General features: G+C 41.5%; 1 protein-coding gene across 1 annotated transcript; it reads right to left on the reverse strand.

Moving 5' to 3' along the window:
• Positions 1-23,576: 23,576 nt before the first annotated feature.
• INO80C (INO80 complex subunit C) lies at positions 23,577-58,664 on the reverse strand. The gene is made up of 5 exons (XM_080340403.1): positions 58,455-58,664; positions 34,316-34,426; positions 31,244-31,355; positions 29,443-29,510; positions 23,577-24,474 (listed from the first exon to the last, which is right to left on the reverse strand). Exons 1-5 carry the CDS (start codon positions 58,587-58,589, stop codon positions 24,343-24,345), a joined length of 558 nt encoding a protein of 185 aa, XP_080196529.1. The 5' UTR covers positions 58,590-58,664; the 3' UTR covers positions 23,577-24,342.
• Positions 58,665-72,089: the final 13,425 nt, after the last annotated feature.

Below are 72,089 nucleotides of genomic sequence, written 5' to 3' on the forward strand. Positions count from 1 at the left end.
GACACTTAATCTAAAGAATAAGGGATTGTTAAATTTTACTATATAGCATATGCAATACTAGAATTTATTGGTCTGTTGTTCGATACAGTAGCTGATGTGCTGTTTAAGTTTGTTGGTTTTTTTTTAATCTGTGAGATGAAAGAAGTTCCCAAACTTGCTGCCTCAGTTTTCCGGTGTGCAATATGTGAATGCTGGGGATACTAAGTCAAAGTGTTGTAAATTAAATACCAGTATACATATAGAGCCTACACGTGGAATGTTATTCACATGTGTCCTTGAAAAGGTTTGGGTTTTTCCTGGATCAATAAAAGGCTGATTTCTAGTTTAGCTACAGCAATGTAACTAGGTACAATGGACACCACTACAACACACCACAGTTGCTGCACTTGAGACCTTGCAGGAGATTTGGTCAGGGTTATCGCACTGTAGCACTCTTCAAGCAGTCTGTAACAAATAATAGAACACTGTTGTGTTGATGTCCAGCACTGTCCCCAACAAAATAACCTGCATGAAGGAGTAACACAATCCCTTTGTTTTGTTCACATAGGCGCTGAAGCGGGTTAGACCTTATGCATGTCCAGGTGTGGTCACTGCTGGCAGGACCTCACTGCAACGTGTGTGAGGCCATGATGATGGGTGACAATCAGAGAGAAAGAAACATAAAGGAAAGAAAGTGGTGTTTACCAAGGAGAAGATTCGTCAGTGCAATTTCAGAGAGCTGTGCATCCATTACTTGCTATATATAATAGCAATTAGTAGAAACTATCGACAATCCTTTATATGTGTCTGTGTGTGTCATCCAACATATTTTGTATTTTTGCATTTACATTCAGTTTCTTTTTTAAACTGAGTATGAAATGACAGGTTTAGCCCACAGCTGCTTTCAGCACACTGGGAGGGGAGAATGCCATTTCTTTACCTTTCCACCTTTTGAGGGAAAAGCAGCCGTTCTTTACCCAAAATCTGCATCAGCGGAAGCTTTTAAAGACTTCCTTGTTTGATGTCTGAACTTAGTTTTTAAAAATTTTGAAGTGCCAGCTTTTTCTGCACAAAAGCTGCTTATCCCTCAATTGCAAGAACTTCAAACAGTTTGCTGACAGCACCTAGACAGCCCCAACTAAAATAACTTGAGATGGCTGGCAAGTGGGGGAGATTACAAGCAAAATCCTACTGCGATGAAGGTCGTTACTCTCAAGTCCATCTCTGCTGTTGCTCTCTGCACATCTTCAGGCGCGATTGCCACTTCCCACATGTTCCCTGCCTTGCAGTGAGTGCACGTTGCCGCTGTGCAGATCCATCTGCAGGATCAGCCTGTCGCGCTGAGCTCTCTTGATGTTGGATCTCAGCTCAGCCGAGAGGCAGCCTGTGCTCTGCAGCGGTGCTCACACGTGGCTGGTGGTTGTCTCACGCTGCTTTACACCAGTTTGTGAAGCCAAAGTGGCTGCTTCTCCCATTTCAGCGTCTGACATTAATTTGTCCCTCCTCCGTGCCTCCAGAGTAGTAGAGGAGCACAGTGCATTTGTGCTTCGTTAAATCTGCACAACAGGCAGTGAGATGCATTTTTAGTGTTTTCATCTGGATCTGTGCAGCATGGAGGGACAGCGTATTGATTTTTCTGTCTATTTTCCCATCTCTGAACGAATATATGTTTTTTGCTGAGCAGCTGTAGGCTGATAACCTCAGGTTCACCTTCCAGCTTTCATTTACCTATTGCATACCTTGGAGATCTACCTTTACTCTAGATGGTACTGGGAGGCATGAAATTAAGATCCATGTTAAGATACGCACTGATGATACCTGTTTGCTAGGATCTGAAAGGAGAAAGTCACTAGAGGAACAGCGGCCTGGGGCAGCTAGGAAGTTGACCCCTGTGACTGCAGCTTGTACAAAACACCTGAGTACCTTTGGGAATATGAACCCTCGTGTCTGTGTAAACGGCCTGCTGCAATACCCATACCAGAGTCTACAGCGTCTGTCTGTCCATCCATGCCCAGTTTCTACTGTAATCAACAGAGGCTACATCAGTCAGTGGATCTGGGCAAGGAATTTTTTACTGAGGGCTTCTGGAGGCAGCTTTTGAATGCAGAGCTCCACATATTAGGCAAAAACAAGGCTAGAACGAACATAACACAATTTCTAGCAGTAGGTGCTGTGATCCTTCTGCATCTTTCCATCCTTTCAGCAGCTCAACTCTGTGTGTGTGCACAGGCAGTGGGTATCAAACAAGCATTGCAGGCTCAGGGCAAGCTGTCTGTTTTTCTAACACAGTGCAAGCACTGTATGTCTAATGAAATGGAAATTCCTTTCTAATAGCTGACTTAGTCTCAAAATACTGTTTGCATGGATCCTCATTATAGGAACTGTATTTTTCACCTGGCTCTGGTTTTTGTGCTCAAGCTGATGGACTAGCCTGCAAATATCTGATGGTCCTTGCCTGGTTCCAAGACCTCCTGGAAGCTCCAGTAGTTTTGCTGCAAGCTGTTGCTTTAAACCTGGAGGAAAGGAGCATCTGCAGCCTTTTGGGGCTTATTTTGTAAGAGATGCCATTTGCTGAGGCTTTCTGTTTTCCAAATTGCAAGTACTTCTTTCCTTTACACCCCTCCCACTGCACCCTGAGGTTACTTTGGACTCCTTCTTCCCTTTTCATGCCCTCTGTGTTTTAAAATAATTGTTCATGAGAAATGTTGGGTGAAGGTCTCCAACAACCTTCTTCCCAGCACCCTTTTGCATGGCACTCTGCTGGGAAACCTTCATGAAGCCCTTTAGCCCTGTCTGAAGATAAAGATTTGCAAAGCGTCAAGTCTCACTGTGCTTCCCTGCTTTATCTTCCTCCACCCTATGCATGCTATGGGGTCATGAGTATGAAGGTGGCCCCATGAGCAAAACCTGCTTCCCTTTCTCCCCTGTTTGCTGTCAGCCCCACATGCAGACATCCCCAGGCAAAGCTGTGCCAACGCCACCACAGAGGAAATATCTGCGCTGGCAGAAGATGTTTCGGCAGCAGCTTTCATTGCCAAGGCCCTACACGTGCCAGTCACTGGTGGCAGCTCGGTTTTGATTTGCTTTTCCTCTCTTTCTGCCAGCTCAACATATGAGATTGTGGTACTTTTGGTGATATTTTAGTAGTTAACAAACGTTACATGCATACTGTGAGGAAAATCCTACACTGAAATGAGACAGATGAGTGTGCAATGTATGTCTTCCTTCTTTTACAGCACCTTTTATATTAATCTTATTTTTTCTTTTTTTTTTTTTTTTTTAAGAAGTCTGTGGAACTGGAGCATAACAGAGAAAGAAAGGACAAGCTGAGAAGAAACAACAGAGAGGAAAATCTTTGAGTTTGTGGCCGTCAGAGTGAAAGGCAAAAAGGTAAAGTGCATCTATGTAATTGTTAATCCTTCACTCGTTCAGATCAGCTGTAAAATGTTGTTTCGGTTTGTACCACTGCCCATAGACTGTCTTTGGACCTTCATTTCATAAACTCTTCATTAGACAGCTCCAGAAGATCAAGGAGACAGGAGGGAGATTCAGTCAGACTTTAGCAGGCTTGTACTCCAAAGGGCTTGGCTCTGGCTGAGCAAGCAAGGGGCTGTACCACTCTGCACCTGAGTTGGCCCTCACATCCCCTTTCCCCCACCCCAAAGTGTAACTACCTCATTGAGACCAGCCCAATTTCAACACCACCTCATATACAAACACATGAAAAAGAGCGAACCCTGGGCTTATTTGCTGAAGCAGCTACCTGCTTAGTGTTTAAAACCATGGTTTCATTTCCACAGTATTATATGGCAGCATCATAACCTTTAGCAGCCCATGAATCAAAAGCTCTCAGCTTTTCTCCTTCTGCCATGAGCCTTGTGATTCTTGCCGTGTGCTTTAGTTTCTTGTGGTCAGCCAAAGCTTGCTTGCAAATTTTTCCGGTTTAGAAACGTCCATCGTTTCCTGTGCTTTTCAACAACAGAGGAATGCCAGCCAAGCCAGGCAGCCTTTCCACGCAGCTCCTGGCTTGCACGCACCGACAGTGCTCTCGGTAAACAGGGTCACTGCCTCTCCCTGTCTCGAAGCAGACTGCAGCGAGACTCTGCTGTATGCCTTTCTTCTGGTGGGAGTGGGGGATTGGGAGCCTAGAGGGGAAAACTGGCCTGAAAACGACAAAAAAACAAACCAAATCCCAATCAACTGAAGAGAACCCCACAACTATTTGACCAGTTGTTGAAAAAAAAGTCATATATGTACTTATGTGGAAATTTTCCTATTATTGTTATTATTTCAGCTTGTAGTTGGCCATGGGAACATTTCCAAAGAAACCAGTACTCTGGGAAACCTTTTGTTTTCCAGAAAGGCTGTTATTCAAAAGCAATTAACATGAAAACATTAAAATTGTCTAACTTCAGAGACAATTCAGAGACGGGAATGGAGGAAGGAAATCTGAGAGTGTGCGTGTGTGCATGCAGGAGGGAATACCACAGGCTAGGGTAATGTAAGAGGCAGAGGTGGGAGACCAGGGGGCTCAGGTCAGGACGTGGCTGGGCAAAATTGCCCAGGAGGGTCGGGATGGGGAGACCACACGCACGGGGGATGCAGGAGCAGAGAGGACAGCCAGGGGCTGCGGTCACCTTGGAGGAGAGGAGAAACTGAGGAGAGGTGCAGAGTCGGGGGCAGCAGTAGGCCCAGGAGTGAGGGTGGAGATACCCAAGTGTCTCTGCTTTCTTCAGACCAGGTACGAAATTTGTGTTATGTGTTTTGGCAGCTCTGGGTGCCTGTTGTGATAAGGAGCAGCTGTGCATTCAAGACCAGGCTTGTGCTCTGGCAGCCCAGGGAAATGCTCCCGAGTCAGCTCGATTCCCACCCGGAATGCTGGGTGAGGGCAGCAGCAGCTACAGTGTAGGTGGTTTTATTTTACATAGTGCAACTTTTCTCCACCATTTCTCCAGTGGGTTTTTGAATCAGCTGGCTGATTTCAGTCTCACTTGAAAGGGCAGAGGGTCACTAGATATTAAGGTACTGTCTAGTTGTGTAGAAATGGAGGTCAACCAGAGGGAGTTTCCAGTTACCCTGAGGCAGAACTCTCTGCCTTTCTCAGAAGAGCACAACTATTTTAAATTCTGAACTGCACCATATGCAGCCTGAAGTCAGGCGCTTTCTTTTGCGAGATTGGGTGCAACGGCTGTAAATTTACAGATTATCTTTTCAGGCCTTTTGACCTTTCTAGCCGTCTTTCCTCTCACAGATATTCCTCATCTCTTATCCTGCTCATGTCCACATGCATCACATTCAGCCAGCCAGAAATGTGGAAGAGAGCTCAGTTCTCTTCAGGGGGGACCTAGGGGACTCGGGAGGCAGCCAGAGGTAACTTTGGAGGCAGGAGACCTCTGGAAAAGGAGAAGTGGCACTCTGTACCTGTACTGTGAAGGCTGAGATCGCTGGGGATGGGAGAGATAAACTGGAGTCACTGGCGTGAAGGGAAGGGGCGTGGAAGTTGATTAAATATCCCAAACCAGCCAGGATTCCCCAACTCAGCGACAGTCAGAAGAACCTACCTGTGTCCCAAAGACACATTTGAAACAGATATCTTCAAAGACCTTTGCTTAAAGGAAAAAGTCTGAAATGGAAAAATCTTGTCCTGGAGAGTGGTCTCACATTCTGAAAAGCCCAGAGAACTGGGGCAAGAAGCATTGTGTGAGAAGGCAAAAGGTGTGTGAAGGGCAGGGAAGTGACTCCCAACAGGCAGAGGTTTGGGGGAGCACTGCATGCCGGGTTCATAGCAGGAGGTGTCCAGGACTGTCCTCCTGCTGCAGAAAGAGGCTTTCCAGGTTTTTGCAGCAGTCTCTCTGTGCTGGTGTTTTCCTGCAAGCCTTCTCTTCCATTAAAGTGCAGCACAAACTTTTAATAGATCATCAGTAGCCGGTACCACAGGGTCGCCCCACTTGCATCCTTCTGTCTTGTTTCAAGTTCAGGTTTTAATTGAAACAAGACGTGGCAGACAGGATGAGTTTCTATAAATAGGCTCCAAAATGTCACCTTAAGAGGAATGTATGTGACCCAGTTCCAATGCCAATATTAAGAAAAAAATTGTTAAACACATAGCCCCATTAGACACAGGAATATCTTTTTGTAAATTGTTTTATTATTTGGCAGATATTTATTTAGGCTGGTTCCAGCAAATGATAATGTATTTTCTGCTTTGGTGCCCAGTACATGTATTTTACTAACACTTTCCATCCATATTACACTTTGTATTGTCATTGAATTTGTTTCACAGATAACGCGCTCTCTTACTAGTTTCTTTTTCTTTCACAATTTTTAAAGAATTTCATATATGTAATCTATTACCTGGTATGCCAAAGAGATTTTTGTTTGGGTTTTTAACCAAATCATAATTTAAAATGTGTAATTTTTCATGATATAACATTCTAGGCTGACCATATCTGAGAAACAGCTTAGAACACGGTAGAGGTGGAGATAGAAGATTCGAAACCTATGTAGGGTGATGAAACTTCCAGTGGCATTTATGTAACGCAGTATTTAAGTAGTCCGAGCCCTCCCACTCCCCCCCTCAAAAAAAAGTTACCTGTATAAGTAGCAGAAGCAGCCAGGATTCGGCTTTTGTTATTCAATTTCTTTTCAACGTATGAAGTGCTCTCAAACAGCTGGTTGCGTAAGTCGAGGTTTGGCGAGGTTATATTTTTCTGTCCTTGCCTCTCTACACTGCATATTTTCTCTTTTGGTTTGGGATTTTTGCCTCACTTTCTGAGGGGCTGAAGTATTGCTGAAGTTCTGCAGGAGCATGTGTATTTTGAGGAACGTGTATGTTAGTAGTGTAAATATGTTTTCACTATAAAAATATAAATTAAGAGTGGCTAAAATAAGAGCCCAATGTACCATTCGCTCACTGAGCTTGACAAAGTATTACTTATAGAAAGAACTCAGAGACAGCTACCTGTTAAAGACCAGTAACAACAGTACTGTGTTTCTAGGGGTTACATTAAAAATGAACCGCTCCTTATCTGTTCTGTGAAGTTAAAAGGAAACTTTGCCCCATATGGCAGCGCTGACTGTTTACGTACACGCTACAGAACTTTCCAATATTTTGAAACCTGTGTTATATCTGAAAGCCATTAGTACCACATCAAGGTTAAGAAACAACACATTCACCAGTCATAAATGCAGAGTGCAGGCTGTAATGTTCAAAATACAGTTGCTTTTTTTTTTTTCCTTTTTTTTTTAATTTTTTCATTTTTTTTTTCCGACTGGTGGGTTTAGACATAGCACACTAATGGAAATTTTTAGTTTAAATATCCTAGGCAGTCTCTAGCATGAGGAGTCACAGAAACTATACTACAAAATGAAATATAAAGTTGCCTCAAGCCACAGACAACAAGCAGTTTGTTTTGATAAGGTTTTGGGGACAGTCTGATAGTTTAGTTCACTGTGGCATTGCTATTGTTTGAACTTGGACATTAATCTTGCTATCTAGTGGATACATCTTAAAATGTATTTTAAAACTTGTTATCCTGAGTACCAGGATATAGGAAAGCAGCAGAAGCAGCTGAGGGAACTGAGGCTGTTGAGCCTGGAGAAAAGGAGGTGAGGGGAGACCTTTTCGCTGTCTACAACTACCTGAAAGGGGGTTGTAGCATGGAGGGGGGTGGTCTCCTCTCCCAGGTAACAAGTGATAGGACAAGAGGAAATGGCCTCAAGTTGTGCCAGGGGAGATTCAGATTGGATATTAGGAAAAAATTCTTAATGGAAAGGGTTGTCAGGCATTGGAACAGGCTGCTCAGGGAAGTGGTGGAGTCACCATCCCTGCAGGTGTTTAAAAGGCATTTAGACAAGGTTCTTAGGGACATGGTTTAGTGCTACAGTTTGGTTAGGTTATGGTTGGACTCGATGATCCTGAGGTCTCTTCCAACTGAAATGATTTTATGATTCTCTGATATGGGGTTGTGGTTGTGGAGGAGCAAAAGAAAGGTCTTCTGCCTAAAAGCATGTGGTATGTGTCCTCTCCCTTGAGCATGTTCTTCAGTAGCATAACTCTGAGGACAGAAACCTCAGGAGAAAACAGAGTGCCTATCACAGGCCTCCTGTTTGGCTTTCTCACCAGTTTGGAGACTTCTGTCTGGGCACAACATCAAAGAGCCTCAGTTGCTTCCATCTCTTTGTGGTTCTTTGTGGTGGCAAAAAGTGGGTGATAGAGAAGGGTGACAGGTGAGGCCTGAAGGTCCCAGGCACCAAGCAGGTCTCTAGGCTTCTGGACCATCTTGTGCCCTTTGCACACCTGGAGTGCTATACTCAACCAGCCACACCACGATATAAAGCAGACATGACCCATATGTTGAACCAGTAATTACATGAAATAACATGAGGTATGTGCCATATGGAAGTATGCATCTCTGTGAACCTTCAAGTTGGTATTTAGAATTCAGGGTAGTAAACTGAGCCAAATGATACCTGTCCACACCTTTTGCAATAAAATACTCAAAGCATACATGCAAAAGGCAGGACTTGGAGTAGATGTGCTGAGTAAAACACCATCTAGACAGGTCTATCTGCAAATGGGGAAAGAACATGAATTAAAGCCTGAACTGCACATGTACAGCCTTAAATGAGGTACTTTATTTTGCAAGAGGAGAGAAGATTGCTAAATTTTCTAAATTTGCCTCTCTCCCTATATCCCCTTTCAATGGCTTTTTGATTTTTTCCAGATAGTCCTGGCCTTTGTGGGACAATGGGTGACACAGCATTGGTATCAAATCCTGAACAAAAATGTTTGGAGATATTGGTACCATTCAGCAGCCCATAGACAAAAATTGCTTTTATTGAACCTCTTCACTACATGGTTATAAGAAACAACTGTAAAAAATGTTATCCATTTGTGGTCAGAAGAAGTATCAAGTACAACAAATTGCTCTCACTGAATACTTCAGTTACTGTACTTGTCAGTGAATTTGCCTTAACTCCAGAAGAGCATTGCAAATGAAATCTTTAGCAGAGGTGCAAACCAGTTGTGCAATACTGGGCTTTCTATTCCTTGTGTCACAGTCCTGCTCCCAGTCCCAGATTTACTATGCCTACCAATAAATATGTTCTATTGAAGCAGCAGAAACTTTAAGCAGCTCCTAACTGCAGAAGCCAGCATAGCAGCTGAGCTATTTGGGATGAAATCACCACGAGACAAACGCAGTTCCAGCAGGATTTGGCTCAGGGATGTTGTGGGAAGCCTTTCCACTGCCAGACCAGTGATGAAAAAGAGAGAGGCGGTGAGGGTGACACGGGCTCCAAGTTGTGAACCACTGCTCATGTTGGCCAAGAAGGGTTCGAGTCTGCAGACAGAAAGGAGCGGGGAGCAACCACTGAAGCTGAGCTCTGCAGCCTCACCTCCCCTGCTCCCTGCTAAGAGCAACTGCATTTTTACTTTTCCCTCTCTGAGATACACCTTCTCATATGGCATTTGCCATCATTAATTGGAGCATTTCCCTCCTGTAACCTGATCAAATGGCGATGTCACTGCAGAGTCAGTGTTAAGAGCAGCTTCTGACATGCTGGCCATGTCAGCCAGTGGTTTGTTTGCCTCAGGCCCAGTGGGTAGAGGCCTCCATCTAATTTTAGTCAAGATAGAACGATTAACAGCAATGAAGCATGTGCAGACTGTCAAGTAAAGGAAAGAGCTTCATATTGTTGAGAGAGAGCTTGACTCTAGGCTTTTCTTTTTTCCCTCAAATACATTTAAAACATTGACTCTTTTCCCCTACTGGAGCAAAATATCACCAGGTAAAAGATGTCAGTGAACACATTAAAATGGGTGTTACACCGAAAGTCAACAAGAGATGAAAAAAAGCAGCTGAGGAAGAGGAGTTTAAAATCAAAACTGCATGCATCCTGAGATGTCCCTCATCCTAGCGAGTACATCTTTCAGCCAGCTACTTTGGAAGTGATTTCCTACTGCAAAAGACAGGAATCTGTCCAGCTTTGCACCAGACCTAAACATCCTGCACCTGCAGTCGGCCAGGAGCGGGATTTTGGACGAGTCCGCAGTGAAAATGCGTATCAGCCACAAAGTGGCTTCCAAATCTGGGTTGTAATTTTCCCCCAATGTGGTACAGAAGTGAGATTTTCACCTCTCCCTGATGTTGGGGCCTGGGCTGATTTATCAAGAAATGCCAAGGAGCTGCACAGGTACCCATGGCATGAACTTTAATATAATTTAATTCCAGCAAGGGACCTGCTTTTCACCCTGTTTCCTGGTCCGTAAGGAAACAACGGGGGAAAGCAGGGCCCTTTGCAGCAGGCTCGACCCCATGTCGCAATAGATGGAGCCACCTGTGTCTGTGTCACTGTGGCCACGTCCAAGTCAAACAGCTCATTTCCTGGAGTCCCCGGCCAGAGGGGAATGTCGCGGTGCGTCATGGCTTGGAGCGGAAAGCGGATGGTGCTGCAGGGAGCACACTCTGTGACCGGCTGGGATGTCGGCATTGCTCCTGTCAGCTCACAGCAGCAGATGGCTTGTTCCTCTACTTGACAGCAGGAGAGACACAGGGAAGCGGGAGGGAGATGGGGGAGCAATTTTTCTCTGGAAACCTATCTCTTTGGCAGGTATCAAGCCCACCACCTGCATGTCCTGGGAAGTTCAGATAGACGTGTTACACCACTGATGCAGCCCCTGAGCTCCTCAGCTGCTTGGCTGGGGGTTTGTTTGGCAGACAGTCCTATTGAAAAAGTTAAAAAGTTATTTTCTCAGCTTGTCCCTCTTGACCATACCCTGCTGAGGCACCAAAACGCTGGTTTCTTTCTCAGAAACTAGTTAAAGCTTTGCTGCACCAAAGCTTGACCACCATGGAAAAAAAGTTTTAAAAATATAATGCTCCATGCAATAAAATGGATTTTCTTTACGGAAGTCCGTTGCACATGGGATGACAGTCATGTTTCTTTCCCTTTTCAGGATTTCTTCCATTTTGCAGCGCACACACGTTTCCTCTGCGATAGGGTTCTCATCAGGGCAGGTCTGAGCAAGCCCCGCCACGCACTGTGGTGCTGGGGCTGGGGTCGGACAGCCGGCAGTACATGAGCTGCCTGGGACAAGAGCTGCCCTTTGTGTTCCCCCCATGTCAAGAGAGAGAGAAGCGGGACAACACGCCTCTTTACTTGTCTAAATTGGCTGGTTGGTTGTGCTAGAAAATGATAAGGCGTGCTGAATAAGCATGGAAGTCTTTTCATCCAGGATTACCAAGACTGACACTACGCATGTGCAAAATAGCAGCTTTAATGAGCTGCGCTGGCTCTGGGTGGAAGAGAGAAGGTTTGTCAGTACTTCCACCTACCCTCTGCTCATCCAGCCTGGCTTCCTGCAGGATAACGTGTGTTCAGGGTGTACGAATGGAGATGCCACCTTCTTCCTCCAAAGCTCAGTAGCTGGCTGATTGCTTTTTCAGCGTGAACATTCAGAAAAACATTTTAAACCACAGTGTCTCCAGAGGTTTGTGGTAAGAAAACAATGTTCACTTGCCCAGTCTAGAAGAAGAAAGATGAAAAAGGAGTAAAATACACTGTGCTCTTTGTTCTAAATACCTGGGATTACAGTCCTTGCTGGAAACAAGTGCCTGAAATGGCTTTAATGTTTGGGGTTTTTTTCTCTTATTTATGGAGCAATGCAGTATTGCTGCCACAGCACTGGTGTTTTGTACAGCACAATACACCTATTTTCACTTTTTAATGAGCAGTGACTTTAATTACATGGGTGTGCACCCATTCTTTATTGCATTTTTCAAAGGGGAGTGTGTCATATCAGCTCCTAGAAAAGTTCAGGATAGTTCCCTGTGTCATGGAAAAATAAGACTTGATTAACAGAGGGTGTAGGAAGCCAAAGTAAATACTGGAAATGTGTAAAGCAGTTAAGGTGGTGTAGATTAGTACATATGAAGGGATATGTAAATCTAAGCACTTGACACGACTCATTTTACATTGAAAGGGAAGTCATTGTGTTACTGCATTTTTAGATGGAGGTCCCTCCTGACAGCATTGGAGCTGTTTCAATATCCCACTCAACTCAGAATCTCAAATATCACGAAGATTAAGACCTGCATTCAGATCTTTCCTGACCCGCACATATAGAAGGACAAGTAATGAGAGAGTAAAAATGAAACTTTAAAAATTGTGCCCGTCAGCAAAAAGTGCTGGTGTACACACGCAGCACCTCTTGGTTGAACCCCATATGCAGTGCTTAAAAAAATCCATCCCCATGAGATGTAGGGGTGATGGCAGCTGGATAACAGGACTGACCAAAAGGCAGGAGGAGCACTGTGCAAGCCTTTGAGTCTTGCTTTGGAGCTGCTCTTACCCCTTTCTGTGTCCTTGTTAGTGGGTTGGCACAGATTGCTGCAGTAAACACATTGCAAAGAAGCAGGTGAAAAGCCGCAGTTATTGAAATCAGTCACTGAGATACAGTTAACTCAGTTATACAGAAAACACGAATTTTCATGTTCTTATGCTGTCATTTAAAGACAAATGTTTTACAGCACAAACGCCATCATTATGTGTACATTTAAAAAAAAAAAAAAAAAAGTTGGTTTGTTGGTTTGCTTTTTATTTTTTTCAGCAATCGTAAGACTTTTAGACTTGCTAAGAGGTGAGTCCAACTTGTGGTTAAATCCTACAGACGACAGTCTTGCTGATCTCAGGATTTTCCAAAGATTAAAATGCAGATGTCTGGATTTCTCAAAAGGCCACAAAACTTCAAAAGCATTAGGCCCATTTCACCCTTCCCCAGATATCTGAGATGGCCATAAACCACTTGAGCATCCTGGCAAGTTTTCCTGTAAAAGACCATCTGTTGAGCAGTTCTTAGTGTCTTATTAACAATTTTTGGTGTTATATCTTAGCAAACAAAACCGAAGCTTATCGCTTTGCTTTTGCTTAACTATGATGAATTATTTATGAGGTGCACCCCCAAGTGTGTGCATGTACAATAGTTTTTCCAGTCGTGCTCTTCTTGTAACAGAGCGCCATTCAAAACATGCACACGTAGGGAGTGTTCTGTAGAGATATACGTAATGTCTGAGCCAAGAAAAATAAAGAAATCTCCCCGTAAAGCCTGGCGCTTGTGTGACGGTGATCAGTGTGCCATCCACAGCGCTGCTTCCTACAGGAGCCTCAGGCCAGGGCGTGGAGGTTGGTACCTGCCCGACACGCACAGCCCTGCACCTGGGCTTGTCCAGGTGGGAATTTGTGTTCGCTGAATCAAATGTAAGTCGCTACCCAGAGATAAGCCTGAAGTGCTCACGCACTCCGAGTTCCTGGGAAAAGCTTCCCCATGCATATATTTACATTAAGGGTTTGTGCATATATTTACACTCAGGGTTTGTAGATAGAGTTACAGAGTGGCAAATATCCCTAATCTGGATAGGCTGTCAGAAAGAGATAGTTTTAAGAACAGAAGTGCCCATGTGCCTGTTTGAGTGAAATCTGAAAGGTCTCAGGGTGTGTATGAGTCTTTTTTTTGTTCACTTAAGCTGTTTTAAGTTTCTCAGATGATAACTGTGAGGCTTAGGTGGCTATACAGTTCAAGAAACAGAAACACGCTTCCTGATGGAAAACATTTTGTATACTACAGAATCACAGAATGTCAGGGATTGGAAGGGACCTCAAAAGATCATCCAGTCCAATCCCCCTGCTGGAGCAGGAACACCTAGGTGAGGCTACACAGGTGTCCAGGCAGGTTTTGAATGTCTCCAGAGAAGGAGACTCCACAATCCCCCTGGGCAGCCTGTTCCAGTGCTCTGGCACCCTTACTGAGAAGAAGTTTCTTCTCAAATTTAAGTGGAACCTCTTGTGTTCCAGTTTGATCCCATTACCCCTTGTTCTATCATTGGTTGTCACCGAGAAGAGCCTGGCTCCATCCTCCTGACACTCACCCTTTATATATCTGTAAACATTAATAAGGTCACCCCTCAGTCTCCTCCAAACTACAGAGCCCCAGCTCCCTCAGCCTTTCCTCATACTGGAGATGCTCCACTCCCTTAATCATCTTTGTTGTCCTGCGCTGGACTCTCTCCAGCAGTTCCCTGTCCTTCTTGAACTGAGGGGCCCAGAACTGGACACAATATTCCAGGTGTGATCTCACCAGGGCAGAGTAGAGGGGAAGGAGAACCTCTCTCGACCTACTAACCACCCCCTTCTAATACACCCCAGGGTGCCATTGGCCTTCCTGGCCACAAGGGCACAGTGCTGGATATTAGGATAGCTGGCCGGATCCAGGGCAAGCAGTTGTTTATTTTCTGGTGAACTCATTCCGTTTTAAGCTTTGCTTCAATGGCCCCTTTGACAGAAGGACTGCTGTAGAGGATGCTTCTGGTTTTGGTCCACCCTGGAGTTTCGATTATCCACGGTAGAAGGCTGCCTTTTTGGCAACATGGGGCAATAGCTTTCCTCTTGTGGTTTCAGCTTTTCTGTTGCTTTTCCACTTCAGATTTTATTTCGTCCACTGCTTCTTTTCTGTTTTCAGTAAGCAGTTTCTGCAGCTCTTCACGTGAATTCCACTGATTTTATGTAAACACCTTCCTTTGATTAACTTGGTATTTTATTTTTTCAGTCCTCATTTTGAAGATGAATATCACAAGCCTGTGATGATTTGGGGCTTTTTGGTTGGCTGATTGTTAGGTTTTTTTGGAGTTGGGGGAAGTGGAAGGTGAAGGGAATCACATCTCCTAGGGAAGGTGCTGATTCTCATTATGCCTTGGAGATTATTTTTAGTGACTTAGATATAGCTACCACTTGATCAAACTTGTATGTGCTATTTAGAACAAAATAAAGCCTCTCCTTCTGTATGACCCAAAACCAAGCTGTTACTACAAATTTTCATTTTTAGGGAATCAAGAAACTCCATCTAATTCTTATGCATCCTACAGCCTCTGAACGTCTTCTCACAGAGGCCACTCCTGCAGGCCCCCTCCTACCAAAACCATGCCACCTACAGCCAGCACAGAGGTACCAAGGAGGACTTTTAGGACACCTGTTACTGCTGGATTCTGGTTATGTCTATTGAGAACTGCTTAGAAATGTTTGTTACTGTGGCAGAATGTAAACCACCCCCCCTTCCCCCCGCCCCTTCAGAATGGAAGGAGTAGACACATCTCCCTCTCTCTCTGCTACCTGAGGCTGACAGCTTCTTTTGTTTGGCCCCAGAGCACCCTGGCCAGGGCCATTAGGAGATGGGAGTGCCGAGGCGCCAGTGAGCCGATGGGCACCTGCGGCCAGTGTGGGGGATGTTTGGAGGCTTCAGGGGCACCCACAGCCAGTGTGGGGGTGCAGAGAAGCTTCTAGAATGCCTACAGTCAGATCTGATCAGACAACATAAAAACGGGATTCTCATCGAGACTCCGCCCATTGTCATGGGTCTCTCAGAGCACGAGCAAGGTGCTGCCGCCGAGAGCCCCCCTCCCCGGGATGGAGACTCCGCTTGCCCTGCCGCCACGGCTGTGAGTAAAACTCGCAGAATTGCGAGTATATTTGTACTTTTCATGCACATATGCACGTGTAACTTTCCGTGCTCCATATGAGCATGTGTAAAATTAATCCTCGCAGAATCGCGGGTGTATTTTCCTTCCATGCACATATGCACGTGTAACTTTCCGTGCACATTTGCACATGTACTTTCCGTGCACATTTGCACGCGTAACTTTCCGTGCTCAATACAAGCACGTGTATAAATCATTTCCTCGCACAATCGCGAGTGTATTTTTCCTGCCGTGCTTCCACATAAGCACGTGTAATATTCCGCGCACGTTTGCACATGTAAGTAAATTAACCCTCGCAGGATTGCGAGTGTATTATAAATTTACCCTCGCAGAATCACGAGTGTACACTTCCCGTACTCACTACGAGTATGTGTATCTCTTTAAAATAATCCCGCACCGTGTTCAGGCAAGTGTGTACTTCTCCGGGACTCAGGGCCGGCTCCGGCATTGTTTTGGGTGAAGCCACGTGCATGCACACTGTGGACCGCCTGTTGTATTAGTTACTGCCCCTTAATAATTTTCCTCAACTGATATCCGAACCTTTATTTAAGTCACTTTTGGAGTGCTAAAACCCTGTTTCTCACCGGTTTAATAAAAGTTGTTTTGGACCCTGTTGTCCCTTAAATTAACCTACGGAGTGCCTCTGTGACAGTTACACCACAGGTTTTTTAACATTGTCCAGTTTCTTGGCTTGAGCTTGTCACATATGTTCAGAAAAGGTGGAGGCAGTGAGTAGTGTTAAACAGGTCATGAAGGTAATAGACATGGCCTGAAAGGCAGAGAAGTTCTGGGACAACAACAAGAGGGCCTCTGTCTGCCTTAGACTATTTTTTTCTCATGCTTTCACAACGTCAGACCCAGTACTGGTAGCAATACCAGGTATCTTCTGGTGAAAAGAAGTGCATGCTATGTGAGCTGGTCTGATGATACAGGTGTCGAGTCAAAATCCACTGAATTGGTAAGGCTCATTTCCAAGTCTTCAGAAAGAAGCAGATCCCTGAAAGGGCTCTGGGCTGCGTTTAGACAGTCTGTGCCCAAACCTGCAGTCCTCCATATCCTTGCACAGCTGCTGCATACTGGATGGCTCCCCAGATATCTGAAGCTCTGCCTTTCAGTGTGCCCAGAGACATATCAGCCTCTACAGAGCTGAGTAGCTCAATGCCAGCCTCCTGACCACTTTCTGTCCGGCAGTGGCAGATGCATCACCCTTCCCGATTGCGCTCTGCAAAACAGGCTACTGTAGGTTGTTGCCTTCATCTGAAATACAGCCAGTACAGGGATGCTGCTGCGGTTTCTGGCTTCTTTATCCAACCACCCAGGGGTGAGGGTGCTTCCTCCCCACTCTCTGATTTGGGCACTGTCTCCACTTTACCCTAACAGTTTCAAAGCACTTCTCCTATTCTCTGGTGAGTGTCTGAACTTCTAGGGCTACAGAACTCTTTTGCAGGAGATGCAATCCCATGATTTGTAGAGTTGGAGGGATTAATCGAGAGACTGTTAAGTGCAGCAAGCAGAGCATCCGTGTGAAAGGAGGAAGAGAAAGGTTCCACCGCTTGTTCAAAAATCATCCATGTGACCTGTGTTTATTTTTTATGAAAGATATAAAAAGACCTTGGGGTGAGAGTCAGTGCCCAAAGGCTCCGCAGAGGTCTGCATGTCCCAGTGGCATTGAATACAGGAAATGTACAGGAAGAATGGCTTTTGCATCCTCTGTCCCAGTGTGATCCTTCTGAAGGACATCTCAAGGTCCACAGAGAATTTGCGTTCCAGCTCATTATTATGTAAATTATAAGAATGTGGAAAGAGCTGCTGAAATAAAGCATTTGCAAGTGGTGTTTCATAGTGAGGTTCAACATGCCGTTTTCCAAGGGTTCAGGAAACATGGGGCTAAACCAGGGTACTGGCATGGAACATCTCATACTTCACTAAAATGGTGGTAATTATTCTCAATTTACAAAGCTCACAGGAAGGGCGCACATAACACTGGAAAGGAGTTGCTGGTATTTACTTCTTAGCTGTCTGATTTTGTGTAGCCTGGTGCAAGAGATGAAGCATGACAAACAAACAAATTCTTGTTGTTAGAGGCCAAAAAGATTTGGCTGAGTGTGCTTTGCCATCAGCTTCAATAACAAAAGCCCGGTTAATAGGAGGAGAACAAGGTTTGTGCCTATTAGCTGCTGTCACTTGTGCACATGAGACTGATGGCAGCCATTGACTCCACACCACCAGCTATGACACACCTTCCAGAAAGGCACAATTTGAAGTAGTGAGTTATGCTCTATTTATGTTCTTTATTCCAAATATAAAACCACTCTAGCACTGCATGTGTTACTTTAGAGGATTAAGAATCACCCACAGAGCATTTTATAAATTATTTCTCTTCAGCATAGCTTTATATTGTCAGGGTAATTGCTTCTGTAGTCCCAGTTCCAGTCCTCTCACCTTGTTCTAAGTCCAGCTCTTGTTGAAATTCCTGAGCTTTCCACTTTTATTAAGGTTATTATCAGATCCCACACCATCCCTGGTGTTATCCATGCAAGAACTGCTATTCAGGCACACTCCTAGAGGCTGCTGGCTTTTTTCAGTTGTTTGAAAGTGTGTGCCCACATTTTGGTCCTGGGCTGGAATGCAGGTGCCCGTCAGGAGATTCACTCCCCCCACGTTTGCTCAGCCCCCTGGGGAAGGATGCTGCTGCAGGCACATGACAGGGGAGGCACACACTGCACAGCCAGCCCACTGCTGCCCAGGTGAGCAGCCATGGCCTGAAGGTTCCACACAATTAACTGCTCTAATTGTTTGGGTGGAGTTCAGACCACAGCCCTTCTGCGAGCACATAGTGGGGTTCACAGAATCACACAGAATCACAGATTGGTGGGGATTGGAAGGGACCTTGAAAGATCATCTAGTCCAATCCCCCTGTCAGAGCAGGAACACCTAGATGAGGTTACGCAGAAAGGCATCCAGGCAGGTCTTGAATGCTTCCAGAGTAGGAGACTCCACAACCCCTCTGGGCAGCCTGTTCCAGTGCTCTGTCACTCTCACTGAGAAGAAGTTTCTTCTCAAATTTAAATGGAACCTTCTGTGTTCCAGTTTATACCCATTGCCCCTTGTCATGTCATTGGTTGTCATCAAAAAGAGCCTGGCTTCTGGTTGTTAGCATCCAAGTTACCTAAGCTGGAAGATGAGAGAGGACACGGGCCAACAGTTAACTAGATCCTTAATTCTGTCTCCTCCATGTCATCTTGATGCATTGGTTGTGAAATGAACAACCAGACACACAGTATGTAGGGCAATGTGTGTGTGTGATGTTTGTGGTGTCCTTTTAGAGGCATCCCCTCCTCCTGGAAGAAAAGAATCAAGCTGTCTTGTAAATCTGCCATCCCTCTGGTTATAAATGGGATCACGGCCAGAATTCAAACATTCTCCATTACCCCTGCCTCGCCAGTGCCCAACGCCTGCCATATATTGACCCAGCAGACCAGGCCCACATCTCTGCTCATAGGGGTGCATTGCTGTAGATTTATCAGATCTATACGGAAGCACTGAATGTACACGGATACTGATTTATTTTAATAGCACGAGGCAGGAAACACTTTCTTCCCATGCATGGGTAGGCAGTTGTCTTCAGAAATTCCAAAACCTGATGCTGAGAACTTGCTTGTGTGTGACCCGTGTTGAAACAGAAGTACCCGCACAAAGGGGACCTGTTCTCCTTTTATGCAAACTATGCTTTGGATTCAAGACTTGCAGAGCAGAGGGACACTGTTCACATGCACTGTGCGAGGTTAGCGGCTTGCAAATGATTTCTTCACTTGAAAGAAGAGGGACATAAGCAACTGACAGGAGTTCTTGCCCAGAGGAGAACAAGCTGGCAAACAGGAGCCACTGCCAGCCCCAAAACCAACTTATTGTCTAGTCCAATAGTACTAGATTTTTATGTAGAAATTATCGATTTTAGGCTACAGTGTCAGAAAAAGCTGTGTTCTCTTCTTAATACATGATCTCATGGGTCATAAACCATGTGCAATGACACAGGCACTGCTTACCAGTAGTTAAAACAGTATTTGTTAGTTGTTATTATTATAGGTCTCCCAAGAAATTACTACTATTGCTGGTCATAGGTTGTGATTTACATTAGTGTAATCATCTGAAAAGACTGGATTTGTTGAGCTCCTAAGATAATACAAAACCAAATCAAGCAATACTTACAGATACCAAATGGACTTAATCAGAATGTTTTTCTTACCTGAAGATGTATTATTTTATTATGTTCCACCTATCCACTCTCCAACAGGCAAAGTGGTTTTTAATTGGGAGGCAAAGTGGTTTTTAATTGGGGAACACATATCAAAATGAGAAAAATATGAAGAGATTTCTGTGAATTATATTAGTGGCATCATCACCTTAGTGTGACTCAAGTATTCAGTAACAATACAGATACTGTTTGATTCTTCTTGTTTAATAGAGCACTAAGTCAAGGTTTTTTTCCCAGAACCTCACATCAAGTCTATGAAAGTCTTCTTCTATCAACTGACTTGGAAAGAAAAACTATGTGCTGTTTTGTCTTGAGTATGTAAACCATGTATATTGTTAGAGATTGCAAGGGACCTTAAAACCCATGGGTAATTTTTCTAGTAATAAGTTATTGTGGTAGTAATTTTTTAAAGATTACTTAGCCTTTCAGAAAAAAGATTGTAATCATGTAGGGTGTTTGAACTTTTTTCTTAACAGAGCGGACTTACAAAACCTTTTTAACCTTACACTAGTTAATTTTTGCTTTGATATTCTTCACCAGCTAAAAGTCCTGCCATTTGCTTACCTTCATTTTCTTGTGTTTTGGTGGAGTTTGACACTTAAAGGCCTCTGTGAAAGGAGATCAAGGCACATCTCCCTGCATGTGCCTGCTTCTCCTGTCCCCCATGGAAGCCCATTATGTATCAACTCCATAAGGATCCAGAATGCTACAATGGGACAATGCAGCGAAATAACAGGACAGTGAAATGCAGGGACTCCCAAATGAGCTGGCCCAAGGCCTCTCTGAATTTAATTTTGCTGCTTTCCAGGACAGCGGGCCAAGGTCATTTCTAGCACAGGTGCAGCAGAGGGCAGGGCTGGGGCAGGAATCTTCCGTCAGTACAGACCTGCTGCACAAACCAGCAGCAAATAATCAAGGCAAGAGCCCAGGCACTCAGGCACCCTGCTCTCCCATCGCTAGCGAGGACAGGAAGGTGGAGGCCGCAGCTGCTGAGAGCTTCTCTGTTCTCATTGCCCCCAGCTCACCCCTTCCCTGGACCCCGGCTCAGACAGCCCCGTGCGACCCTGCCCCAGCACAGCATCCTTGCAGCTGCAGGACTGGGGCCAAACCAGACACTTGAGCTACGGCAGTTTTGCTGCCCTGGGCTCAACGCTTTGCCCAGGCCTAGAGAACAAGTAGATCCACCCAAAGTGTGGGGTGAATACAAGCTACTGCAGTCTTAAAAAAAAACAAAACAACATCTGCAAAACCCCACAGTAAGCTGGAGGTGACCCCCATGTCCAGTGTTTGCTGGCCCAGCAGTGCATGGGCACGGGCAAACAGGAGCTTGGCCGCTGGTGAACATCCTCATTCTTTCTGAGAGCTAGGACAGATGAAGCAAGGAAAACACACTTTCTGCCTGCCAAAAAGACTAAGAGTAGAGCTCTGCCAGATGGACTGTGCCTTGCGAGCTGCTGGACAAGCTCACTTCCCATTACTGTCAGTGGGATTTCTGTGGGAGCTCAGCAACCAGCATGCTGCAAGCCATTACAGGGGTAATGGAGGGGGATGACAGGGCAACATACTAATGCAAGCGCATGTGAGGTTGAAGCCATCCGTGGTCTGTATGAAATAGTGCATTCAGGTGATGCTTCACAGACAGTAACGGTTGTACTTGAACAAATTAGTCCTTAACCTGAGTGCTGGCTTTCCGCTTTACAGATGTGGCAGTCCTATCAGTCAAAATGCATTATCCCCAAGTCTGAAATGGTATTCATTGCTGCTTTGCTTTTCAAATGCCTTTCTTTTGTCCTCTTTGCGGTTTAAATTAAAGTTGTTTGTTGAGATAACACCCCATACCTACTTTAAATATAAATGTACTCTGCAATTTTTCACTTCTTCTAAAACTGGCAATAAAACTAGTCCATGCCACAGACTAGCTCTTCACTCATGCGTATTTTCTCTTACACGCAGCAAGCTAGGTATTGCTCAGTTCTCTCATAGAAGGCATTGATGAGAGCAGCAGGGCCACAGGCTGTTCCCAAAAAAGAACCTAGTTGGACTGAATGGTGTTGTATATGTTGGCTGCTAGATCTTTTCTGTCTTCAGCTTCCTGCTAAAACAAATTCGTTTTGACTGTTCTGCATAGTAAACTGTTGTTGATCAATGTAATGCTGCACAGTGCTGGTGGCTGACTCATCACTCTTGGCTTGACCGCTGCACAGCCTAATGAGCAAAAACGAGATACCGCCGACCAGGAAAAAAAGGGCTAGTGACTACAGAAGGGTGAAATAAGGAAGGAAAGAGAATCTAGCAGCCATGGGATGGATAGAGAGCACTGAGAGAAGAGGCACGATTTTTTTTTTGCCAAATCTAAACTGTATTTACTTTCCTGATGCTGATTTATTCAGTAAAACACTTAGGTTTTAAAAATAGAATGCACAAACACTGCATGGTGGTAGAACGTAGCTGAGAAGCAACATCTTAATATACAGCACACGAGTGTATGGAGCACTTCTGATGGTGAGGGAGCCTGGGTTCCTAAACAGTTGTTCCCCAATAATGTTAAAAATATTTGTGGGAGAGAACAAGCTGGTGAAATACAATTTTCTGAGCTGCTGTCTGCTTATTTAAAGCACAAATGATCTTAGAGCAGTTCTATGTGTTTTCTTTTCATATCAGTGTTAAGCTTATCATATACACACATCTTCAGTACATAAAGTAAGTTTAAAATTCAGATACAAAGAAAATGTGGCTTGGATGTTTACTGGCATGAAGAGAGATATGCTGTCTTATTCTTTTTTGGTTTGTGATACAGTTGTAGCATTATCTGGTATCTTGGGCTTTGAAGGATCTATTGTAAGCATGTCAAATACTTTTTAAAATTAATTTGCTTTTGTAAATATTAGAACACAAAAAACTGAGGAACAAGTCCCACAGACTTTCATTAAATAGTATGTCCCATTATTGTTTTTCCTGTTTTGGAGTTGAAATTAAACTAGCCTTAATAACACTCTGCATATTTATTCTTTTAATTAGAAAAAAAATCTGTTCTAATAATTACCATGTCTATAGAAATGTGCATTCAAGGTGTAGCTCAGACACTAACTAGTCACCACTCCATTCAGCTTGCGCAGCCAGAGAGAGGAGGTGCCTTGCACTAGGTCCCGATGTCCACGATGGAGCTTGGGTGGAACAGGACCGCTGATCTGTAACGAGTGTCTCACCTCCTCAGTGACCTGGGCAGTCCAGGACTAACAAGGTATGGGGCAAGTCTTCCCCTCAGCAATTTTGCACATGGGAAGAGAGCATTTCCACAGCAAGCCGTAACTTTCCTAGCAGCCTTTCTGGCTGACATCCACCGGCTCAGAGAGCTCAGGAAGGTAAGTGCCACTGCCACGGGGCAGCTGGCAGCCTATGGGCATGAAGGCTGTGTGGTTGGAGGCCACAAATGGCTGAGCAGGAACTTGGAAGTCCTGACTGAAACTTGGTCTAAGGCTGGGAAAAAGATGCACAAGTGGGAAGGCAACAAATCAGCAGCTTGTCATAAGAAAGAGGACAACAAGAAAGAATGTGCAGAAAACCCTCCGCCCCCTTTCCCCTAGACTTAGTTTCAGGAAATCATGGTCATTCCAAAGCTGGCATGTACCTGTCAGCCCAACCCAGCAAGAGTCCAAACTCTCCATCAGTCTCCTTCCTCTAAAGGGTGACAACATTCAGTTGCTATCTGTTATCCTCCTGGTACTTCATTGTGCAAAGGTCAGTCTCCTGATGCAGGAGGTCTCGCCTTGCTGAAGACCATCTGAGCATAAGAACACCACCAAACAGCTTTTTTAGCACTGTTTTTAAAAAATCTGGGATATCAGTACTTTTTTGTACTAATATTGTACTAACTAGGAAAGGTAGAAGAATAATCAGGTTGGGAAATGAAGCACTCAAAAACTACAAAGTGTCGTGGTTAAGAGTTGCCTGGTGATTTGATCATGTTACGCATATTCATTAGGATATTTTAAAAACAAGCCTGAGTCCAACTTTACTTATGCTGACAGTTCTTCAATGCAAATATTTGTGTGAAGCTGTTCATTTCCACAGTGCTCAGTACCATTAACAGTCCTCACAACAGCAGCACTTGCTGGGTATTTTAGCTTCATTTTACAGATGGAACAAACTTCTTCATAGCCAAGTGGCAAGCACATCTGGCAAGGCAGGTTTAGAAGTTGGGATATCTTGGTACCTTTCCCTTAATTCAAATGACTGTTTCTTCTGAGCCAAAGCAGTATATAACATATATACAGGGTGGGGATGAAATTCTGTCTGCACAGAAATTAATATAACTCAGACATTAGGGTGCAGATACGTATCCTTACGGTCTAAGTTATTCTGTTCACCAAACCAAATTGCCTACAAATTGGCAAACTAACAAATATCAGCATTTATCAAAATTAAATCCATATGTTCTTGAAATCCATGTATCATCAACTACTTCCAGATGTACATGTCCATGGACAGTTTTAAGGAACCTCAGTCCCACAATCAGCTGCCATCGCGATTCTCAAAATTAGCGCTGTTCATAAGCAGCATACATAATCTTTGGTCTCTTCAGGAAACAATACTTGTTGCTTTCCTTAGAGCCAGGTATCCTGTAACCACATCTGAAGGGAGCATCCGAATATAGGCAAATTCTTCAATAGTGCTAAATCGTAGCTTGCTCTGGGGATCTGTGTAATTTGCCTGAAAAAGGAACAATGGCAGAGATGCTATTAAAAGAACAGCTCGAAACAGAATACTAAGAAAAATGTCTAATTACAAGACCACAAAATACTGATTTTTTTTGCCCAGTAACAGCACTGCTGTTCTACCATGTAACTAAAAGTTTGTACCTTTTTCTTTCTCCTCATGTCAGAACTTTCAAGACATTAACAGACCTCTATAAAATCACATTAGAAATGCATTAAACATAACAGAGGGCTGAAATAGTTTCATACAAAACGCAGTGCAAAAGAAATTCCTCAACTCTCTAAACTTGCCCTAGCAACTCTGTGCCTTGCGCAGTCTCTCACAAGGCAGCTCTCCAAGGAGTCAGGCTGCTGCCAATAAATTATCCACAAAGAGGCTGAATTATGGGTGCTCTGATAGCTTTGGACTGATTTTCTCTTCCTCCATAGAACTCAGCTTTTAATTTACTTTAAAGCAGTTGTTAGAGCAAGGGAGTCTCAGCTTATGGTTCTGTGGCTGGACTGATAAGCAATTTGAACTGAGCATCGTGCTTTACTACAGATGCTGCTTTCAGGAGCGCAGCCTGGCCAGCTAACCCCGGGCTACGCTTGTTTCCTCTGCTATATTTGCCCCTGTGTGCCTGGGAGCGGTGCCAGGTTCCTTCCATCCTCTCCCCTTCCCTGTTGCTACAGAAACCTTGAGCTGGGCTGAGCTGGGGCGCCAGCACAGGAGGCTGGGCTCGAAGCTGGTAGGCTTCAGGGGGGCACCTCTCCACCTTCTGCCCCCAGGACACCCACCACCCATTCAGCAGGGGATTATGGAATGCCCACCAAGGACCTGGAAGTGTCTCCTGTACTTTTCTGTAACAGGGGGGTGCTTGCAGCTGGGATTCCTTAAACAGGGGTGTCAAACTCATTTTCAGCGGGGGCCGCATCAGCCTGGCGGTTGCCTTCAAATGGCCGAATGTAATTTTAGGACTGTATAAATGTAGGAGTAGTTACTGATGTGGCCCCCCCGTAAAAATGAGTTTGACACCTCTGGCTTAAGACGTTGCTGCTAAAAAAGGCCAGGGAGAGCTGAAGGATTTCCCCCACCCACACTGCTGAAGTGCATAGCCCTCTACCATTTTTATGTTGGAAAGGATCTGTTGACCATGGTAACAATCCAGCTAACTGTCTGGCCTGATAAGACGTAGCAGAAAATTAAGTGTTATTTGTAGCTTGTTTCTTTACAAATTTACAAATTACAAGTAGTCAGCTAACAATCGAGCTATCAATTCATTTTCAAACAAATGGCAAAGTTAGGAAATTAGAAGTGAATTTATACCCGGTGGTAACTTCATTGTTACAGCCAGTATAAATTTCTTTTTATTTCAAAAACAAGCTTAGCAAGTAGACTGCTTTTCAAATGCGCATGACTCTGTAATAAACTAGCCAAGCCATATCTGCAGTTTGTATTGTGCACCTATCTAGGTTAAAAATAATATAGCAGTTCTTCTCCATTCTGATACTTCATATCAGGCTGCAGTGTTTGCTTACACTAATGATAACTACCCATTTGTGCCTTGACTTCAGCCTGAAAACAAACTTCACCACTACTTCAGCAATAGCTAAAACAGATTAGAAAAGTGAAGGTGATTTTGTCAAGAAAAAACTCTGTCATGTTTAGCAACTAAGTCAAAGGCCATAGATACATGTTCTTCAAATACCATAAGCTAGTTATCTCAATCTGTTTCTGTAGGAACAAGGCTGATCCATTTTCAGAAAAGGAAGAGAAATATAAACATTTGAAGGTTTGTTTGTTTCTGGTTTTTTTGTTTGTTAGGTTTCTAATCTGCTTTACAACAAATTACTCTGTTTTACATGTTAAAATATCTAAATACTCATCTTGGAAGTTTGGAAATAATAGTTTAATAGTTTTATTCTGCACTGTAGATGTAGTAGATAATAGCTTTTGATTTGTATGCTGCCTTACATATATAAATTGGCTGATCTGCTTAGACCATTTGTATATTTAATTTCATTTGTGTTACACACAGAAAGAGAAGAGGATCAGTAGAATTTAATTGTGGCATTTAATATAGCTGCGGGTATACTGATGACAGTGTTTTAATACACTTATCTTTTGGTTTTTTGGTTTTTTTTGGGTTTTTTTACCTGCTAGACCATTTAATTCTTTCCTAAATGGGTAATGCTAAGGAATTTATTTTACTGTTTTTCTTTTACCCCGATGGGGAATCCAGCATTGCCATTGAAAATATATTCTTACATAAACGCTTTCAGACTTTACACAAAAAATACAGGGACATTATTCTTATAGTAGATTTCTAAAATATTCTATTATCCTACATATCTTCCTACTAGGAAATTATCTTGAAAATGTATTTAGTGCTTCTTATGAAACATTTCTAGCTTGGCAATTTACAGGACACGCTGTCTCAGACATCTTAACCAAAAAAAAAGACTTTTTTTTAAACGCGTTATTTTTATCACAGTCTGGAGAAACTTTGCAGGCCAGGTAAAATAGGAAACTTGACTCATTATGAAATTAGAGGATGGCAAATTAAGGAAAAGAAAAGAAAGAAAAAAGAAAGTGGAAAGACAAAACAAAAAGAAACAAAAGGAAACAAAAGTAGCACTGAATGGATTCATATAGAAGGGAGAGTACGTATACCAAGCTAGAATAGCTGGAGTACATAAATCGGTGATGGAGAGGAGGAGCTGGTAAGGAAGAACCAAAGAACTGAGAGGAAGATTTTTATCTCCTATGGCTAAAGTGACCCTTAGCTGGTAGTAGGGACTCGGCCTTCACTCCCATCTATAACCTGCATCATCCTCTCACTATAGGTGCGAGGACTGACTAGTTCTGAAATACATTCAAGGCCAGTACTGGAAAGCTTTATTTGGTTCCTTGGAGATGGGGCAGTGAAAGGGACCTGTGTCCTTGTGCCTCCTGCCCCACAGAAGCCTGTCAGAGGCATCGCAGCTACTCAAATAACACCTGGTGTAAATGCTACTAATGCTTGCAAAGCAGCTCTAAAAGGAAAGGATAGGAAATAGAAGAACACCATTAAGTGACCCAGTAGGGACTTTTTGCTATTTTGGTGAAATTTACTCATTATTATTTCGCATGTCCACTTATCCCCCGTTCCTCCATCCACTGCACCCATAGAGATGGGTACTTATGCAAAGTTCCTTATTCAGCTGATCCCTGCTCCTTGTCTGAAAACAAGTTGCTATTATATCAAAGCAATACTCTTACAAGACAGTAAGTTTGCCTGGCTGGAGGGAATTATTATCCCTGGGTTTGTGAGCAGTCTCTTCCATTTGCTGTCTGCCCACTCGTCTGCAAGGAAGATGCTGCTTTCCCGTTCCCTCTGGCACACCAAGGGTTACCAGCCTCAATCCCAGCAACCTACTCCCTTTCCAAATCGTGCTGGAAACACGCCACCCCCTAGTTGCCTTATTTAAATGTGTTACTTAAAAATGAATAAAACATATGCTACCAAATCAAGAACTCAAATGTTAGGATACCAGGATTACAGCTGGTGCTATAGCTGTTCTTCAATGCCTTGCACTGTATATCCACTATAAGATGGTCCTTAATTAAGCACTCACCCATTTTTTTTTTCCCAACAGGGACTTTTACCTAATTCAGTGTACAGAATGCAAGGTGCTCTGTTAACCTGCATCAGCATAACAAATGTGTATATTTATAGGCATCACTATGAGGTAATATCAAATCTGTGAAGTGGGCTAGTGCCATACAGACGAGAAACAGATTAAACTGAGGGAAAGGACACAGAAATTCTATCTAAGGCTCTTTGACTTTACAAAGTTTCCATTATTGTAGTTATTTAGTGTAACCATTACTTAACCCTTTTTATAGTCCAAAATACAACATTCCCCCTCATTTCAATTGTAATAAATGCACAGGCTTCTGCAAAATAAATCATTGGGGGCTAAAGGTGAAAAGTGAAGAGAAACACTGTTACTAACACCTGTTTTGTTTTAAGTAAAATTATTCATGTCACACATGAACAGTGTCAGCACCATATATAAATTTTTTGTTGGGCACAATTCAATTACTTTACTCCTGTTTTTTGCCAAGAGAGTCTCTGGGGAATTCAGGTGCCAAATTGTAACCACCAAGACTTCTTGGAGCATGTGCAAACCGTGTCTAAGTCAAATGTGGGGTGCTGTGGGTTTTTTGTGGGTTATTTTGTGTATGTGTTTTTTGGTTTTGTTTGTTTCATTGTTTGTTTAGTTTTATTTATTTATTTTTTCTTTAACAAAACCATGTGAAAGAGACCATCTGTGACACACAGGCAATACATCTGCCAAACTGTAAGTTCCAGCTCTGAGATACAGGGCTTTTTGAAATTCCCAAAAGTCCAGGCCAAGTGTCTATTTCAGGCTGATTTTTTTGAGGGAAAGTTTGGAAGCAATTATAACAGATTGAGGTTTTTTTGTTTGTTTGTTTGTTTTTTGTTTTGTTAACCTGGGCCAATCAATATAATTTTGCCTAATTTCATTCTTGGAAATTGCTGAGCCATCTTTTGGATACTTTCCCTAAAAGATATCATGAAATAAATCAGCCTCAAACAAACACTCAGCATAGGAAGTTTCATTCTGTGTGGTTAAAGCTTGAAAAATTAGCAGCCACGGAAATTTTGGGCAACCAGGTTTCACTGTAACAATCTAAACAATCACAAATTACAGGGACCAATGCAGACTCTAGGACTTGGAAAGCGGTGGGACAGGAGCCACTTGGCAGGACAAGGTATTTAGTCTGTCCTGAAATCTATTAACAAGCTAAGGATTTTGTGATGTAGTGACAGTATTTGGGGTTTGGCCCTAAATCACTGGACCACTATTAAGCACAGGAACCTCAGTAAGTAGGTGTTTTACAAAAGCATGCACCAGCCTTATGTCATTGTGGAAAGTGAGACACCAATTTTGAAAAGAAAAATAACACACTTACCGGAAGTCCTGAAATGTCCGAATATTTCTTGGCTGGCTTAAAGGAAGGAGGAGCATCAATATTAAAATCTAGAGAGAAACAAAGGGATAAATTCAGCGTGCTATATGTATTTTAAAACGTAATCAAAATGTAAATAGGTTACCATACTTCTTTAAAATGCTCCCTTGACTTTCTGAGGTCTCTATTAACTAGCAGCACTAAGGCAAAGAAATTCTAAGCAGAATTACCTCTGAAAACACTTGGCCTGTTAACACTGTAAACAGCAGCCTGACTCTGCTCATCTCTCTAATACGAGTTCAGTAAGCAGAACTGCCCTCCCCAAAAGGAAAAATGTGAGAGCTATTCCAAATGTGTCAGTTTCTTCCAAGTCTTGATGAATTCCCTTACAGTCAGTTATTTGCAAAGAACACGCATTATCATACACATGCTGCATGTTAGGACCACAAAACATTGCTCAAGATTGCAGCTCTGAAATACTGTAATCCAAAAAAGCAAAGTAATCTTTTAAATCAGTTAAATCTTTAAGCATGTACCACTTAAAGCCTAGTCAATGACCTAGAAAATTGTCTGAATGTTTAAATTAAATGGTGGAAATTGCTGTTCCTTGGTGCCCTTTAGATAGCAACTCTCATTCATAAACATTTTTAAGGTATGGTTGGTATGTTTAAGTAGCTAAATCCCCAATTTTGGATGTTTACAAAAATATCTTGTTTCTGACTCATTTCTTTCCTCCTTCCTGATCTCCCTTGCACCTCATTCAGATGCTACAATCAATTCCAATGCTCCATGCCTATTAAATTTCTAACTCATCATCTCATAATTCAAAATAAACTAATGCCACAAACAGCTGGTTTTAAATACACAACTGAGTTTCTTTTCCTACCTTCTTAAAAAAAAATCCTGTAAATTTACTGTTGCAAACTGAATGTAATAGAAACAGCAGCATCAGCAGATCGTCAGTTACAATACCCAGGAACACACAGTAGTCTGCATTTTTCTGTAACAGTTGCGTCTAAAACACTTCAAAAAATGGCAAGCTATTTTTGGATAAAGCACCAAGCCTGACAAAAAGTATATGCATATGCTCAATTCCGAAATGCCTCCACTTGCTTGAGGAAAATCTGAGGATCACATTCTGCCTCCAGCTATTTTACATTCAATAGTATCCTACTTCATGAGTAGACTTGAATTATATCTAGATTAAAACCACTGCTGTAACTGTGTGTCTGTAGATGCACACCAGCTAGGACTGCTAATCAGGACTCCTAATACTACAGTTCCAGCTGTGCTGAACTAAATAGGGGATGTAGGATTTAAATCTCCCAAGAATCTAGGATAAGGAGCTGGATAGGAAGCTCGGGTTGAGGTCTAAGCTACTGCAGGTACGTGGCTTAGCAGAATCTATTTGAAAATAGTCCAAATAGAGCTAATCAAGCAGCAGCCACCTGTCAGGAGACATTTGGGCTGTAGGCACAGGAGGAGGCTCATCAACAGTGAAGAAGCAACAAAAACCTGATGGGAATAAGGAGTTTCTGACCTGGTTTGGATAAATACATTTCCTTTATTAAACTCTCTCCCCAAATGTATTTGAACTTTGTCACAATACTCCAAATTATTTGCTTCTCTCTGCTTTCCACCTAGGGCTAGCAAGTGTGACTGGACTAGTCTTAAATGCACTGCTGGACCCTGTTCAAGCAGGATGCTGCCTGCACCGATGAAATAGTGTAGGTTTGTTTTAAAGAAAGTTATTTGTGTGGATTTTATTATTTATAAATACATGCAAAGCATCTAAGCAGCTTACAGCTAGGATCATTTAGTTGCCATGGCAATGCCCTTTCAGAAGCAAGAATCTGTTTTAGGTTCTTCCAAGTTCTGTTCTTCTTGCCAGCTGCTGCTCCACCAATGCCGGAGTGCTAGAATTAAAAATATGGTGTTTAGAGAAAAAAGAAATAAAGAATACTATTTCAGAGCATGACTCTTCTATTTCATAGTCTTTCTGATACGTCTCATCCTGTCAAGAATGATTTGTTATCCTCACTTACTTCATCAGCAGGCTAATATACTGTACACTTTAATCTTGGCTGCAAGAAAAACAAGGCTTTTTGGACTGTATCAAAGCTACTATGTTAAGGATTAACTGAAGGAAATGAAAATCTGCTTTTTACATGGAAATAGAAAATCAATGTGGTTAGGTTTAGCCTGAGATTACAGGATTCTGTATGTACTTCCCATCATATTAGAACTTATTACTATGAAGTTGTGTCTAAAATTGTGATTACACGGCTAAATTTTCTCTTTCCTTTTTATGGCATATTACAGGTGCAGCTCTAGCTCTTTTATAAATTATCCGTGACTGTAGAAAACACAACTGATCTTGCAAAATGTAACGAATATGATGAGAAGCTTTCTGGAAATTTTCTTTTTTTTTTTTTCCAAAAGCTAGAAAACAGAAGAATTGAAAAAGAACAATAAACAGAATGTTGGCTGCCAAGACAATTTTGCATTTTGAAAGGTACACTAATGGAAAGCTTGCCACAGGTACTATAACAGTAGTTTCAGTTATCAAATGTGATTGCTACAGAGTAATTTATTTATGTCCCTCCAGAGACAGAAACTGCACAACATACTGTGCTGCTTCTAAATGATCAAAGGACACAGATTTACAGCTTTACTTCAGAAAAGAAAATGTTCTTACAATTGGGGAGTTGTTGTTATTTCTGTTAATAATTACTACCTGCCACATCAGTCTCACTAAAACTCAGCAAAGCTCTGCAAACTCACTTCTGCTGTGATTGCTTTCTAAATTAGCCTGTTAAATTGCTGAGAATGATAGAAGGAAGGATACAATGACAAAGGTTTTTTTTCTGTAGATGTAAAATATATGCAGAAAAGATGCTCATGAGCTGATGATATACTGGGTTTTGGCAATGGATATCCAATACAGAAAATATATGCAAATATTTGCTCTGAGGGCAACACCTTGGTAATCTAGAGATCATTGTAAAATAGAGACTGGTTGAATATGAGATGAAAACAGATATATTACCGTATTACTAATGCAAATTCCTTACATGACTTTTCCCCCAAATCATTGCAAAATGTTGTTGTTTTTTTTTTCTTTCAGTAATCTGCTTTCTCAAAAGCAACTATTGGGTTTACATTAACGTATGCCTCCTAGGAATGGGGCTGAGTATCACCTCACATACCTACAATCAAAAGGCAACAACTGCCATATGCCAATGAAGCAAGATGATACCTGTGCACTAGTGAAGTTCAGGGAAAACTGGAGCTACTCATTGCCCTACAAGATTGTCAGAAAGTCTTCTTCCCCTTCTCCATCACCAAAGGATAAAAATTCTGTTCAGAAAGTTTAGGAAAAGGTAATTTCTTCCTTCTCTGCTTTTAAGTTTATCCTCTGGAGTGAGCTAATGGTTCAATCTTGGGCATATTTATAAAAGATAGACATATATTTTCTTCCTTATATGGCAAATTAGGCTGGAAGGATGCAAAAAGTCATCCAGATCATTACTACCAGTTCATACTGACAAAAAGCTAGCTAAAACCCAATACATTTCTTCCAAAATTAGTGACTGTATTGAGGAGGACAACATAAATGTTTTTATTGTAACTGCCTATTATTTCTGCAGCAGTCACCAAGGGCCCTGTACATTCATTATAATTTCAAGCATGAAGACATTAGTATTGTCCCTTTGCAAATGGTGATGTCCCTCTAAGAACTGAAGGGTCAGCACAAGGCCCCATGGCTACTTAAATCCTACATGGAAGCTACATGGAATGCCCCTGGGAGCAAAGGGAGCTTTTCCAATAAGCTCCATTTCTCAAAGATCTTGGTGCTCACTGGAGGACTAGAGTGAGCAGAATATGCAGCCCTTTGAATGCCCCTCTCCTGACACAAGTTGTCTGCAAAGCAGACATAGAGCTACTTGCTCTATATCTAGAGATTAATTGGATAGCCCCTGACAAACCTGTGCTCAGTGAGCTGTGTGATGCCTGATTACTCAGGTTTTATGCTGTGGGATATTGCATCTTATGTATCTTATTCATACAGAATGAAATCTGGAATGAAATCCTACTAAGTACTGGTTTAGGACCAGCAGTCTGAGCAGTCTGGCTGGTCTAGGAAGCATTTGTACAGTGTGCCAATGAGTTGGCTCTGGCATAGCAAGATAAGAAGATACTAAAAACAAACCCAGCAGTGATAGCATTACTAGCTGTAGTCTTCCTCCACCTTCTCCCCCAATTTAAAGCTCAGCGTGTTTTGGCAGCCTTTATTTTGTCAGCTGTCAGAGCTTTCATGACTTGTGCATGCTGGCAGGTCAGGCTGTGGGGAGCACAGGTTTGCTTCTGAACCCAGTAATTACTGGAAGAACAGAACACCACAGGTTTGTTAAGAGTTTCAGGGACCGGGAGAGGAGCAAAATGCAGTTCCTAATGATTTCTAGTTCAATTGCTTTCCTGCAGCCTGCCTTGGCTAGGAACTGGGAGATGGCATTCCTACAATCGCAGCGGGATTAACTGCTCCCCTCCAGCTGTGGTAGTTTGTGAGATACCAAACCACCAAACTTTTGCACTTACCTTGATCTAGCAGGTTTTCTGACTCAGTTCCAGGATTTAATACAACAGTTCTGCCTCTGGACTGGTGCCATTTTCACGCTATAATACAGTGTGCACTTTGGACCATACCGTGCCATGCACTTGAAGTGAATTTTTCAGAAAAAACTGTCAACCTTTTATTCGGCTGTTAGAAGCTGATTTTCTTAATATTTACATTAGCAATATGGTTAAATAGAATCCTAGTTAATGTTTTATTGGGAGAGTTGAGCATTTTGAATTGTTAAAAGAACATACTTACGATGAAGTTTGGATCTTTAAATGGCAACGGCTTGACGGTTGTTTCCACTGAGCCTGTGCTGGAGTCTGTGTTCAGAAATTTGTTTTCATTCATGGCCTCTCCACCTGCACTCTGAAGAAAAAAACACAATCTTGCTGCTTGGTACTCTGAGCAAGTTGCGCTGGAGACAGAGCTGCATTACCTACCTGTTGTCTTTTTAGCCTTCCTATCTGTTTTGAATCTTTAAAGATGTTGCGTGCCAGCGATAGGGAAGCACGAAACAGAGTATTTGTCCAGCAATTTACAACTGACACATAAATGGGAGAAGGGGAGTAGAGTGGCCAAAGCCTACTGAGGAAAAACTGCATCAGGTTTATTTCAATACTAATGAACGCCACCTCTGTGAAGTGCAAGACAGCATGTGAAACCCACAACAGCAGAAATGTACATTGGATCTATGTCAGAATGTTCCGTATTAGAGCATTAACAGGAATATATAAAATTTATAAAAAGGTTTATTTCAAGGTTCTAAAGAAAAATTGAATAATCAGTTTATTCTCCATCTTTGGTTTCAATTGTGCCTGAGTAAGGACTGAGAAAAAAAATATTTTATGATATATATTATTTTTATACCCAAGCTTCACAAAATCTACATAGGTACTAGTTGGTGTTTTCCAGGCTTTTCTTCATGGTCTATACATTTAGCAGGAAGAGCAGCTGGAGAAGATCTGTGTGTGTGACTGGAAAGCTAAAAAAGTTGTGTGTCAGTCTAACCAATTTCTGATCGTTCTGCATGGCTGGGTTTATGTTGTTTTTTATTTTGTGGACACCCTGTAAGTCTCCACACTACCAGAACCAGCCTATGCTACATATATAAACACCCCTTGTGAAATCCTGATCTATACTGAAGCCAGTGAGAATTTCGCCCTTTAGTTCAGCAGTTCAGTCAACAAGATTTCGCACCTTGATTCTTTTTTCTTGAAGAACAAAAAGCCTGGCTAAAAGCTAAATCAATATTTGCTGAATGGGTAGTTAAAATGTTTCTGTACCTTCAGATAAATAATACTTAGAACAAAAATATGTTTTCCTGTGAAAATTTGCACTGTAAAGCCTTGTGTGTTGATACAACACTCTTTTAACTAGGAGAAAAAAGGATCATTATTATTAGTGAATTATGGGAGTACCTCTAGAAACTGAGACTACACAGGAAAGGCCACGATTCAGCACAGTCTTCTCCATGTGATTACAAGGGAAGTGTTTGTATTCTTAACCACATGCATAAGTAATTACAGGATTAGGAACTATGCAAGTTGAACTCTTCTTTGGGGAAATACATCAGCTATTCAACAGTGCCTGTTTTTAACACAGCAAAGAGAGGTCTTAAATATTCGAAGTATGGTATAAAGAAGCATTCAAGTAAAATAGTCATGTTTCTAGAGTCTTATTAAAATAAAATATATAAATAGAAATGATCTATTTCCAAAACCACAGTCAGTCCTCTGTAAGCTCATCGGACAGGGGATACCACCATAATAATATCAGTAGAAGCAACATTGAAGCCCATAGCTTAAACTTGATTCTTCACTTGCTGAGGACAAAATTAAAAGGCACTTACTGTCAGAGAAACAGAAGAAACGCAGATGGATGTTTAGAAACATGTGCATTATGTGACAGTGAGCAGAGGAAAATACCTTCAGCAATCCTAAGTCACTTTATACAATGAGTTGCTAGGTTTCAAAACATATTCTTGCACATGCATGCTTCCAGTACTTTGGATTTCAGCAGCAAACATTAAAGTTAATCTTGAGAAAGACAAGGCTTAAGAAACAAGATTATTTTTGATGCATAAATTATCTCTGATACTGATTATTATCAGTGTAAATTCTCAAAGTGGAGGTATCACCACTTACAGTTATTCTTCAGAGTGCTCTTGCCTTTTATTTGGTACCATTTGGTCAGTTTTAAGTCCAACTCTATAGCTTTTTATAATTACTTCATCACCTCTGCCCCTCCAGTGATCTTCTGCAAAGGAGTCTATTGTTTACGAAACAGGTTTTGAGTAGTATGTCAACAACATCTCAAAACAGTATCTAGTATTTTGAGACAGAGCAAATAAAAATGGTTAAACAGTAAGGGAGAAGAAGTTTCCTTATACACGTAGTCCTTAATTTCTGCAGCTGGGTGCATTTACATATTACACTCACTGTCTTCAGTGAGTTTTTCTGTGTGGATTCAGTGCTAATCTTGCTGGCGCATTGGGAAGGAAAGTAAGGAACTGTTCCTGGCAGGACAATTCCTGAATGTAAATTCTACACGTCGTTTCTTTTCCGGACCAAACCCTAAGGGATTTCAGGTATTAGTGCTGCTAAGAGCCGGGATAACTCACGTTACAGGCCAGATGTTACTTTTATTTGTGCCGGTATCCCTTGCACAGTGGCGGAGGCAGCAGATCTGGAGCAGCAGCTGCCGCTTTTCTGGGCCACATGGACACACAAACCATCCTCCAGTCCCACTGAGACATAATGCCAGCAGGAGCTTCTGGAGCTGTCAGGGACAATTTGAGAGCAGTGGTTTCCTCTCCCAGGCAAAGGGTAGAGGCTGGTGTGCAGCCTGCATACCATAGTAGCATGCAATTGATACCATTATTTCAGAGGCCTGTGATATACTGGGAAGCAAATAAGACTGAGTACTATGATCCCAGTTAAATGCTGGGAATGGATATAAAGACACACTATGGAATCACAGAATGGTTGGGGTTGGAAGGGATCTCTGGAGATCATCTAGTCCAACCCACCTGCTAAAGCAGGTTCACCTAAAGCGGATCGCACAGGAATGTTCCAAGCGGGTTTTGAATGCCTCCAGAGAAGGAGACTCCACAATCTCCCTGGGCAGCCTGATCCAGTGCTCTGGCACCCTCACTGGGAAGAAGTTTCTCCTCATATTCAGACGGAACCTCCTGTGCTTAGTCTGTGCCCGTTGCCCCTCATGCTATCATTGGGCATCACTGAAAAGAGTCTGGTCCCTTCCTCTTGACACCCACCCCTGAGATATTTATAAACACTGATGAGATCACCTCTCAGCCTTCTCCAGGCTGAACAGACCCAGCTCTCTCAGCCTCTCTTCATAAGAAAGCTGCTCCAGTTCCCTAATCATCTTCTGCTGGACTCTTTCCAGTAATTCCCTGTCCTTCTTAAACGCGGGAGCCCAGAACTGGACACAGTACTGCAGATGCGGCCTAACCAGAGGGGGAGGAGAACCTCCCTCGACTTGCTGGTCACACTTTTCCTAATGCACTTCAGGACACCGTTGGCCTTCTTGGCCACAAGAGCACATTGTTGACTCATGGTCAACCTGTTGTCAACCAGAACTCCCACGTCCCTCTCTGCAGCACTGCTTTCCAGCAGGTCCACCCCTAATCTGCACCAGTGCTTGGGGTTATTCCTTCCCAGGTGCAGGTGCACTTGCCCTTGTTGAATTTCATCAGGTTCTTCTCTTGCCCAGTCCTCCAGCCTGTCCAGGTCTCGCTGAACGGCAGCATAGCCTTCTGGTGTGTCAGCCTTTCCTCCCAGTTTGAAATCATCAGGAAACCTGCTGAGGGTGCTCTCAGTCCCCTCATCTAGGTCACTGATGAACAGATTGAACAGGACTGGACCTAACACCGATGTCTGGGGAACCCCACTAACTATAGGCCTCCAACCAGACTCTGCATCGTTGATCACAATGCTCTGAGCTCTGTGATCCAGCCAGTACATGATCCATCTCATGGTGCATCGTCCAGCCCGCACCTCCTGAGCTTGCCTATGAGGAGGCTGTGAGAGACAGTATTGAAAGCCTTGCTGAAGTCAAGGTAGACAACGTCCACTTCATCTACCCAGCCAGTCATACCATCACAGAAGGCTATCAGATTGGTCAAACATGATTTCCCTTTGGTGAACCCATGCTGACTACTCCTGATAACCTGCTTTTCCTCCACATGCTTGGAGATGACGTCCAGAATGAGTTGTTCCATCACATTTCCAGGGATGGAGGTGAGGCTGACTGGCCTGTAGTTTCCTGAGTCATCCTTCTTGCACTTTGGAGTGCAGACTGGAGTGACACTGACTTTCTTCCAGTCCTCCTCCTGCTCTCAATGACCTTTCAAAGCTGGTGGAGAGTGGATTAGCAATAACATCTGCCAACTCTCTCAGCATGCATGGGTGCATCACATTGGAGGCCATGGATTTGTGGATGTCCAGTTTGTCTAAACGATCTCTAACCTGATCTTCCTTAACCAAGAGTAAGTCCTCCTTTTGCCAGACTTTGTCTCCTGCCCCAAGGGTCTGGGATACCTGAGGGCTGGTTTTAGCAGTCAAGATGGCAGCAAAGGCGGCATTCAGTAACTCTGCCTTCTTTCTATCCTCCATCAGCATGGCACCCACCCCAATCAGCAGCGGACCTACATTTTCCCTGACCTTCCTTTTGTTGCTGATGTACTGGAAGAAGCCCTTCTTGTTGTCCTTGATGTCCTTGGCCAGATTTAATTCCAAGTGGAACTTGGCCTCACTCACCGCATCCCTGCATACTCTAACAACTACCTCATACTCCTCCCAGGTGGTCTGTCCCTTTTTCCACATTACATAAACATCCTTCTTCCACCTATAGAAGCATGGCAGTTCCCTCACTCAGCATTGCTTGTATGAAAACTCTGATTTTTAGCCATAGCAGTAGCATTATGGAAGAGAGATACTCAGCTAATATGCTTTCTTCCAGGAAGAACATTAAAGAGTGGAGTAGAAGCACTGCTTCCAGAATAATGTGCTATTGCACAGAGGAGTGAACTCCAGCAATACGGAGCTTTGAAATACTCTTTCCATGCACTCTGCAGAACTTTCAGCTGATAGCAGTTTTATAGCCACAAACTGAAAGTGCCTCAACAATTTACAAATCTGTCCAGCCTATGCTTTAAAATGCCAGGATCTGAAGCATAAAAAATATCATTTAATGTTTCAGGTTTGTTTTATTAATGGCAGGGGGGAGATGCCAAATTAATTTTAACCAATATGGATCTACCTTTGTACTACAAAGGCCATGTTTCCTGAAAGTGAATAATACAGTGATAATACAAAACATTATTTACAGCCTGTAGATTCCTCAGTGAACAATTATTGTACAGTGAAGGTAATCTTTAATTTTTAACATTAGTCCAACAAATCTCTCCCAAATGTGCTTGCTTGCTTGGACATTTAGGCTGGAAGACAGTTCATTCTTCAGCGTCATGTGTTGGGGCAAACAAACAGGAATGAATTCAAATGCCCTTGGTAGGGCTATGAAGCAATGTTAGGTTCGTGAGCACAGTGAGGAAGCACCTGTCACCAGGATCACAAACTGTTCCATGTGTGCTCTCACCCCCAGTCACGGCCAGGGCAACTTCCCCTTCCTGTACAATTCACAACGAGTCCCCAGCACATTTTCCCTGCCCAGCCAGTCTCTTAGCTAACTCTCTCACTCCCAGTGCCCTAGGATAATCCCAGATGCTTTGCAGTAGGGCTAGAACGTGTAACCATGGCCTGAATCTCTCGATAGCTTCCTTACAGCTTCTTGTTAACTGATGTTGTAACGTAAATATCCTTTATGGGGAGCTCAATATGCACTTCAAGGAGAGACAGTGAAGCAGCTTTTAATGGGCACTTTATAACTAAACTGTGTCTTTTAAACAGTGGTTTATGTAACTACAGCTACAAGGAATTTGTGCTAAAATAGTCACTAAGCAGTCTGTATTCCTCCATAGGCTGTTGAAGATTATTACAAAGACTTTGGAGTGGCTTCACATTTACAGGGTACAGTTGCACTGGCAAATTCTGAAGGTGTGATTTCAGTACAGCTGAACATGCTTATGCTAGGTTGTTTTTTTTTTTTTCCCAAATAACAAAAAAAAACCTAAAGACTGAAGCTAAGCCATCAGTAACTATGTTCATCCTTTCCCATCGATTCTTCTCTTGGCTGTTAACCTCCACAGAGGTCCATGATGTTACTTCCCTCCTCCTCTTCCTCCGGTATTCTCCTTAGCCAGGGATACAGAAACCTTGACTGGAACAGCATGTACTAAAAGTTGTAGACGGCAAGTCAAAGGCTTCTTATAGGACCACTTGTGCAATTTCACTCCTTCTATAAATTTGTGTTTATGTGCTTTAGCTGAATTCTAACCACAACTACAGTGTGACAGGTTGGCAACCTCTATCCCTTCTGGGACAGACAGGAGCAATGATGAGGGCTGCCACTTCCCTTTCTGCTTTTCTTCTCACAAAACCATCTATTGAGCATTCAGTGCATCCCAGCTGGGTGGGACACAGTCCTCCCCATTATGTACTAGGACTGGGTGACAGTCACCGAGTGAAGAAGCTGGCCGAGGACTTCACTTGGTTCGGAGACAGCAAAAATTCAAGAGGGAGCAGAAGGCCAGCAGCAAACACTCAAGAGTCCTCAGAGGTTTGTTGTAAGAGCAGCCAAGTCTGGGGAAGAGACCTGAGCTAAGCTTTGCTACCTTAACACTGGTTTCTTTCGAATAAAGCCAAACCCCAGGAATGAGCCTAGTTTGGACCATACTGTATATGCTGTCTGTACTGAGAGAAAACACACATTGGGAAGCTGCCAATACCAGTTTCAATCTTAAGTTTTGGTAGATTTATTAATTTTTTAAATATATTCTGTTCCAAATTCCCTACCGCAGATATATTGGTTTTCACATGATTTCCAAAGGTTGCTCCATCTGTCTGGTTTTATTTAGGGAGAGGAGAAGCAAAATTTGTAGACCATGGAAGCTGAATTCTTTGTTTTGGCTATTTCTAAGTGGAATCAGCATTGTGGGGTTTGGGATGGGTGGCTGTGATGGGACTAAATACTGGGTGGAATTAGCTTATTATGAAAGTGCTTGTCTGAATCATCATTCTTTCTTTTTCTTTTCCTTTTCTTTTTTTTTTCTCAGCAAGGATTAAAACTGCATAAAATAACTGATATATGCTGAAGTATCTTCTAATATCTACTTACTTTGGGAGTATATTCTCTATTTTTTTCATTATTTTAAACTAATAGGTTTTTAGAAAGTATAAGAAACATTAAAAAATATCAAACCTAAAAGTCAAAGATATAAATGTGTGCACTTCTGGCATCCTATCAGTGCATATCATGAATCTCATGGCTTAGGAAAAAAAATGGATATGCACATCACTGAAGGTATAATATGATAGTCAGTGGCCACTTTCACTAGCTGTGACATTTTTACATGGTAAAACAGAATTTAAAAGTACAAGGTAAACTGAACACTGTGTTGGTAAAGCAAAACAAGTGCGCACATAAATTCTGTAACAACTAGAAAGGGAACTTCGAGTTTTAAGTGAGCAAAACCAATAGTGTAAGCACTGATTTTCTCTGGGTTTTTTTCTGCAAACCATTCATTAGGTATTCAGTTTTAACACTATATTGAGTACAGCTATTGCAGATTAAGGTGATTACATATGTAGTTTTCTGGTTTGGTTTGGTTTCTACATTCAGCATTTCTGTTATTCTGTCTTTGTCTTAAAGTGGTGACTAGGGAGTTGTACATCACTATTGAACAATAAGTAATAAGAAGGATCTGGCTCTAAATCAAACCCTCACACTTGCTGATAACTTTGCCCCAAGCACCGCATTTGGCTGGCCGAGGAACCCACTTGTCTCCAATCTTTGTATGTGAAGCTCAATAAACAGCTTCAGTTATTTTAACTTACTTTTGGCAGCTGATTTGCATAATCACAATAATACCACAATAAGATCCTTAATTTCACTGACACCGTTGTTTTAACTCAGCCTCAATAATGGTATTTGTCTAATTATTCCACTAGAAGGTTACTTCTAAAGCAGCAATATCCAACTTGTATCACCTTACCTAGCTAAGTCCTGTGACATCCTAACAAAGTGCAGCATCCAGCCAGGGAAGAAAATGATAATTTCTAAAATAGAAAAATATCTGTATTTTCACTAGCAGCCAATTACTGTGAGTGAGAATGTCATGTGGAAACAGAGCACAAATGTCAGTAGATGACAGCAGCAATGATATGAGCAGACTCTTCAAAATTGGGAGTAGACTTTGAATGTCAGCTACTTAACACAGTCCCTGCTAATATTGCTCATCCTGGAACATACATTGAGCTGTTTGATTAAAATATTAGCCCGCACAGTATAACAAGCCTGGTACAGGCTCTTGCACATTCTGAATATTTAATTAGTGTAACTTCGCGTGATGACACAACAGGAGCCATTTAAATGTGAACACGTACACTCTGGCAAGCAGAAAATGCAGCTCTGTGTTGCTGGGAACAATTCACATAGAAAGGTGTCAGAATTAGACGTGCTCACCCTCAAGTTAAAATGACAGCTAAAAAATTTCTCATCACTGACATCATTAGCACAGTGTATTTCAGAAATCAGACTCACTGAAGACTCAATAATCATGTAAGACTGAAGAAACAGAACTCTCCCGGAAAATATTAACTCTCTCCACATCTGTGGTAGAAAGATTTGCTGGAAAGACTTAATCAGTAACATGTATAAACATGTCTTCCCCATCTGGTTGCATTTTACTGGTTCTTGGATTCAGCAGGAAAAACTTTTTCCTTCTTCCTTTCCACCCACTAAAATAAAGCCCAACACAATTTCCCCAGCCTTTTCTCTCACATTTTAGGAAAGCTCTTCCTTCACAAGAGGTCTTACCTTATTTTGGGGTAGGACAAAAAAAACATTTCAGCTTGAAAATGTTCAAATGTCAGGAAGGAAAAACAAAAATCTTGCATACTAACAGAAAAATTTGTTCCACAGGGTGCTGAAAAACTCAATTTACTTAACAAAAAAAACCCAAACCTGAGCAGTAGCCAGCTGAGAACAGGTATTAAGTACAGTACAAATCAATGTCCTTGATTTTAAGCAGCTAGTAGGGTGGGCAAAACAGTCATGCATACAGTGTGAATTGTGGGTAAATCCATTTAAGTCAATGGGTTCATCACTGCCAACTCATCTTAAAAGACAAGCTTCCTGGTACGGGTTTCTGCTTCCATTGACATCAAAAGTAAATCTCCCGAGTGCTCGACAACAATAATGTTTTTGTTTAAATTACTACATTGACCTCAGATGCTGATGCTGCTTTTGCTTATAAAGACAGCTGAGGGAGGGTTGTTAAAAATAAACATAACAACACAAAGCTTGAGATTAGATTGTTGAATTATTACAACAATGGTTTATAACTCCAAAGTACATGTCACTCAGTGTACTTCAGCTTCTTCTAAGCATTCCCCTGAGGACTTCTGAGTCACGTGTCAAACTCCTTTTCTGTGCAAGACTTACGAAATCTGCCCTTCCTAAAGCAGCAGTTCTTTCCCTCTAACTTGCTGAGTATTTCTGCTGAGCATCAAGAGGTAATCAACTATGCCAATTAACTCCAAACATATGACTAAAATTTAGAAATAACCTCACCTGTTGGGTGTATAAGACGGAGGGGCAAGGTGTTTGAAGCAGGACATGGAAGACATTTCAATTGCAATCTAAATAAATAAAGATAACACATAAAGACACACATGCTGTCCAGAAAGCAATCTGTACATTATGCTTTAGAACTTTTACACTGCTGTTCTGAGGTGAGTTAAAACATCTTATATTCCAACTGCTTTAGGAAGGCTGAATAGAAATTTACTCATGCACTAAAAGATTGGACTGTCACCAAGTGATGGATGGCTTTTCTATGTTCTCTGTAGGGCATTTCAATACCATAGACTCCAAGTGCTCTTGATTAAAAGGCGACATTCTCATTTAGGGTCCCGTCACTGCCTGAGCTTCAAACCATTATCATTCACCTGCACTGGTGCTTTCAGTGACAAAATACTTAGCAAAATGTAAAAAATACTAATTACTTCAGTCACTTTGATAGAGGTATAAAACACCCTAAAGCAAAGCTCTATTACACTGTGTGAGGGTTTGAATTCAAAATTAAAAATCCAGCCAAAGGGAGAATAAGATTTTTAACTACATTCCCACCTCTCAAATATTTCTTGAAAACCTGGGGGGAAAAGAGTTAGCAATTTCATAACACAACAACTCCCTTCTTACCAGTACTGCTCACTTAAGAAAAAAAAGAAAAAAAATCCAGAAAACCTCAAAATTATTTAGTTCTCTTTAAAATTATTAAACTTTCAAACACAGAAAGAGGCTAACAAGCTTTAATAAAAAGCTCTGACTTCTCCTCAAGAGATTTCAGATGCCAAACATGTTTTTCCATTTAAAACTTTCAAGCACTATGACAGACAAAGTTTTATGACTTACCGATATTTCAAGGAAAAAAAAATACTGTTTTCTACGGGGAAAAGCCTCAAATAAAATGTAAGTGGGATGCAACTGTGAATAGCTTCCCACTATCCCAGAAAAGCTTGGTTTAATTTGCATTTGCCACAAAGCTCCCTTCGGCTTAAATAATTGCAAAGGATCTCTCACTTTCAGGTTTCATTTGGTGGACTGGGACTACTCCTTGTTTATAATGTTTGACAGTTTTCTTTATTAAGAAAATGGTAACTTGGGCAAATTCATAGGCTGAATGGCATGCTGAAGCAGCTCTGGAGCTAAAAATGTCAGTATATACGGAGTGAAAAAGCACGTGTTAGTCCATACTTTCACCAAGGGTAAAACAGAGCCCAGGTAACAGAATATTTTGATTCCCCAAGAGAAAAAAAAAGTCTTCTAAATTGATGTGCCTTATGACTGAAAATGGATGGAAGCATACTAGCAAAAAAGACTAGAGTAAATCACAATTGAATTTTTATGAAAACTGCCAGTACATTCCTTTCTCTATCAGAGAAATTCAATTCAGTCAAGGACTTCAGCTACACTGCTTCTTAAAGTTTAAAATACATCATTTGATACAGAACAGTTAAGGTCAAAGTATTTCAGGAGAAAAGACTGGAGGATTACAATATGCTCATGTGCCGTTAACATTGTAATGCTGCTCAGGGAGCGCATCAAAATCCTTCTGTCCAATATCGGGCTTCAGCCAAAGTAGGAGAAGGATCCAGGTCCATTCATCTGCGTGTGACTGAACCAGGGACAAGATAAACAGAAAGATATCAGCTCCTATGGCCGACAGAAAAGCAATTCCATTCTGCAAAAAATACTCAGTTTCCTGATTCTAGTTTATTCTGTAAAACATTATCCATTTTCACAGGAAACAACGTTTGAGAAACTTGCAAAACCAAAACAACATTTCTTCAGGAAAAGGCGATAATTAGTTTCAAGTGAAGACGTGGTGTATCTTTCTTCCAGAGCTCCTACTCTATTTTTCTTAGGAAAAATAGACCTGAATTCGAACAGTAAATTTTACATTCAGATGTTATGGGCTAACTGGTAAACAGATACAGAAAACAAAACTTCACTTTTGTATTTTCCCTGGGGTTTTTTGCACATTTTGGCACTTCCTTCTGTCTCTCTTGTCACTTTAAGTAGATAAAAATTCTATTTCTATTACGTTTCTGCTAACTACACCTACTGCTGCCACGATGCATTAGTACATACTAGCAGTCACACTGAGAAGGCTTAGCACTGCACTCTAAAGTAATTCAGAAGACATTTCTTCCATTTGTGTCCAAGTACTTAAGACTATCACACCCAGACACAATATCAAAAAGACAAATGTTAGCTCCAGTGACGTATGGAACATTCCACTTCTAAAGCAATGGAGAATAAAAATATTCTTTCTACAAACCTTCAAAAAGTTATCAAAAGCATAACATATCAGAGAGCAGTAATTGTATCAGATACTCCAAAAGTCTTTAAATGAGGACAAGAAAAAAACCTATACTATAGTTTTTAAAAATCTTCAGATTATAAATGTCATCCTTACTGTTTGTCTCATATTATGGGACAAAAAAATTCTGGCCGAACATGCCGTGAATACTACATCCACTTTCCTTCATCTAGCAAACTCAACACCAACCATTCCTGCTTTGAATAGCACACCAGGTCTTCTGTACTCCGCAAAATTGTAGGTGCATTATCCTATGGATACCTACATTTAACTGGATAATGAAAAAAACCTGGTGACCAAACCCAAAGAAACACATGGCAAATTCTAATTTACATGAAAATAAAGTAATACAAGTATCTATTGAAGACTATTTTGAGGCTGCCCAGGAGGAAAAGGAAGAAGAGAGTTGTATAGTAATGCTAATTTCAAGTCAAATTTCTGAATTATCCCTGCAGAAACATTTTTACAACTAGGTACTTGTTTACTCAACTATAAGTTCTGTGGCCATACACTTCACCCTGATACTATATTATTGAAGTTGAGGAACTGCAGCACATCTGAAAAGCACTAGATAGTTCAGTGGTTTGAATATAAACTTGTCTCCTGACTACCTTTTCTTGCTGAACTTGAAACAGAACTGTTAAAAGACTTACTTTCCCACTATATTAGAATTAGAGAAGTTTTGGTATCACATTCACGATTCTAGGTATGACGGAAACCTAGTATTTAATATTTTGTGATGGGCCTAAAGGGATATTTTGAGAGGTTTCCCACAATAAATTATTTATTAAATAAAAAAATACCATCTAGACAGATAGAAAGGAGAACGATTAAAAGGGCATTTCTGTGGCTGCAATAAAAAATGCAATTCTGGCTGCAAAAAATACGTTTAACAAAAATTAACTGAGAAAATTGGATTTCTGACTTGAGAAAATTAAGGGTCATTAATGTAAGACTCAATCTAGAATTGCTAATTCTAGACTATGTAAACAAAGATCATCAACTTAAGGAACAGGACTTTCCCGATAACTATTTTGGTTCAAGGAGCCCAAACACGCTGTGCACATGTCAAGGAAATATTCCTATTCCAGTTTGTTGATTTTAAGAGTTAATTTTGCTATAAGAACATTGTGCTGTTCCTCCTAGGGAAAAACAGTTCTACTAAAACACAACCACTGTTACAATGTAGGGGAATTAATACTGTCTATGTGTAGTCATTGAGTTTTTAGGCTTCATTAACACACACTGTGGGGAAAAGTACCCAACTCAGGGACCCTGACCAACCTATGGAAGAAGCGTATGACTGTTCGTCTAGGGAGAGCGCACCACCTTAATCACATAAATCAGTCAGCTGTCTGAAACAAGACACGGTTAACACTGAATCACTGCGGCTGTATGTGGTCTCAGAAGGTGACTGGCCCACCTCCTGCTCAAAGTGGGGTCAACACTGACCTTGGACCAGGCTGCTCTGGGCTTTGTCCCGGCAGGTCTTGGACACCTCCAAGGACAGAGACTCCATAGTTGTCTGGGCAACAATCCATCTCCCTAGTTAGAAATCGATATCCTATAAAACAGAAAATACTGGGTTTATTAACAAAAAGCTCTTTTGGTCATGAGCAGTCACATAACTCACACTAATTACTGCCCTAATTTCTGCATGTTCCATTTCAGCAGTATTTTGCTGTAGGCCTGTTGGTTTCAGGCCATAAATGAAAAAAAGTTTCTAGGCTGAGGGGTCACCTTTTATTAAATGTACCTGTTTACCTGGAAAATTCAGACAAGCTTCTGGATGGAGTGCATACCAATACACCACTGACTCAAAGAAAGTCTGTTTTTATGGCACATAACTTTCATGCAGTTTCCTATAGGGTTTTAACTCCCTCCTGCTCTCTCCTGGGTGATGAGTGTTTTCATAATAGTCTCTCCTTTCGCTGATTAACATCTCCTGTACTCCTGGGATGCCACTAAGCTTTTCTTCAAAGATGGTCTATTTGATACATACCTAACCAAACTCTACGCAGTTGTTCTGTATTTAGCTTGGGAAGCTGCCCTTTCATTTCCAGTTTTGAAAGATTTGTATGCTTGAAAGCTTATTTGATTTTTCCAGCTGTAACACTTAAGTGGCACTACCCATAGCTGTAAACTTTGTTTAATTTATGCAGAAACTATCATAGGCATCTCAGCCTTTGCTGCCCTTTTTCTCATTCTTTTGCTAACTCAGAAAAGCTTAAATCTGAGGAAGCAGTAAATAAGCCTGTTATGATAAGCATACTGCATCCTTATGGACACAAGGGTATGCAGAGCTACAAGCAGGCCAACACTGTAAGGGCAGAAAAGCAAAAAAACTAACTCGCTCGAAACTGTGTAGAAGGTTTCACCTCTAGATCTGTGGATGTTTGCAAAATGAGGTGTCTTTTTACATTATGCCAGATTTTGTGTAATTCACATATTAGGCAGGTTGTTCATGGAAGCACACAGAAGTGCAAGATTTTCTCTGTTTAATGAAAATTAAGGTCATATGATAGAAAATAAATCATTATTCCCTGTTTAATAAATGATAGAAGGGCAACAAAGATGATTAAGGGAGTGGAGCATCTCCCTTATGAGGAAAGGCTGAGGGAGCTGCAGCTCTTTAGCTTGGAGGAGACTGAGGGGTGACCTTATTAATGTTTACAAATATATAAAGGGTGAGTGTCACAAGGATGCAGCCAGGCTCTTCTTGGTGACAACCAATGATAGGACAAAGGGTAATGGGTTCAAACTGGAACACAAGAGGTTCCACTTAAATTTGAGAAGAAACTTCTTCTCAGTGAGGGTGCCAGAGCACTGGAACAGGCTGCCCAGGGAGGTTGTGGAGTCTCCTACTCTGGAGACATTCAAAACCTGCCTGGACGCCTTCCTGTGTAACTTCATCTAGGTGTTCCTGCTCCAGTAGGGGGATTGGACTGGATGATCTTTCGAGAACCCTTCCTAACATTCTGTGATTCTGTGTGATTCTGTGACAGATACGATACTGGACGCCTTTCTTCATGTGCTAAATCCTAGCAATGGCTTGCAATGCTTTACAGAAGCATTTTTCTTTTAGTTCCCCAAAAAGCTCCCTATCCACAGCACAGTCTTATAATCAACAAGGACAGTTTTTTTTCCTAAGTCAGTCAGCACTTACATCCTGAGGCAGGATGATTCAAACCATGTAACTACAGATATTCACCCCTCCCAGAATGATAGACTCCACAGTTTAATTATGTATTACTCACAAAATAATTTCCTTCTATCCATTTCAAAGTTGTTGCTTGAATTAACAGTGATGTATTTTTTTTTACAGCATAAATGTACGTTATTAGACGGCATGACTATATGGTGTTTTGGCTAGAGTTTTGGAAGGAAAAGATTTCTGATCCCTGTTTGCACAACTGTGCATTTTGGATTAAAATTATCATTAGACAAAACACGTAACAGAAATAAATACCTAAAATATGTAAGCAGACCATTTTGACAACTGTGTTCAATACCAGCCTACAGAGTTGTCCTTTGTGGAACAAACAGAACCTCCATCCTCAGCTGTAGAGGAGAAAACATTTCCACACTCCCCTCCCACCACACCAGCCTGGTGTTTAGAGAGGGTGTGCCTGGGGAAAAAGAGGGTTTGAATGCCCTCTGGCAGCGTCAGAGACAGGACTAACTCCAAGTGGAGGACATGGCAAGCACTTGTAAGGACACGTGATATAAAAAGCAAGTATCAGAGCTGTAAATGTGACTTCTGTTCAACTTTTGAAAGACAGGGTTTAGTACCTGCTTTCAGAAAGGCAGATGTTCATGGTTCTGAATCCCAAGTGGAAAGAGATGCCTATATCTTCAGGGAGAAGTGGAATTAGGACTAGGGCCTAGTATTTCCTGCTAGCTTATTTTGGCGGCATCTCACAGAGCTTGCTGGAGTTTGTAGAATCAGTTTTATGGTACTTAGAGGCTGACACTTACTCTCCAGGCCTTCCCACAGGCAGGGACACTGGATCTACTAATGAATCAGACCTTGAAGTGCTCCAGTTTTCATTTAGTTTGTTACGGAAAACTAATAAAACCTGCAGTTAAGAGTCTCTTAGCTCGTGAAATAGCTCACTTGTAGCATACGAGTGGTTTTCCTTGCCATGTGGTCCTTTTTCTTCTTTGTGCTACCTCTGACACCTGTTAGACATCCCTGTGAATCAGCCCAGTTCACCAGTGCCGCAGGAGATGATGCAGCTTCCCGAGAGAGGGGGAAGCTTTAGCAAGCCAGTCTTCTGACCAATGACCTCTATCAGTGGCTGAGCAGGTCTGGTGTGATGCAGGCAGCAGGAGCACGTGGCTGAGACTTGTGGAGGTGGGAAAGAGTGAAGAAGATAGGAGGAGACAGGGACTGTTTCCTTTTTCATTGTGAGAAGCCAACAGGTTTCCCAATTGTACCTCCTGAGGTTGCAGGTGTGCATTGCAGTGAGGCAAGACATGCTGCTCATGGAAATTAATTAGGCTGCGAGGACCAGGCATATTTCACAACATGGAGTGTCACAACTTTTATGGCTTTCTGTAGGTCTAAATGAATTGCCAATGTCTCCATTCTGTCTTCTTGGAATGCTTAAAACATGTGTTCAACACTCTCCCAGGCTACCAAATTAATATTTCTATTAGCATTTCTAAGCCAAAATTAATACATTTATATAACTACCAATGTCTTGCTAAAGCAAGAACTGAAGTAATTACCAAACAGAAGCATTACACTTTACAAAAATGTGAAAAACAGACTGACACCTCTTCAAATCTGCAATATCTAGACAGTTATGTTATTCCAAGTTTTCTTTCGTTAATCTGAAACTTTTTATGTATTAAATGGATTCTGAGATCGCTTTTTAGGAGTGCTACCTCTCAGACAAAATGGCATGCTAAAGCACATGCATGCAATGTTTTAGATTGCCCTTTCTCTTTCAAAAAATAACCTATTTTATCTTCTTATGACAGAAGTGAACCATCTTTATTATCCCTCCTAAGTTTCTTGAAAGTTTATTAAGAACCCTGAAATGAAGTGTGATCATAGTAAGACTCTTCATTTTCTGTTAGCTAAAGGAAAAAATAAAATTCTCTACTTGGATAAGGGGAGAAGGGTAAAAAAACCATGACACCAGCATATTGACGCCTGTAGTAAAAGTCAATACACATATGCTTTTGCCTTTCTACAACATAACACATCTGTGTTTACTCTAAATCTAAAACTAATCACATTTGGTTGGGGGGTTGGTAATTCTCTGAAACTGGCATAGACTGGCTTGGAAATTCACATACTTTTATGATTACAGATCATCTAAAGCCTTCAATATGTGATAAATGTCAGGCAAAGTCAATTCTTGGCTCTAAGTTGTGACAGCTTCCCTTTTAATCTATATTTCCCTAAAAAAGCAAGTCCTTTTTTTTTTTTTTAATAAAGCTAAATGTGAAACACACATAACTTTTGCCAGATTCCCCAACAAAATCTGCTAATTATCTTTTAATTATCATTTTTCCCCATCAGGGACTGGAGGGATTCTCATTCTTTAACAGATTTGATTTCAAATGTGCAAGTGACAAAAACTGGTACCTCAGGATAATCCTGGCTCTCATTAGTGGACTGCCTGAAAATAAGCTGGTTTTTTGGGAAGAGTACAAAAAACCCCATGAGAGAAGAGATGCTCACTTTTTCAGTTGTTCAATGTCTGCTTTGTTGCAGAAATTATCTTTGTAGTAGGAGATGTAAGCAGTGACCCCCTGAGTCTTTCACGCAGAGACCAGCGAGTTTGGGGGATTTTTAGTACTCTGTGGTGTGGTCACATGTGGTGTGACGCCAAAGCACATTACCTATCTGTGGGACAACTATCCCAATATAAACATTTCCTGATAAATCTCTTAATAAGAGACAACAATTTGTTTTAAACCGGCTGAGCTAGTTTTGTAAGAGCCAAGACTCTTTGGTAGGGTTGTGAGTAAGGGTGCGAGTGGCTGAACTTGAAGAGCTCACCTCAGCAGTTCTTATCCATAACTACCAGTCACCTACACCGTATCATTATATCAATGCTCCATCCAATGAAGGTGTCATTCAAATAAATTTAATTAGGTTTGAGTTAACATCCCCTGGGAGTACATTAAAGATATTGTTCCAGGCAAGCACCATCTTCATATTGGTACTGCTTCATTGGATGAATTTATATATTTTCAGTTACTGTCATAACCTTAAGGGCTACAATTATATTTAAAAAAAAAAAAAAAGCTAACTGTAGTCTAGACCATAATGATATGATAGCTTTTTAATAAACGGGCAAATACATATGTACTCACATGTCCCTACTACCATGCTCTAACAGGGTCCTGCTGTCTCTTTCAGGGCAGGACTGGTAGAAATGCAACTTTATTACATTTCTGACTACAAAGGAAAATCACACTTCTCTGTTATAGAAAGTCTTATCTGGAATAGTGTTGTAATAATCAGAGTAAGTTCAGTGTTACACTGATTGGAGTAAGTCTGTAAACAAGGTCTAAATTTGCGAGTAGGTAATTTTTAATTTCACCTCAGAAAGTTATTACACTGCAATGTACCAGAAAACCCTCTTGTCCTAGAACACACTATGAACAGCAGTTCGGCTCAGTAGTTGTAGTGGTACTGACTAATTCTGCAGTTAAACTCACGCTCCCTAACCTTTCAGGAAATTGCAGCCAGATCAAATGGACTCTTTAAAACAAAGTTATTTTAAAATTGATTTGATGGTCTCCTACATACAGTGATAAGGCTTGATAAAATAGCAGAACAGGAGAACTGATCAAATTTACTGATGGCTTACAGTCCAATTCCATGCCATTTACATATTAGGGTAAGCTGTCTTTACTGGACAGATTTTGAATACATAACAGTAACCACGTTTATACATATATATTTAAGTCTTCTTGTTGAACATACAGCTGTCTATTAGAACACTAATCTGATGATCCTCAGGTTACTATATAAAATATCATCGTTCAGTTACATTTAAAAATTGAGTTCTAAGTGTATCTCAGAATCATTTGTTTTATTTTCATATTGTGCATGAGAGGACCTTATTTAAGAGGACAACAACTTTAAAACATTTGGACTTCTCTATTCTCTAATATTGTGTATAGCTTCTGTTTTTAAGCATACAACATGAGATACAAAAAGTAGTGAAGTACACATACAAGAGCTAGTTACGTAAAATGAAAGTTGCCAGTTGCACCGCTGCAATTATTATAGAGATAAAATCAATATATTTAATAATTTAATTCTTATATACCATTGCAGAAGAGGAAGTTCAGTCTTTGTTTTCTAAATGTTGTCAAGACCTGCTGCTGCTACAACAACAGAGAGGAAGGAAGCAAAGAGCATTCTCTAAGTACTTCTGTAGTTTATAGGGCAGTTTACATCAGTTCAAAACGTAAGATGAACCATGAGGCAATTCTCACATGTCTGAAGTTGTTTCACAAGTAATGTAAGCAAATATACATTTACCATAATATTTAGCAATTTTCTCTCCTTAATCGTCCTCTGACAAAATCAAACATATTTTTCTTTTTTCCAGCTCATTTTCTATCTCACTGCAAATTCTGTCTTTTAAGCTTGCTAGATGCCATAGGTAAGCATTTTCTTTCATCAATTACATCTTGATGTAGAACATATTCTTTAAAAAGTTTCCTGTTGCTGTATAATCTGTAAAAATAATGGTGTCAACAGTCAGGTAGAGGAATGGTGGCATTTAAAGATCAATGTCAAGATTCTACCCAGGGTTAAGTGTCAGTAATTAAAAAGACAGGAGACCTGAAAACAAGTCTGCACAAGAGCCAGCAATAGAGCTGAACCAGCACAGCAGCTATTGGGAATCAGTGGGAAAGGATATCTATCTGAATGGTGCTACGCAAAACACTGAACAACATTGGTTTTGACACACGAATGTTATCATTTAATATACATAACAATCCTCGGCATTAAAAATCTTCTGCTACAGTAAAGATCGGGCTATTTTTAAGCGGCACAACTGCATGGGAGGAATAATTGTGTAAGGCTAATGAAACTGATGTAACCAATTTGCAATCATGCTTTCCTGTAAACTTGCTTTTAATTTTGCATTTGATAAATACAGGCATTGTATCCAAAAAGCATATTTCTCCTTCTGTAGACATGACTGACAAGCTCTATGTGCAATATGCTTCCAAACCAAATATGACTCAATACCTTTGGGCTGGTAACTCATACAAATGACGAAGAATGTTTTTTGGTAATGTCCTAAAGTGTATCTGAGAGAAAGTAGCAATTCTTATGGTGGAGAAACATAATCAAAATCAGGTTTATAAAAATCTGTATGCTGTATGATAATTGTGTCTTCTTGTAGGATACACACAGCTACTCAAACTAGTTGATTACATTGTTATACTTAAGCGAATTTGTTATATAAAAAAATAAAGACATTTTTGAAACCTACAGTTCTACCAGAGCAGCATGTCTGTCAGGGCGAGCACTGTGATAGCTACTTGTGACACAAAGCACATTAAATGAAAACAAACTATGGGATTTGCAGAACTTACAAAACCCCCTTTTTGTTTAATTCCACAATGATGAAATCGCAGATGTGGGTAAATTTGCAGTTGGCACAACGCAAAGTTTATTTTCACATAGGCCAGGCACAAGTTCCTCAGCAGCAGTTACTGGTTAATACAATGGCAAGTCCTCAGATCCCAAGTTGATCCCTGCAAGTAGTTACAAAGTTCTTGGCAGGGATCCTCTTACCTATAGTTTGCTCGTTAACCAAGGAAATAATTCACTTTCTCTGTTTCACAATGTCAGTTTACTTAAAATAAAAATCATTTCATGCTAAGCTATGGCATTGTATATTTGGCTTGCAAAAGGCTGAAAACAGCATGCAAAAGGCTGTTAAAAATATCAAAGAGGTTAATTATGAAAGTGAACAGCCAGAGGAGTAACAAGTGCTACCTCAGACCTGTGCTGAAAGTGGTATCTATTAAAGGTGTGCACCTATCAGACTGCCAGATGAATGTTTGAAGTATTAAAATAAAATAAAAATCCCACAATGACTCATTATATTATATATTCAGAAAAAGTATGGATGATCTAGTCTTCGATTGGCTGGGGCACTTAAAGATTGGATAAATTACAAAAGAGAGCATCAAGTGCTTGTTGACTGGCTTTATTCTGAATAGTTCAGCAAACTAGAATTACTGAATGCTTCATTGTCACAGGTTTCCTTATCCAGAAAAAGTGCATTACTCAGCAATTAACTAAGGACTTTATAATGACTTCTGGAGTTTAAGATTAAATAAGGTACTGCACAAGAAAGTACCCAATGATCAATGTTTCTAACTCAAAGAAATGCAAAGGTCCCACTTAATTTCTGTTTGAACTAGCTTACTCCAGAGCTAGTCAGCAACACTGAATGTGATCACTAGAAGGTGAATGAGCTGTTTCTTGTCCCGTTCCTGAGGTTACACATTTTCTGAGACTCATTTTTCCTTTTCCTTATGGGACTGATCTGCACTGCTGAGGTCAATGAACATGTATGCTGACTTGGACATAATGTTGAGAAATTACTCCTTTCTCCACTGAAATCACTTGTGAGAAGAACTGCAAAAACTATTTATCACACACTGTCAAAACTCGGTTTCAGTAAGAAATCATGGATTATCCCATAATAGTGGAAGCTGTCCACAGGACTAAGTTTGCAGTGAACTTCAGAAAATAGTATGTGACTGAAGGGTTTGGGGAAGGTTTTATTTTCAAATATAAAAGATTTTACATGCATTCACATTATATATTAGTATATAATGTTTTATCTCTGCAATAGACATACACATACGTGCACATATGCACAGAGCAGTCCTCTCCATGCTGGAAAATCCAGACTGTTGCCTCTAGCAGACCTTGAAAAAGTTGTGAAACGTGACCATTCAAGGCAGTAAGTTTTTGCAGTTTCAGTGCAGTTTGTTTAGCTACATTAAGCCCTACGGTTCATACTCCCTCTCCTAGGGATAAGCCCACCAGAAAAGGAAAAGAACCTATGTAAATGCCACAGGGTGAAAACAAGTGTTACAAGAGCACCGTTCGGAATGAGGAAGGGCTTGTGTCTGTGTCCTGGCATGTTTACAATGGCCTTCAATTGTCTGGAGAGAAGATCTGCCAAAAAAATGAAGAAGTGGTCCCCTCATCTGATGACTCATGTGAAAATAAGCAATCTAACTGGCAGAAGAGCATACTTTGTAGCTACATAACTGATACAGTTCATGAAATATTACTGAGAAGAATAATTTCTAGAGAAAAAACAAAACAAAGCAACACAACAACCAAAAAAACCCAACCAACCAACCAAAAACACAAAAAACCCAAACAAAAACACAAAACAAAACAAAACCATGAAAAACAACAACAACCATTTTTTCCAAGCCTTTTCAACCACTTTTTTTGCCCTGGTGAGACCACATCTGGAATATTGTGTCCAGTACTGGGCCCCTCAGTTCAAGAAGGACAGGGAACTGCTGGAGAGAGTCCAGCGCAGGGCAACAAAGATGATTAAGGGAGTGGAGCATCTCCCTTATGAGGAAAGGCTGAGGGAGCTGGGTCTCTCTAGTTTGGAGGAGACTGAGGGGTGACCTTATTAATGTTTACAAATATATAAAGGGTGAGTGTCACGAGGGTGGAGCCAGGCTCTTCTCAGTGACAACCAACAGTAGGACAAGGAGTAATAGGTTCAAACTGGAACACAAGAGGTTCCACTTAAATTTGAGAAGAAACTTCTTCTCAGTAAAGGTAACAGAACACTGGAACAGGCTGCCCAGGGAGGTTGTGGAGTCTCCTTCTCTGGAAACATTCAAAACTTGCCTGGACACAATCTGTGTAGCCTCATCTAAGTGTTCCTGCTCCGGAAGAGAGATTGGACTGGATGATCTTTTGAGGTCCCTTCCAGTCCCTAATATTTTGTGATTCTGTGATATACACACTGACTCTGAACCTCTTCCAGGGCTTAATTTTGGAGTACGAGATGCTACCTCATGATCAAGGGGCAGACATCATCAGCTGGGGATGCCTCTGTGGAGCTCACAGTGGTGTCACACAACGCATACAAGCTCTTCTACCCACCGTGACTGGGGGTAGGAGGTTAGGAGAAAGTCACATTAAGAGCCTTTCTCCTTCCTCTGACCCCATTCCCAAAAACTCAGGCTCTGAGGTCACGTCTTCATTTCCCATTTAACTCTTAGGTCCACTTAGCTCAAGTGAGAGAAGGCCATAATGCAAAACTGCGTTTGAGCTGTACACAAAAGAACTAGCAGCTGTTAAATTGTGCTCGTTTATGTACTAGTCCCTCCTCTGTGACAGATCAGCTAGTACAAATTAAAATAATCATCATGCACAATTAGAGGCTTGTGCTCATACAGGACTCAAGTGTGGCATAATGTCAGTTACAAAAGAAACTACTGAAGCATGGAAAAAAAAATTTAACAACTGCAAGATGGCTTGATCAGAAAGCATCAACACATACAATCACAGAATCACAGAATGTCAGGGATTGGAAGGGACCTCAAAAGATCATCTAGTCCAATCCCCCTGCCGGAGTAGGAACACCTAGAAGAGGCTACACAGGAAGGTGTCCAGGCGGGATTTGAATGTCTCCAGAGTAGGAGACTCCACAGCCTCCCTGGGCAGCCTGTTCCAGTGCTCTGGCATCCTCACTATTAAGTTTCTTCTCATGTTTAAGTGGAACCTCCTGTGTTCCAGTTTGTACCCATTGCCCATTGTCTTATCATTGGTTGTCACCGAGGAGCGATTTTAAACACAGTGCTAACTCAATCCGGGTTAAGCTTTGCCTCTTCATTACACATCCGTTTAGAGAAAGCATGAGAACTGTACTAGCGGTCTAGTTCTTTACGCCGAGAGGACACAACCTCTGCGTCACCGGGGGATGAAAGAAGCGGCCTGACACTCGAGCGCTCAGGGGCCTGGAAACAAACTGCCGACTCGAGGGGCCACCGGAGCCCCCGGCTTAGCGGCAGGGACCCGGCGGCCGGCCTTTCCCTGGGCCCCAGCAGCTTCCAGTACGCCCACAGGCGGGACTGCCGAGGAGGCGCGGCAAGCCCGGCGGGAGAAAACAGCGCGGCCAGAGCAGCTCAGAGGCCACAGTCCCCACAGGGGGACATACGGTACCGGACAATGCGCCCCGCCCCCAGCCACGCCCCAACCGCCTTCCCCAACCGCACGCGCGCTGCCGTTACTCCTCCCGCGAGCATGCGCAGAAGTGGGGAAGCAGGGGGGGAAAGGTGGTCGCGGCGCACGCGCGCTGGCCGCCCCGCCCCCATTACCTGCGAGGCGCTCGGCCCCGTCGCTTTCTTTTTCTTGGCAGGGCCGCTGCCGGTGCCCGGGCTCGCCGGCCGCTTCTTGCTACGGGATGGGGCGCCAGCAGGAGAAGAGGCCGCCGCGGGGATCAAAGCCGCCATCTCTCCCCGCCGCGCCCTGGCTGAGCACGCCGGTGGGCCGGAGCCGGGAGCGACCGTTCCCCCCTCCCCCTCCCGGCCGCCGGACAGCCCCGCGCAGGCGCAGTGGCGGCGCGGGCACTGTCCTGCGGCGGGGCAGGCGGGCATGCGCAATAGCGGCGGCGCGACCTTCCCCTCCCCCCGGCCGGGGGCTGTCAGGGTGGCCGTTAGCGAGGGGGGTGTCGAGGCGGTTATGGCGGTTCGTTCTCCCCTTGTGAGGGTTTCTAACGTGGGCGGGCAAGCCCGGTGCTGTAGCACCTAGGGCGAAGCCCATGGGAAGCAGCCCGCCTTGTCATTGCCTCCCCACCCGGCCTGCGCTGGCCCGGGCCCCCGAGGGAGCTCAGTTCACCCTGCCTGGCGGCGGGGCCCCGGGCTCGGCTTGGCCTGTGTGCGTGCGAGGTGACAAAATGTGACTGGATTTGGGTTCGCTCGCCGTAGGAGGTGATGGGTGTGCAAGGCTAGAAAGAGCGCTGTTGCTGAGCCCCAGGTGTCGCAGAGGCTTTTGAGTCCTGCAGTGTGCAGCCGTTTGGGAAGTGTACAATAAAAAGCTGTATAAGACTTGACTGGTGAGGCTGCATCTGAACTACTGTGTCCAGGTTTGGGCTCCCTAGTTTAAGAAGCACAAGGAATTACTGCAGGGAGTCCAGTGGCGGGCTACAAAGATAATGAGAGATCTGGAGCATCATTCTTACAAGGAGAGACTGAGAGAGCTGGGTCTGTTCAGGCTGGAGAAGAGAAGGCTGAGAGGGGATGTTATAAATGTTTATAAATATCTCAAAGGTGGATGTCAAGAGGATGGGTCCAGACTCCTTTCAGTGGTGCAAAATGGTAGGATGAGAGGCAATGAGCACAGACTGAAGCACAGGAGGTTCCATCTGAATATGAGTAGAAACTTCTTTACTTCTAGGATGTCAGAGCACTGGAACAGGCTGCCCAGGGAGGTTGTGGAGTCTCCTTCACTGGAGACATTCAAAACTCACCTGGAGCGATCCTATGCAACTTGTTCTACGTGAACCTGCTTTAGCAGGTGGGTTGGACTAGGTGATGTCCAGAGGTCCTTTCCAACCCCAACCATTCTGTGATTCTGTGAATACAGGCTGTAGTTTGAGAGACAGACCTAGCCCATACACAGTGTGAGCACTGGAGGACAGTGCTGTGTATGTAGGCAAGTCCTATCTTAAGCCTGCCCAAAATGAGGTAAAGCAAAATGCTTTCAGACCATGAGAAGGGTCTGTAAGTCTCTATGTCAGCTTTTTCCAGTTGCTGTGATAAAACATGCATCTGGTTTTAATTGCTCCCTTCAGCTCTAAGATCATGAGCACTGAGAAGGCTACTGATAGGTGTTCTGTGTTATTGTCCACCCTGTATAATATTTTTTACATGCAAGGTTTAGGTAATTACAGTTGTCATAAAGGTTTTTCAGAATATGACTACAGGTAACTGATAGTAAGTGTCTTTCTGGGTAATTCATACTGTTACAGATTTGATTGCATCCACCCTGTTTTGACATGTTGGAACTGGTCCAACAGTCTTTGCTGCATTGGAATCTGAAGTAATTTTGCACCAGAGCAATGTATCAGAATAGGCTTGTGGTGATTTGGACTGTGCTCCAGAGTGTTTTACAGTCTTCTTATTGTCTGTGCTGTTTCATACCCTACCCCAGAGAACTGGTAGGTGGTAATATGGGATTGCAGACAGTTCTCAAGTTGGTTGGTGGCTGATAAAACTCTTTTTAGCTTCTTTATGCTTGCATGCACCTGCAGTCAGCATACTGGTCAACTTATTACCATATTTGTTTGAGCTACCTCTGTACAATGTGCAACTACCAGGCTTCTAGCTGCAGCTGTATGAGATCCTGCCTCAGGGCAGGCCTTGCAGAGAGGCAAAGGTCCAAGAAGTTGGAATTCAGGCATAAAAATTAGGTCACGTTTATAGATGGTGCCATAATGAGGACTGAGCTTGGTCACAGTGGGGGTGCCAGGCAGTGCTGTGTAAAACAAAAGCTTTGAAAGCACCCTGGAAGAAAGTTGAGGACAAAAGCCTGGGCTTCCAGGCTGTGTTCCAGATACCTGTGTATGTAGCAGAAAAGCAGGACAAGATTTGCTTTCCAGGGGCATAAGCAAAGTCTTGTACGAGAATCCAAGCCTCATCTTCTCCTTCCCAACTGGAGTTGCTGTCATTCTGCCTGAGCATGCAGGCTGCCAGCGGCACTGCAGAGCCGGCTGGTAAACATGATTGCGTTTGCCCTCAGTGATCATTCCAGGCTGACGTGTGCTATGCAGTATGTGTTTCTTCTCACTTCAAATGACAGCCTCCCGTTGCATGCTCAAGATGGTGACCTGAGTTTGAAATTTGCAGTAGTGGGCACTGGGAATTGCAGGGGAGTTGTGTCCCCTGAAAAAGCCAATCTGCTTTGCTGTGTGCTCAAAGCTTTGATCTTGCCTTAGTCAGCCTTTTTTTGTTCCCAGTGCTGGGTCCTATCTCCCATGCACATGCTGTGTCCTCAGCTCCCAGCCATGCCCAAGTAGAAAACAAGCATACCTTATCACAGGAATGTTTTTATCGAGAGAAGCACCTTAAACCCACTGCAGAGTAGATGTTGCATGTGAATCATGTAGTGAATTAACGTGCTGCTTCAGTGGAAGTTTTTAAATAGCACTTAAGCATTTTCTTATCTGTAGCCATTTTTATCAATTGGTTTACTAAAAACAAAATCACAAGTCCCATGGGTATTGCAGCAATATTAAGTACAATGCAATTTTACACTGCACCAAATGCTTTACAATCCCAGGAGGCCTACAAATCACTGGAAAATAGCAATAATGGAAATGTAAACATTGAGAGTGTCCACGGGGGATGAGTAATAGAATTAGGATGTGGGAAGGGCTGTGGAGTTTCAAAGCTGCCTTCTCTCCACTCCTTGAGTGGCTGTCCACATCCAGCCCTGCTGAAAATGAAGAGGTGTTGGTCTGGTGAACAAGTGCAATATGTATCTTACTAGTTTCCTTTTTGGTTTGTGGTATAGACGAGGGCTCACCTGAAGAAGTGCAAATTGCAATTGCTAGTCTGGCTTGGTGTGACGTGGCTCTTCCTGCTGTTCATTTTGAACCTGGCTCGAGGTGAATACCCTTCTCTTCGCTATTACTGCAAGGTCTATTTTTTTTATATGCTACCTCAATAATTAGAAAATTAAATACAGCTCAGCAATAACTGTACGTGCTCTTTGATGTGAGCAGTTTCCCACCTGCCTGTTAGTACTAAGTCTCAGTGAACTGGAAAGGTTCCTTGTACTTTTGTAGACAGTATGTGAGGAAAAATGCATAAGGACTCTGGAGTCTCCTGAATTAGGGAAGAATAGCTCAGGATCCTATCCCAGGTTTGTGAGGTTTTGTTTTGTTGTTGTTTGTTTGTTTGTTTTCCTCCCTTTGATTTTATGGAAATTGACAACTAATGACAGTTTTCTCATTATGCAGAGGGGATTATTCCAGTTGAGGCGTATTGGGTGCCTCATGATTAGGATAATTTAAAGATTTTTTTCTTAATGGAGGAAGAAAGTGATAAGAGAAGAAAATGTTTGGAAAACCAGGGGAAGGATCTTTAGCATGAGTTAGGATAAAGCAAAGCAGCGCAGAGAGAGTGAGGACCCCAGCAGCTGCGCTCTGCCCCTGCGCAGCTGTGTTTGTGAGTCACAGGGGTCCTGGCCGGTCCCTCCCATGCAGGTGGCTCTGCTATGATGTGTGACATCATGACTCGGACAGCAAGGAGCAACCTGAACTGGAGAAGAATGGCCTCCTGTTGTGAATGTCAGTAATATGTATCTGGAGGTGCAGGGACAGCTGATGGAGAAGATCCATAGGCAGAAATGGATGGGGCAGCACACGCTTGGTCAGAGCTGCTCCCTGCCCCAGGAGCTGCTTCCCAGTGAGCAGAGAGTTGTGCAAGCTCCCTTGCTACCCGTGCTGGTGACTTGACCCAGCAGAGCAGCTGGCTGTGATGGGATGCCCTTCGACTGCCATGTTCAGGCTATGGAGGAGCAAATGCCTTAGATGCTTTCAGTCCAAATGCATTGGTACTCTTCTGCTCCGTCAAAAGGAAAAACCTGGTCTCCACAACTATGAATTTATTCTGCTCCAAGCTTTGAAACTGAATCTCTCCCAGTACCTAATTTACATCCCACCTGGCTGTTTAGCTTCCAACATTCCTACTATTCTTAATTCTCTACTATCAGAAAAACGAGAGGTTAAAAATGAAATTGTCTGTGGCTTCACTCATTGGCCATATTGCAGTTTATAAAATTGTTAGGTATCTAAAATGATGTGAGAGAATACACATAATCCTTCTATATGCCACTGAATTAAACTGAAGGTTTAAAAATTATTACATAACCTCTTTCTGCATTTGTTTTCATATGTACAAAATAGGGATAACTTTTCTGCTAGATGGTAGGATGAACTCAATGTAGCAAGTTGTGTCATTTGAAAAGTATCTTCTAATAATGGTTACATAGTAATTTGTACCATTACAATTTCCTGTACAGTATCAGGCAACTTTTCTGTTCATTTATCCATCTTTAGCAGTGTTGCAGAGATGCAATATGTGCTATGATTTTTAAGTGTTTAACTCTTTAATAAGACTTAAGTTTTATTAAAAAAAAAACAACAAAACAAAACAAAAACAACAACGAAAAAAACCACAAGAACAAAAAAGAACAAAAAACCCCAAACACACACACAAAAACAACAACAACAAAAAAAACACAACTTTTTTTTCCTCATGGTTAGTTGTATATGTGTCTACTGGGTGCCATTCGTATTTTTATAGGGTCTCTGGAAAAAGAAAAGATTAAAGTTCTTAGCTTCACCACTCTATCAAGTGAAAACCGATGGATTCCTGCAGGGTAGTTTGTGAGGTCTGGTGGTATTTTGTACATTATTCTTTAAAAGTATTTGGAGGCTTTGATGACTTTTCAGAGCCTGCAGTGTGAACTCTTGTGATTTGCATTTGTTCCCTGCAATTTGCAGCTGCAGGCACTGCACTAGCTTTCTTTAAATATAATGCCAAATGCCTTTAAAATAGGTATTTGAACTTTGGATTAAGGAGACTACTTTTGTAATATTAAAGGCTTTTTTACTGCACACATCAAATATCTAACTTTCAATGCAATCTTCCTGTTAGAAGTTTTGACAAAGCCATTGCTATATTCTTCATAACACAAAAAGAGAAGCAGGGTCTTTAGAAATGCCTTTTGTGCCATTTTCCTAGTAGCCTTTCCTTTTCAAAGTTTATTTTAAAATGTGATGAATTTGACACATCAGAAATGAGCAGTAAGAGAAGAGTCAAAGTGCTGTTCTGTTTGCATTTTAGTTATACTTTATTTGAATTTTTTGCTACTGACTCAGTAAAGTTATGTTGACAGCACACTTGCTGTTTATCAGTGCTGTTATCTGGAGTGTGGACTTCTCACCAGAAATTGTACGCATGCTCTGCCTGGCAAGTTTAACCAAAATATTGCGTAGATGAGAGAAATCTAACCCAAAAGTTGAGGTTAAATACAAATTTCACTATGGTAAAATAGAGTTCTACACTGGAAAAAAACCTATGGCATGTAATATTTGACTTTGACTTTAAACGTTATTCTGTTTGCGTACACTGTGAAAGGAAGAAATGCTGCTGTGTAGTTAATGGAATTCTATGTATCCAGGGTAATTATTTATTACGCAGTATTTAACATATTTACCCACTGTCTCAAAAGATTTAGGAATTAATTTTTCATATTAGATTTAATCTTATCTTTTTGAAAGTGAAAATGTGTTAGAGTGTCCCCATTTAGTTTGCATTCAGATTCTGATTAATGTTTTCTGCAGTTATTCATGTGAACAAGTTCTTGATTTCTGAAATGCTCAGCTGAGAAAGATAAAAATGTCATGCTACTCATTTGCATAATCTTTAATGCAGTAACCACCTTGAAAATACTGTACGTTTGTAGACTGAAAAAATGTGGATTAGCTGAGTAAGTAATCTGATTTATGAACTTAAGATCTTGGTGGAATGGCAAATAGTTTGTGAGCAATCTGGAGACTTAGCATGGTCATATAATTAATTTATTATTACTTCTAAATAAAGAATAAATTCACAGAAATAAAAATGTCCCATTGAATTCATTAACAGAAGAGGAGTTGAAGTCACTGAATAAATTGCTCACAGGGATTAGCTCATGCCTGTCTGCTTGTTAGAGCAAGTGTTCTGGTGCTATAGCACTTTTAGTTCTATAGTGATTTTGCACTTGCTTGTAGATTAGGGCTGTGGTATTTTTATTGCAGTTAGGATATAAATTTAAGTAAGGTAATATTGCTAACTGTATCCCTAAGTGTTAGTAGGCCATCTGCAAGTGTTATCTGCTTTGTTCAGTATTATTTTCTCAATGAAAAACAAACAAAAACAACAACAAAATCCAAGAATAAAATATGAAGATGCAGAATGCAACCAATATGTGACACCTGCTTGACAGTGTCTTCACTTTATGGTTATTTGTCAGTGACACTTTTTTTTTCCCAAATGCAAACTAGGAATTCAGGTGCTAGGTAAACCACTCTGGTGGGTGCTGAACTAGTCAGACTATACCCACTGTCTTAGCCAACGACTGTAAGAGTCTCTGCTGAGTTGCTGGTGTGCAAACCAGATGATGGGATGGAAAAAAACAAACAAACAAACAGAAACAAAACCCCTAACTAAATTTGCAGAAGTGGTATGTTTTTGTTTGTTAAATTTTTATATATAAATAAATCAGCATAGACAAGCACAAATTCATGAATTATTTTTACAGCCAGTGATCTTTAAGAGTCTGGTGAGTTGACTCTGGGAAATCTGTAGGGACCATGTGAGATGACCACGAGAAGCAGATTAATAATGCTTCACACTAATGCAATTTTTGTGATATTCTGCCCAAAGATCCTCTCTTCTTGGGGAAAAAAAAGTGTTCTGAAAGACAGAACAGAAAAGAAATGAAAAATGAAAATGATTGGAACAACATAAATCACGAGCTGGTGTAAAAATGAGTTGCAGAAGAAGGCTTTGTAGAGCCTGCGTGAGGTATGAGCTGAGTGTGGATCGGCGGAATCGCGGTGCCCTGGGATACAGATGTCGCAGACGCAGATGCTGTGATCCTTCCCCTTGTCAAAGCTTTGGCTGGGCTCAGTGTGAATGCTGTGTCTGGCTTTGGGCATCATGCTTCTAAACTTTCCAAATCTTTCCTGGCTTTCTTGAAGGGAAAAAGGGGATGCTCTGAGGTCTAGGAAGCGTGATCTGGGAAGAGTGAGTGAAATGTTGGGTTATGTGTGTGGCATAAGAAGGAAGAGGGGGCTGGAGGAGATTTCTGCAGGAAAGAAAGAACTGTTCTCTGTGACCATTGTAGATGAACTCAATTTCCTGAGCAGTATAGGCCATTTTTTATACACTAACCATACTCCACACAGGGGTTTTTTTTACTAGTAATGACCCTACTGGAAGAATCTGTTTTGTTACTTTCTGCAATGCACTTAGGTGGGTAATATTAATATGTAGAGGAATTTTGGTATTTGGGGGTGGGTGGTGATGCTTTTTCGGTTGGTTGATGTTTATTTTTTCCTTTCAATCATGGGTTGACTACAATTTAAGAGGGCTTGGTTTTTCTTTCTAGGTTTTTGTAAGTAAGTCCAAGGATATGAAAGGCCACTGCAAGGGCAGAGGGACCATCTTTCCCTGTGTCTGTAACAATGAAGAAATAAAGAAATTAACTTTGCAGTAAGGAAGATTCAGGCTATATCACAAAAAGCTTTTTTTTAGAGAGGGCCAGCTTCACACTAGAATAGCTTGCTTTTGAAGGTTTTGAAAAACAGGTTAGACATCTACCACAAAAGATCACGCACAAGTGATTCTACCAAAAGACAGGAAAGTAGATTAGATGACCTCTCAAGAATTTCTCCAGTTCTGTTTTCTGTGATTCTGTCAATTCCATCGTTATTCTTAAAAGGCATGTGCTTTCATGCAGAGAAGTGAGAATGTGAGGCTGGCCATACGGGGTCAGACTGTTTAACTCAGTACACCGCCCTTGGTGGGAGCTGAAAGCAGATGTGCAGGGAAGACTGTACAAACAGGGCAACTACACAGGATGACACTTGTTCTGCAGATGGTTTCTGTGTTTTTAGTAGCTCTTTGTAGATTCCAGTTCTATGAATTCATCTGGTGCTCCTTGAACAAGCCTGAGCTGTTAGTGTTCACAGTATCCCACAAGCAGAAGTTCTTGCAGCTGAGTCACATGTGTGAAGACCCACTTTTTTCTCTTGGTTTGGACCCTGCCTCTCTTCTAGCTTCAGTTGGTGCTTTTTGGCTCTTATTTTGGAGAGACATTAAAGACCCACCCTCTCCATTGCCACTAAAGACTTTCTAGACCTTTATGTTATTCAGACTTAAACATTTCTGGTTTTAGACCCAAGAGTTCTAACTTACTTAGATATTTTTCCTATGGAAGATGATACTTGGATTCTCCTTGCTACCTTGTTTTGAACATTTTCAGTTCTACTGTATATTGATTTGAGAGGGTGGCACAAACTGCACACAGTATTTAAGATGCATGAGCTCCATAGGTTGCAAAGAGGTGTTTTCAGTTCTGTTGTCAGTTCTTCTTCCAATAATGGTTTTTCTTTTTTTCACTGCTGTTGAGCACTAAGCTTATGTTTCCATAATCTGTCTGTCATGACCTCAGGGTCTCTCTTCCTGAGTAATACTCGTCGACTCATTGTGTATGTGAAATTTGGACAGCTTTATTCTCCTGTGTATCATTTTACATTTATCTATATTGAATTTCCTGTGCTGTTTTATTGACTAATTACTAAGTCACATAAGGTCTGTGTGTAGTTCTTCATTATGAACCCTCACCTTCACTACCCTAAATAATGAAGTAGCATCAAGCAGCTTTTGCCACCTTACTACACCCTGTTCTAGCTTGATTATTAATACAATGAGCAGCACAGTCCCAGGACAGACCTCTTTGAGGACTATTTACTTCCCCAACTCTTTCAGGTAATTATGTCCTATTTTTTGACAAGTTCTTACTCTGTCCAAGAACCTTCATTATTTTTTGGTATGTGCTTAGGTTCCTTAAGATCAACTGGATTTCTAGTGTCTGTGTGGTCACAGATGTAAAAATATGACAGTAGTAGCAAACAACATGATTCTCTTTCACAGAAGAAGCTATGCTTTTCACCAAATACAAATTTGTTAGTTTAAGCACAGTATTATGTTCCTAGTTTGGATGCATAGACTTTCTGTCTTTATTTTTATAATACTGGAATTATAAATGGATGAATTTTACTGCCTGAAGAAAGATTTTGATGAAGAATGTCGCTAACAGTGTGCTGTTGAGTACATCATATTATACAGTAAAACATTTTGCAAATGTGTTTGAAGATTTTCAATAGACATGATTAGTATTTAAAAAAAAAAACTAGATTATTTTTCAGCACTGTTTAGTGTTATTGCTGAGATTATTGACAAAAAATGTGTGTCAGCCTGTTGTAGTGTCCTTTTTATTTCCTAATTTGTGGTTGAATATGGCTCAGCAAACTTGAGTGAAAGGTGAAAGGAAAAGGAACGGGTAGCCTCAGGTCAGGGTTGTGCTCCCCTGGTCGTGTCCTTTGCTCTGAGTTTGGCAGAAGAGCTGAGTTTACTTGCTTGCATTAGATGTATATATATATAGCTGTACGCAAACAAGGAATTTTGCTAATTATTTCATTGTGTGAGCAAGCTAATATCCCTGCTCCTTTAATGGAGAGGACACCATCATTAAAAATGTAATGCACATTTTTGTGTAATTAAAAATGGTGCATCTGAGTACTTTTCAAGGTTTTTCCCTTCCCCCAGTTCCTTCCTTCCTCCAACGCAGTTCTGGCGGGGGGGGGGTGTGTTGTTTCCTGTAGCAAATATTAAGGGCTGATATGAACAGAAGATATTGACTTTATCACTTTTCATCTTTCATGATTGAAAGCAAATGTTTTCTGCATTATATTTTTTCTTTTAACTACAAATACCATTTAAATTCCTCTCCTGAAAGGTTCCAAGGAATCCATCTTCTCCAGCTAAGGATCTGCGAATGCATATAATTATACCTAATAATTCCACCACTGTCAGATTAGATTGATTTTTAGTCACTTTTGTGCAGATTAGATTCAACTCAGGTGCTCAAAGTGAAAGAAGGTGCATTAATCTGCAGTGACATTCTGTCTCTCCCAATTAGTGAGTTCTAAGAGAGGTTAGATAATGCAAGTTTGATGGTGTGAAGCATTTTTGTTCTCCCACGGACTTTAGTAAAGTTAAGGAGGTTTAGGCCTTCAGAGGTAACCATCAGCACTTTCAGTGTTGGGCCTACAAAAATAGGCATGAAAAACTCCTGGAATTCCTGACAGATTTAAAGGCTGGGGACAAATGGTGATGTTTAAACAGAGATTTTGAAGGAGACGTTGAAAAAAATGAAATATCTATAATGTAAGCTTGTAGTGTCCACATCTCCATGCAATCAAAACATGTCTTTCAAAATTTGATTAGCATATTGACATTTATAATGTGTGAAAGTTTGCATGTAGTGGTTTATCTAATGCTGCATAACCTCATTGTCTGACACGTATTGTTTCTGTGTAGTATTGAAGGTCACACACGTGGTCAGACCATAATTTTAATTATTTTCAAAGCAACAGAACATTAGCATTACAGAAGTGAACAGTGAAGGACAAAGTACTGAAAAATGAAGTGCAAATAAATGACATTGCAATGTGTGCATGTCTTCTGATTTGGCAGAATTAATGCTGGCAAAGCTTTGCTGTAGCTCAAAGTATATGTTTATTGCTTAATTATCTCAGTTACTGAATATGCTCATTGCATAATCTGGGGAAACAGTAATTGAGTCCATTACTGTAGATAAACAATTGCCAATTTATAGTACTTCAGAAAAAAATCTTGACTGTAAACAGATGTTACAAAATCTAAAATATTGATGCTATCTTATTTTTAACATGATGAAATCTTAAATGATTTCCTTAATGTGCACTCTGCCAATGCTTGTTGAAAATATTGCCAATATTTTTCTTATTTCTTGGAGAAAGGAGTCTACTCTGATTATATTAAAAACATTTTTCCTTTTCACACTTGCCTTGATTTTTGTATGAGGTATTATTTTTTTTGTTTATATTTTAATGTTGATATTAGCTAATGTCAAGAAGCAAGTTCTTTTTAATAACTGAGAACTGGCTTTTGATTAAATGAGAGCAATATAGGATGCAATTTTAACTGATGGAGCAATGATGATTTTGTAGGCGTGTAGGCATTTTTCAATCTCCTACTTAAAAAGATATAATGGGTTCATCCTATTTTAGGAATGTTTGCATAAATCCCAATTTAATGTTAAAACAAACAAAAAACCAAACCTGATAAGAGCTCAGTATTAATACCAGGAGCTATTTTGAACAGCTTGGTGAGATGCAGGGGTTTTCCTGGAGATCATAATCTCTTCTAATTTTTAGATTTAATTCCTTATGTTTTGCAAGGCTGTTAACCCACCTAATCCCGAAGCAGTGGTCAGTATCCACTTTCCCACTTTCATAAAGCTTGAACTGATTGTTTAAAACTGTACCATAGGTTGGAAAGAGGGAATTTTGCTACATCTGAAACACTCCATGTAAGAAATAGGTGTGGGATGGGGGGGTGTTTATTTATGGGGGGCTTTTTTCATCTGTTTGGGAGTTTGTGTTTTGTTTTGTGGGCTTTTTTGGTTTGGTTTGGTTTTCCTTTATTGGTGATTATGAATTATCTAGTGCTTTAAAATACATAATTACTAGACCAAACTCGTGCATCTGCAAGGACACCATAGTCTTGTCTGAATTATTTCTGTTTGGATGAAGCAAGGCCTGGGCTGATTCCTCCTCGAGACAGAGGAAAACTCTCCATTGACCATAGCAGGAGCTAGAATTCCTCCACAAAAAGAGGAGTTATTTTATGCACATAAGAAAGTTATGTGACTCTAAAGCTGGAATTGGCACCTCTAATGTCATAATATGAGAATGAAGTTGCAACCTGTGTGAAGGACTTCCTGTCTTGTAACCGCTCCCTTGCTTTGTTAGGTTATGTATTCATGTATTACAATATATGCTATATAGCAATGATAGATTTAGATATATATAAATATATATATATGAATATAGAGAGATTTTATTTTGTAGTGTAACTGGAAGTCACATATGTAGACACACACACACACACACACACACACACACACATACACATACATATATATATAAAACTTCTATACACATGCGTGGAAGTGTGCATGTGAGTGAGTGTATGTAAAAAGTACTCCAGAGGGCTCTCGTACTATCGTTAAAGTTTTGCTATTGAGTATAGTAAGACTGAGTACACGCTTCCTGTTATGCAGAATTATTCTCCCAGTCTCAGGGGGCAATTTTGTATCTTATGTCTGCAAAATGAAACCGATCTCACAAATACTTAGCTCAGAAGTGTTCATTTAGTCTTGGAAGTAGTCCCACTGAATTTAATGAGCCCTTAGATGGTAAATACTTTGGGGCTCTTATTTTTTTTTGTGCCTTATTCAGTGCTAAGCACAATCTCCATTAGCTTTTACATTAACATCTACTGTTAGTTACAGCAAAATGCTTTTAGGTTTTGGCTTGAAAATGATAATTCAAACAATAAGCACAAAAACTCTGAAGCAAAGGACAATGATTAAATTAGAATTATTCCAAAATTACGTTTGAAGTATCTGAGTTGGCTTTGTGAAATTTCAGAAGCTACATTTTTGAGTATTGCTGCAGGGGCTGTCTGATTTAGCCTTAGTTGGAAAAAGAGTCTTACAGCCATTGGGATTTTTGAGAGAGAAAGGATTGTAGGCCTCAGATACTAAACACTCCAACCTGCTGATGAACACTGATAGTCAAGGCAACTCTGGTTTCTCTGTAGCTGGGAATAAGTGTAGAAAACCACAGCTTTTGTTAATTCCAATGCTGACGTCCAAAGGTGTCCGACTGTTAGCCGCTGGGGTCCTCTGAAATCCATTCCAGTCAGCAGCATTCTTCCAGTTGACTGCACCAGCTCTGGATGAGGCTTTTCTTCTGCATGCTTCCCAAATCACATGCCTAAAATGAGCTTCCTGCAGGCTGGATTTGCTCAGTGGAATTGATGTGGTCTGACTATATATTTATTAATAAGCTATACGTAATGCACAAGCTCATTTTAGATAATTGACACTTTTCTGTTGTTGGTTTTTTTTTCCCCAGATGGTTTCAATCTTTACTTTCAGAGCAGAGGACAATTCAACCTTGCCAGCAAAGAATTTCTAAACTTTGTAAGGCTGTAAACTTTGTAAGTTTTTTGATTCAGTTAGAACAGCATTTCTATTCTGGTGGTGTAAAACAATGTCCCATG

Source organism: Nesoenas mayeri (assembly GCF_963082525.1).
Source record: "Nesoenas mayeri genome assembly, chromosome: 2".
NCBI classification, from domain to species: Eukaryota; Metazoa; Chordata; class Aves; order Columbiformes; family Columbidae; genus Nesoenas; species Nesoenas mayeri.

Coding starts and splice junctions, on each gene's coding strand:
- INO80C (XM_080340403.1), bottom strand. CDS start 58,589: ATGGCGGCTTTGATCCCCGCGGCGGCCTCTTCTCCTGCTGGCGCCCCA. Junction 34,427..58,454: donor CGGGGCCGAGCGCCTCGCAG/GTAATGGGGGCG, acceptor TTTTTTCTTCAG/AGTGCAGGTGGAGAGGCCAT. Junction 24,475..29,442: donor CGGACATTTCAGGACTTCCG/GTAAGTGTGTTA, acceptor TTCCTTTTTCAG/GCAAATTACACAGATCCCCA.